At 44.3% G+C, this 69,574-nt stretch overlaps 5 protein-coding genes and 1 non-coding gene across 7 annotated transcripts in view; 3 read left to right on the plus strand and 3 right to left on the minus strand.

Moving 5' to 3' along the window:
• Positions 1 to 6,447: 6,447 nt before the first annotated feature.
• xrn2 (5'-3' exoribonuclease 2) lies at positions 6,448 to 44,301 on the plus strand. Its single transcript, XM_038305353.1, has 31 exons — positions 6,448 to 6,679; positions 9,443 to 9,570; positions 9,714 to 9,825; positions 9,899 to 10,010; positions 10,234 to 10,292; positions 15,060 to 15,149; positions 15,227 to 15,299; positions 17,581 to 17,631; positions 17,708 to 17,865; positions 17,938 to 18,012; positions 18,098 to 18,231; positions 23,719 to 23,776; positions 23,851 to 23,958; positions 24,869 to 24,913; positions 25,087 to 25,230; positions 25,840 to 25,884; positions 26,584 to 26,678; positions 27,215 to 27,350; positions 31,797 to 31,904; positions 31,987 to 32,076; positions 32,153 to 32,225; positions 33,685 to 33,768; positions 34,066 to 34,163; positions 34,382 to 34,461; positions 34,542 to 34,598; positions 34,864 to 34,932; positions 35,264 to 35,392; positions 38,083 to 38,204; positions 41,628 to 41,688; positions 42,904 to 43,099; positions 44,062 to 44,301. Exons 1-31 carry the CDS (start codon positions 6,605 to 6,607, stop codon positions 44,122 to 44,124), a joined length of 2,928 nt encoding a protein of 975 aa, XP_038161281.1. The 5' UTR covers positions 6,448 to 6,604; the 3' UTR covers positions 44,125 to 44,301.
• A 413-nt stretch (positions 44,302 to 44,714) lies between these two features.
• nkx2.4b (NK2 homeobox 4b) lies at positions 44,715 to 46,202 on the minus strand. The gene is made up of 2 exons (XM_038305355.1): positions 45,707 to 46,202; positions 44,715 to 45,434 (listed from the first exon to the last, which is right to left on the minus strand). The coding sequence occupies exons 1-2, from the start codon at positions 46,185 to 46,187 to the stop codon at positions 44,806 to 44,808; spliced, it is 1,110 nt and encodes a 369-aa protein (XP_038161283.1). The 5' UTR covers positions 46,188 to 46,202; the 3' UTR covers positions 44,715 to 44,805.
• An 11,769-nt stretch (positions 46,203 to 57,971) lies between these two features.
• On the minus strand, positions 57,972 to 59,392 carry nkx2.2b (NK2 homeobox 2b). The gene is made up of 2 exons (XM_038305383.1): positions 58,873 to 59,392; positions 57,972 to 58,646 (listed from the first exon to the last, which is right to left on the minus strand). The coding sequence occupies exons 1-2, from the start codon at positions 59,057 to 59,059 to the stop codon at positions 58,150 to 58,152; spliced, it is 684 nt and encodes a 227-aa protein (XP_038161311.1). The 5' UTR covers positions 59,060 to 59,392; the 3' UTR covers positions 57,972 to 58,149.
• Positions 59,393 to 62,638: 3,246 nt separating this feature from the next.
• Positions 62,639 to 67,771, minus strand: rnaseh1 (ribonuclease H1). Its single transcript, XM_038305360.1, has 8 exons — positions 67,534 to 67,771; positions 65,901 to 66,025; positions 65,581 to 65,760; positions 65,408 to 65,507; positions 65,275 to 65,329; positions 63,149 to 63,233; positions 62,956 to 63,080; positions 62,639 to 62,870 (listed from the first exon to the last, which is right to left on the minus strand). Exons 1-8 carry the CDS (start codon positions 67,662 to 67,664, stop codon positions 62,763 to 62,765), a joined length of 909 nt encoding a protein of 302 aa, XP_038161288.1. The 5' UTR covers positions 67,665 to 67,771; the 3' UTR covers positions 62,639 to 62,762.
• The window catches only part of rps7 (ribosomal protein S7), a 6,740-nt gene continuing 4,913 nt past the window's right edge, over positions 67,748 to 69,574 (plus strand). The window contains exons 1-4 of one of the 2 annotated variants that reach the window (XM_038305361.1): positions 67,748 to 67,888; positions 68,491 to 68,576; positions 68,671 to 68,742; positions 69,075 to 69,218. In XM_038305361.1, coding sequence (XP_038161289.1) covers positions 68,502 to 68,576; positions 68,671 to 68,742; positions 69,075 to 69,218 — 291 coding nt within the window. In that variant the 5' untranslated portion in view covers positions 67,748 to 67,888; positions 68,491 to 68,501. The remainder of the gene's footprint in view (positions 67,889 to 68,490; positions 68,577 to 68,670; positions 68,743 to 69,074; positions 69,219 to 69,574) is intronic. The other variant, XM_038305362.1, reaches the window with a different exon arrangement.
• On the plus strand, positions 68,772 to 68,986 carry LOC119796717. The gene has a single exon (XR_005282507.1). It is a non-coding gene; the product is annotated as a small nucleolar RNA SNORA73 family (small nucleolar RNA).

Here is a 69,574-nt window from a genome sequence, read left to right on the forward strand (position 1 = left end):
GCTTTAGTTTTAATTTATTCCTAAAATCTTGAATTCCTTTAATTGAACCTATTTTTACTGAAAAATGAAAGGTAAAATCTTTAGTTTATTGGAATTATGAGCAGAAAGTCCTGATCAGATCACTGGGCGCCTCTGACTGCAGCTCAGGTCTGTTACTGCTGTTCTCCACCAGGGGGCAGAAGAAGCCAACAGATCTGACAGGAGGGACAGAGGCGGAAGAAGTTTTGCTCCAGATTCTGGATCAGATTCTGGTACAGTTTCCGGGTCAGATTCTGGTACAGTGTCAGGATCAGGTTCCTGGTCAGGACTTGGGTCAGGTTCTGGTTCAGGATTTGGGTCAGGTTCTGGGTGGGGTTTAGGATCAGATTCCGGGTCAGATTCTGATACAATTTCTGCGTCAGGATTTGGGTCATGTTTTGGGTAAGGTTCCAGGTTAGATTCTGGTTCAAGTTCTCGGTCAGGTTCTCGGTCAGGTTCTGGGTCAGATTCTGTTACAGTTTCTGGTTCAGGTTTTGGGTCAGGTTCTGGGTCCAATTTAAGGTCAAATTCTGGTTCAGCTTCCAGGTTAACTTTGGGTCAGTCAGATTCTGGTTCAGCTTCCGGGTCAGGTTCAGGTTCTGGGTCAGGTTCTTGTTCAGGTTGAGGGTCAGGTTCTGGGACAGGTTCAGGTTCCGGGTCAGTTTGTAGCTCAGGTTCCGGTTCAGGTTCTGGTTCAGGTTCTGGGTCAGATGTTGGGTCAGATTCTGGGTCAGGTGTTGAGTCAGGTTCGGAGTCAGATTATGGTTCAGGTTCCTGGTCAAATTCCGGATCAGGACTTGGGTCAGGTTCTGGGTGGGGTTCAGGATCAGATTCCGGGTCAGATTCTCATACAAGTTCTGGGTCAGATTCTGGGTCAGATTCTGATACAAGTTCTCGGTCAGGTTCCGGGTCAGGTTCTGGTTCAGGTTCCGGGTCAGATGTTGGGTCAGATTCTGGGTCAGGTGTTGAGTCAGGTTCGGAGTCAGATTCTGGTTCAGATTCCTGGTCAGATTCTGGGTCAGGTTCCTGGTTGACCAGAGGACTTTCCTTCTATCTGACTTTAACCCAGAGCTGAGTTGGATATTTTTAGGTCGGCGGTTTCCTTCGCTCGTCTTTCACTCAGAGATGAAGCAGTTCTCTGGTTTCTCTGCCAGAGTTCAGCTCCACTGTAATCAAAGTTTTAGTTGAAGAGTCAGCAGAGTAACCAGCATCTCAGCTGCTGAGGGCCTCCAGCAGTGGCGGCTGGTGAAAAATATTTTTGGTGGGGCTGATATAGCCTAGTGTATGTCTCCAACTAATCCGGAATAAGAATTCAAATAAACAATTGGACAATACATACAATTTAACAGTAATGATTTAATTTACTATATAATAACAGTAACAGTGATGATTTGGGTCACTGTGACGGGGTTCTTTGGCCTCCAAGAATCCAGTCTCAGTCGGGTTACCGGTGTTGGTGATTTATTGAGCTCAAAAACTCAAAACAGGGTGCAAAAGAAACTAAACATGTACAAGATACTCTGGGCCTCAGCCTCCCTCCAGTTACCAGCAATGTAACAAAGAAACAGAAAACAAAAATTGCCGCTTTTCTTCCCACAGCCCTCATTAAATAGTTTAAGCCCCTACCCTCAGGCTCTCTTATTTCTGATTTCTTCTCATTAATCAGTTTTGTCCATATATTACCTCCACAAACAATTGATGTACAAAAACAAATAATTTTTACAACTTAATTCTTTTACACAGATTCATTGACTTATTCAATTACACCAAACTGGGTTTGAACCCAGCAAAGACGCAGCCAGACTGAAGATGACAAGTCCCCGTAGCATAAACACGTACACACCCACACCCCCCCCCCCCCCCCCACACACACACACACACACACACACACACACACACACGGCTAACCCCACTGAAATATTAAGTGTGCACCCTCAATACGCCAGCAGGTAACCAGGACAGCTTGTGTGTTTTAAGTTCATGGAGCTACTGGGCTCAGCGCGAGTGTATTGGTCCTCACAAACACAGTATAACAGGAATGTGTGTGTGGCGCGCAAAGTTAGAGAGGTTGTTTTAAGCGACGAGGTGGATTCGTCACAGTCACAATAACCATGACAGGAAATGTTCATATCCTACAACAGGGATGTTCTTCTGGCAAACGGGTAGATAAATAAGGATCTCACCGAATTTGGTGGAAGCTGCATCTCGTTCGTTACATTCGCCATCTTCCCTCTAATTGTCTGCACCTGCGCTTGGGTGCAGAAGCCTGTTAAAGCGCAGTATTTTCAGCGCCCCAAGACCATAAAGTTCCGAGACGCTGATTGGCCATTAAATTCACCTAGCAATAGTACATGATTGACAGATTCTCTGCAAATGTGGGTCAGTCTGATCACAGCCCCCAGAACAGAGACGGTAGGAGTCTGTCTGTGGAAATCCACAAATTAATGACAGTAGATAGGGAAATGTAGTTTATATAATTTGTTTTGCTTATAGGTACACAGAAACAAGAACCCCAGAGTCAATCTAGACTGTTCCAACAGGAATGAGCGCAAAAAACATATTTTCTAAATAAAGACTAACTATACTTTCCTACAGCCTTTGCTAACAAATAGACGCAGATATTTAAACATCCATGCTGTCTAAATTAAAGGTATAGTGATCAAAATTCTTTCAGTTTGAGGTCTGGGGTGAACACACAGGAAAAAATCGAAATCTAGATAAGTCATTTTTTCTTGTATAAACGAGGTAAAAAGAGAGATTTTGCAAAAGGAACAAGACTATTTACATTTAAAATAAGAAAACACAATTACATTGTCTTATTTCAAGTGCATGTTATCTAATTATCTTATTTCAAGAGTAAAAATACTAATTCCATTGGCAAACTATCTCATTTATCTACTCAAATTAAGGGTAAATACACGTAATTTAAGACATTTCTACTTATTTCTAGGTTTTTTTCCCAGTGCATCTTTTATACACTGCAAAAACAATCTAGAAATAAGTAAAAATGTGCTAAATTAAGGGTGTGTAACGTTAATTTAAGTAGATAAATAAGATGATCTGCCAATGGATTAAGTATTTTTGATCTTAGAATAAGATAATTAGATAATATGCACTGGAAATAAGACAATGCAATTGTGTTTTCTTATTTTGAGTGTAAATTGTCTCGTTCTATCGGCAAAATGTCTCTTTTACCTCCTCAGTTCAAGAACAAATAAACTTATTTTAAAGCTACAGTGTGTAATAATTACAGGGCTATACAGTCAGAAATGTAATATATTATACATAACTATGTTATTTATCATCATCTACGAGCTCAGCCTCTTAACCTTAATATTTGCGTTGCCTTAGAATTCGTTATTTATAATTACATAGGAGCAGAGATGGGAAGTAACGAAGTACAAATACTTTGTTACTGTACTCAAGTAGATTTTTCTGATATTTTTACTTTACTTTACTACTTATTTTTATTGCGACTTTTTACTTCTACTCCTTACATTTTTACACAAATATCTGTACTTTCTACTCCTTACATTTTAAAAAATTGTCTCGTTACTTTAGTTTTGAATCATTTCAATGGAGTTACCGTTATTATTTTTCACGTCATCAATACCAAATTCAATCTAATTGGATGGGAATCTACGTTGCATTTGACGCACCACTACAAGATGAATCGACAGATTCGGCGGTATTCATTGGCGGCAAATCATTGCAGCTTGGTGGCGGTGGCGTTAGCATAGTAGCATGGACGACGAGATGATTGAAAATGAACACAACGGAGATCTAGTCCTATTGGCAGACATCCATTTAAAATGTAGGCAACGGCATGAAAAAAGTGGTTTGTACTTTTACTTTTATACTTTAAGTAAATTTACAAGCCTGTACTTTGTTACTTTTACTTGAGTAAAGAAGTTTAATCAGTACTTCCACTTTTACCAGAGTATTTTTTAACACAAGTATCTGTACTTTTACTCAAGTACGGAAAGTGAGTACTTTTGCCATCTCTGCATAGGAGCGGGTCTCGCAGCCATGGAGGCAGACATCTTTGCGCTACGGCAGCGCAGAGCCAACAAACTAGCGATTGCCAGATCGCCCATTACACTCGAAAGTAACTACGGCAAGTTGAGAGAGATGAACTGAGACGGTACTGAACAATAGATGGCAGTATTAAAATTATCTATGTAAACAAACCTCATCACTTGAGAAGGTAGGTGATGCGGACGTCATGGAAGACATTTTGTCCCGTAACGCTCACCGTACTGTTGGGGGGGAGAAGCGGTGGGGGGGGAGATGTTCATGTTGCTGCGGTCTGCAGTCTGACCGCTAGATGTCGCTGAAAATTACACACTGTAGCTTTAAGAAAAAATGACTTATCTAGATTTCACATTTTTCCAGTGTATTGTCATTACCTAATAATCATCCTGCAAAAAATGTGTATTTAAATGTACTAATATCCACATTTAACGAATGCTTAAGTTGTTATTAAAGTAGTTATTTATCTATGATTTGACCAAAGACTCCTACACTGCAAAAACGATCTAGAAATAGGTAAAAAAATTCTTAAATTAAGTGTGTTCACCCTTAATTTGAGTAGGTTAATGAGATAGTTTACCAATCGAATGAGTAATTTTACTCTTAAATTAAGATAATCAGATAATATGCACTTGAAATAAGACAATGCAATTGTTTTTTCTTATTTTAAGTGTAAATTGTCTTGTTCCATTGGCAAAATGTCTCTTTTACCTCCACAATTCAAGAACAAATAAACTTATTTTAAGAAAAAATTACTTATCTAGATTTAGATTTTTTGCAGTGTAGATGACTTGCAGAGACACATCATTTTATATTTACCCCAAATAATTCAAAATTTTATTCTGAAAAGAGCAGGAATTCTGTATTTATCATCTTTAAAGTTAGTATATTGATGTGGATAATTAGCCACAGTGTTTCTGTTGTAAAGTAATTGTTCATATATGAAAAATGTAAATGTTTAATAAGTTTGAACGTTTCCCTTCAGAGTATTACTGCTGCCACTGTCTTTATTTAGGGGGAAAAATGGTACGGGGGGCCCTGGCCCCCCATCTAGCTGCGCCCCTGCTTCTTTGGTGGAAAGCTGCCACATGGAGGCGCTCTGGAGGTTTCTCTGTTCAGTTCAGAACGTTTCCGCTTCTCTCCTGTTATTTTCTAACAAATCTCAGCTCCTCTGTTTCCATCCTTTCCTTCCTGTTTTCATCCTATCAGCTGCAGCTCCACAGGAACTCTTTATGGAAATGGCTCATTGGAGCAGGCCAAGTGTTTCCCATCAGTAGCTCTATGCAGTAATAATCCCCCCCCCCCTGCATTAACCAGGGGGTCTAATTCACCTTAAACGTGCTGCAGCCTGGGAGCAGAGAACGCCTCCATTAAATGAAGATAATCCTCAGCTCAGTTACCGGCAGCCTGCTGATGCACCTTTTATCTATTTTTGTCTTCATTTAATCTACCGTTTATATCAATGAAATAAAATAAAAAAAAACGGAAGATTAGTTTTATGATCAATCCGGATGAATCCTAATCAGATTCAAATGAAGATGAATAAAAACACAAAGGCAACCAAAAGGCCTTATAGTGGAGAAGATCTGAATCTAACTGATACTTAAAGAGATAAAACAATCATATCAGCTTATTTTCATCTTTGAACACAGATGTTTTAAGAACATTACTTTCTGAACAATGATACAAACTGACATTTTTCCTTTACTGCTAACTTCTGAATGAATTATATTCATAAAATGAGTGATAATAATAATAATCAGAAATATAAATAAAAGAGTTCATTATTAGCTTTACATTTAACAGATATATGTGTGATTTTATTATTATTTTATTTCATAAAATCTTTGAATAAAACATACATTTAAAATGGTAATACTCTCATTAAGGAAAATAATTAAATCAAAATGTATGACTGATTGTTCAATTTGTTGCCTTTATTGATCCCACAGTGGAGAAATGTATTCCTTACATCAGATCAAATAATCAAAAAGAGTAGCAGAACGGTAGATATATATGAATATATAGATGTTGCACAGGTAATTTACATGGGTATTTATACGTATGTTGGTCTTTTTCCGGTCTTTTTGTTCCACGGGTGTTTTCCATGCTGCTTTGGATTACCTGAAGTAGACACTTGCTCTACTTTTAAACAGTAAACATCAGATTAGACATTCTTTACTGATTTTAGGCAAAGCAAGTTCACAGAAAATTGAAATTGCTGCACATGAAAAAAACTGAGAAATATGCATTGCAGTGGTTTAACGGTAAATAGATGATTAATAAACCTAAAATAAACAACTTCTATTCAACTAAAATCCTTTTAGTGTTGTGATTCAAACTCCCGTCCACTGGAGGTCCTGCAGGCTGCCCACAAAACACGACCGGAAGCTGAGAAGGTAACCCGGAGAAAGTACACAAAGCTGTTTGTAGCCGCGGCATGTAGCCGCGGTGTTTCAGTCCAGCACAACCCAGAACCGGACCCGAGTGTTTTACCCGCGGTCCTTTTTAACCTTTTATTATTTCATAAACTGACAGAAGGCCGTTTGCAGACATGGGAGTCCCGGCTTTTTTCCGCTGGCTGAGCCGGAAGTACCCGTCCATCATTGTTCACTGTGTGGAGGAGAAGGTGAGCTAGCAGAGTTAGCATGGGAAATAATCCGGGTTACACTTCTGTAACTGCGTGGAGAGAAACGCTTTAATGATTTCAAGAATTATAAACCGGGATTGGTAAATATAAAGCGGGATTAAGCGGATATAAATGAACAGGATCTTAAACATGGAGAGGATCTTTAAACATGGAGAGGATCTTTAAACACTGTTAAAATACATGTTTAGCAAAACCCAGCCTTATTTAAAGGAGCCTTAAAACAGCTAAAATTAACAGTGTTTTTAACAGAAACCAACTTTAGACACAAGACAGAATTTATAATACAAAATAAATCTTATTAAATGTTGTTTTCCAGATTAATGGACAGTAAAGTGGAACCTTTTATAAAAAAAAGTCCCCAAAATTAACTAGAAACTGAACAATAATTCAATATATGCTCTGTCTCGAGCTGCAACTAACCACCATTTTCCAAATCGACTCTTCAGCAATCCCTCACACTAAGCATGCTTGTAGCAACAGTGGAGAGGAAAAACTCCCTTTGAACAGGAAGAAACCTCCAGCAGAACCAGGCTCAGTGTGAGCGGCCATCTGCTGAGGCCCACTGGGGTTCAAGGAGACAGAAGCAGACATAGAAATAGATAATAAGGAATGCAAAACATAAAACTCTGTCTACCAGGGATGCAACTAGAAATTGTTTTACAGATTGATTAATCTGTGGATTATTATTTTGATTAATCAATAAATAATCAGACATCCAAAGGTTCCTTAAAGAATGGATGGAAAGCTTTTATCTTAAATGCAAAATTATTTTATATATATATATTTGGGCTGAAACAACGAATCGATAAAAATCGACTTTTAAAAGCGTGGGCAACGAATTTCATCATCGATTAGTTGTGTCTCGCGATTAATGCGTCATCCGCTGCTGCCATCATCACTGCAACGGGGGAAGAAAAAAAAATTACGGCAAAGCGAGCCAGCACCGCAGGTGCGCAGTGTTGCCAACTCAGCGACTTTGTCGCTATATTTAGCGACTTTTCAGACCCCTCCAGCGACTATTTAAAAAAAAGTGACTAGCGACAAATCTGGCGACTTTTTACGGTGTCACTGGCGGCTTTTGGAGACTCTAACGTGAAAGCATGTGTTGTTCCTACTCTGCCGTGGGGCGCCTCCCCCATCCCAACCCCGCTTTCCCGCAGGAGTCCCTCTCAGCGCTGCAGTCAGAGCCGCAGGATGTTTCAGCATCCAGACTGCAAATGAAGCGCGCATGCGCCGGGATTGACGGCGCAAATTGATCACAATAATTAAAATAGCCTTTATAAATAAATTAACTTGCAAATTATGAGGGCAAGGCTTTTAAAGTTTAAATCTTCTGGCAAAGATAAAGTAAAGAAGATCCTGCAATTTATGGAAGTAAAGCAGAATAAAATCCAGCAAGATCAGTAATATGTCAATTAATTATCTGCCACATTTCCATGTAAATATCTGTCTTTGGAGGATGTGTTTTTTAGCACCCCTAGTTCTCTCATTTTTATTCCAAATACAATTTATAATTTGAATCACAGGGCTATTTTTATCTCTATGGTTCAGTATTTTCTCAAGTAGCAACTTTAACTGCTATACTTTCCTGTCTTAAAAGGCAGAACTCTTCTAGTCTAAAAAAACTCAGTTGTTGAAATGGGGGGGCCTATTGTTTGAACCCCTTAGGGGCTTTAAAAACAAAAATGTCTTTTTTTGCGCTTTATGAAACAAAGCCTATATTTTGTGGATGTACAGCTACATTTCTCATGTAAGTTTGCGTAGTTTTAACACAAACATTTATTTTTCATATTGCACCAGTACAGTTAATGAGCAACCTGTACTTGTGTGCTTGTTTGTTCTGTCTAAAATGTTTATTTTGGAATAGAGGTTAATATAAAAAAATATTTTTTGTCCGATTCATCGAAAAAAATAATCGGCCGATTCATCGATTTTTAAATTAATCGTTAGTTGCAGCCCTAGTTTAAAGTTTAGGTCCGTTTTAAGGAGATGTTCTATTTTTTCTCCCAGTTATTTCAAACTGACTTTCACCTCTGAAGTGGTCTGATTAATTAAGACTCGTTCCTTCAAGTTGGCTCTGCAGACTGTTTGGAAAAAGGAGCCGCTTCTTTCCTCTGGTCTGTCTCCTGTGATCCCAGTAAACACAGATCAGCTGCTAAAGACCATTAATCACTCCATCATCCACACTCCTGCCTGGTTCAATTTTGATTTCAGAGCAGATGATTGAACCAGTCTAGATGTAATTGTTGCATTTATGCTTATTGTAAATCGTTCTATAATTTCCTTTCCTTTTTCTAAGGTAATTGTCTGATTAGAATTAATTTCAGTTGTATTTGTCTTCTATTAAATGATCCAGAACATAGGAATGTGCCTTTATTTTGAAGTTAAGGTCTTGTCTGACTGCGGGCGGAAGACGCATTCAGGTGGTTATGGAGGATGTTTTGCTAGCTCAAGGATAAAGACCTTTACGTTTAATAAAGACTTTGGATAATTCCCTTTTTTCTTGCAGTATGTCGCCAACGAGGTATTTTATTGGTATATTTATTATTTTATATTCGCTGCAAGTTATTTGTCACATTAATGTTTGCTTGTCAACATTATTTCGTTTTCATGGTGGATTTGGAAAAACCAACAGCAACTTTGATTAAACCAGGAAAGAGAACCACTTTAGTCGCCTTGTGCTTGGAGGGAATTACACTTATTGCTTCTAAAAACCATTTGTTTAAATTTTTTCCCCCACAGGGCAGAGAGTGTAATGGTGTCCGTGTCCCGGTGGATACGACCAAGCCCAACCCCAACGAGGTGGAGTTTGATAACCTGTATTTGGACATGAATGGGATCATCCACCCGTGTACGCATCCTGAAGACAAGTAGGGACACAGCTTTATCTCTTGGTCTCACAATAATGATGAAGGCAGGGATCCAGCTCCCAGAGAAGCCTGGTTTAAGCTGAGGGAATTTAAATAGACACTTTGGACCTCAGGCTAAACATTGCAGAACCGTTTGTTTGCAGACCTGCGCCCAAGAATGAGGACGAAATGATGGTGGCCATCTTTGAGTACATCGATCGCCTGTTTAACATCGTGCGTCCCAGGAGGGTTCTCTACATGGCCATCGATGGAGTGGTGAGTCCCAGTTAGTTTCAGCTGTCCTGCTTCAGAACCAGGCTTGATGGACCTTCTCCTGGACTTTCCTCAGGCTCCGCGAGCCAAGATGAACCAGCAGCGCTCCCGGCGCTTCCGAGCCTCCAAAGAAGGGGTGGAGCTTACAGAGGAGAAGAACCGTATGAGGGAGGAGGTCATCCAGAGAGGTGAGGTTTATGGGACGGATCCCTCCGTAGGTTTCGGTTTGTTGCTGGAACATTGGAACCGTCTTCAGAACCGACCGATCGACCGCTGCTGCTGAACTTCAAAGACAAACATGAAATAAAAATAATAGATGATGGAGAAACCAGCAGCAGAACGGACTGGCCGCCTGTTTTGGACGTGAAGCAGAGGAGCGATCCGTCACTCACTGGTCTGCTTCCTCTGCAGGAGGCTACCTTCCCCCGGAGGAGATCAAGGAGAGGTTTGACAGCAACTGCATCACTCCGGTAAGCAGGGCGTCTGATGAAGCCATCTTAGACAGGGGCGGAGCTAGATGGGGGGCCAGGGGTGGCCATGGCCACCCTTACTCAATCATTAGCCACTCCTACCATTTTTTCCCCTCTAATACAGAGGGTGGCAGCAGTAATACTCAAGTGGAATATTCCAAACATTTAAATTTTTTATGGTTAATGATACACATCAATATACTAACATCAAAGATGATGAATACAGAATTCCTGCTCTTTTCACAACTAGATTTTGTGTTATATGGGGTAAAGAGAAAATGTGTCATAAATTCCTCAGTGAAATCATAGATAAATAACAATATTTAATAAAAACTTATCAAATAATCCATTTATGTAGATATTAGTGCTTGTAAATATCAATTTTCCTGTTGAAGCAGTGTAGATTGACCCTGAGGTTCTGGCGCCTGTCCACTTTCGGCCGCCCCTCAGTGTACATTGGTTATTGCCTGGACACCCTTATAAAGAATGTTTGGCTACGCCTCTGATCTTAGATTTAGTCTTAGTCTTCAGGGCGAAAACTATTATTAGTTTATTAGTCGCATTTTAGTCATTATTATGTGATAGTTTTGGTCGGTTTTAGTCGACTAAAACTAAAAAGCTTTTAGTCAGTTTTATGTTGCAAAAACAAGGTTAACCTTGACAAATAGCAGATCTAGTTCAACACATCATGTTAGTTAATATAGCAGACAGACGAGCAAAATGTCCAATAAACAAATGTTTTAGACATCCAAGGTTTCCATCACAAACCAAATACTTCCTGATCTAATATAAATTCATGGCTCCAAAAAACATTCTTCTTTCTACTTTGGCAGTTTTGTCTTTATGTTTGAGAATTTTCCCCCCTCGGTTCCTGCTGCTCAGTGGTCAAAGTAGATTTAAATTTCATATTATATAAAGAAATACAGAAAAAAACCTAAATCACATATGTCAGAGTCAAGGCCCGCGGGCCATATCCGGCCCGCGGGCCTTGACTCTGACTCTGAGAAGGTTTTTTACGGCCCCTGGGATGATCTTGATTTATTATTAGAACCGGCCCGCAGACCGCAGCAAGCCGGCAGCCCGCAGATCTTTTACACGCACCAATACTACATTTCCAACAATGCAACGGTGACGCACCGAGCAGTAGGCTGCTTCATTTCGGTGTTTATTAGCACAGCGGTCGTCAGCATAACTGTAAAATTAACTTTCAGATACCCATCAAAAATGCTCAGCTCAGAGCCTTGCCCTGAACATTGATGAACTTGTGGAAAAGATGGGACACCACCAAGTATCACCCTCAACCTCAAACAAGTGAACATTACTGTGCAATCACATATTTAGAGTTTTTACTCAGTTCAAGTTTAAAAGTTAAAGTTTAATATTTGTTTTCACTGCATGTTACTTCTCCTTGAGGAAAGTTGTTTTTGATAAATAGATTTTTGCACTTTATTTTATTGTATTACAATCCAATTATATTTTAAAAATATTTCAGTTGAGTGGATGATAGAAAATTGCTATTATTTTTTTCTTTGAATTAAATTTAGCCCACTTTTGCTAAAATAGAAAATATAGGCTACTGATGGTGCCTTGAATAATACAGGTCTCTTTCATTTAATGTTCATGTTATGGGGATTTTTATATAAAGGAAATGTGTCTTTTGTGTCTGTTGATAATTAAAGATTACTGACAGAGCCATAAGAAAATATTGATTTATTTATCTGATCAAACTGGAATATATTTGTTAGGTTTTCAGTAGGTTCAATTATGTTTACTAGACTATATGCGTCATTTAAAAAAGTTTCAATGAACATTCGATCAGTCCGGCCCTCGGCTTGTAGCTAAATTCTTTATTTGGCCCTCCGTCCATTTGACTTTGACACCCCTGACCTAAATGATTGCCTTGTAATTGCATGGCATTCCACACCTAAACTGGATGAATATGCTACTAAAATATTGAAATATTTAAAAGAAACAGAGAAAATGTTTTAATGACAATACAAGGACATTTTTTCATCATATTTAGATAAAAACAAGAACGAGAGATAAAAATTCAAAGATCTATGAACCGTTTCTTCTGGCTCTTTATCCAAAAATAAACAGAATGCAATCAAATATTTTTGGATATAATTTAGGGATTACTTTTGGTAGAAATGAAAGAATATTTAGCATCACCTCTAGTCAGAGATGGGAAGTAACGAAGTACAAATACTTCGTTACTGTACTCAAGTAGATTTTTCTAATATTTTTACTTTACTTTACTACTTATTTTTATGGCGACTTTTTACTTCTACTCCTTACATTTTTACACAAATATCTGTACTTTCTACTCCTTACATTTTAAAAAATTGGCTCGTTACTTTAGCTTTGAATCATTTCAATGGAGTTACCGTTATTATTTTTCACGTCATCAATACCAAATTCAATCTAATTGGATGGGAATCTACGTTGCATTTCACGCACCGCTACAAGATGAATCGACAGATTCGGCGGTATTCATTGGCGGCAAATCATTGCAGCTTGGTGGCGGTGGCGTTAGCATAGTAGCATGGACGACGAGATGATTGAAAATGAACACAACGGAGATCTAGTCCTATTGGCAGACATCCATTTAAAATGTAGGCAACGGCATGAAAAAAAGTGGTTTCTACTTTTACTTTTATACTTTAAGTACATTTACAAGCCTGTACTTTGTTACTTTTACTTGAGTAAAGAAGTTTAATCAGTACTTCCAATTTTACCAGAGTATTTTTTAACACAAGTATCTGTACTTTTACTCAAGTACGGAAAGTGAGTACTTTTGCCATCTCTGCCTCTAGTGAGCTGGAAGAAATAAAATGTTGATGGTAAAGTGATTTTTTTTTTAGGCCTGGCAGAGGATGATCAGCCACATCTAGTTTATTAAGTAGCGAGAGCAGGAAGAGCCGTACTGCTGAGAGCGATCAGAGTGGAGCGTGAAGCGCAGACTCTCAGCTAAGCCGGGCAAAGACGCATTTCTGAGGATCAGAGCAGAGTTTGTCAGAATTCGGCGCACAGTACCAAACCATTCTGGGTTATTTTCTTGACCCAAAATCCCACATCCTCCGTCGCCATCCCGCTACGCTACAGACCGCCTGCACAACGCCTACAGGCTCCGCTATTCCTCCCGTCCTGCACGATATTACCGTATTTTCACGACCATAAGGCGCACCGTACTAAAAGGCGCAGTCTCAGTTATGTGTCCCATTTCTGTATTTAACACACACATAAGGCGCACCGGACTATAGGGCGCGGGTTTTATATACTGGTACATATCCTCTACTACGTTTAAATACCTCTACTGCATATTTAAAAATAGAGCGGGAGCAAAACTGAGTATGATTGTGCTTTATTCATGTATTTATTACAAAGTATTAATCGAACCCATCAACGTCATCATCCTCTGTTTCTGAATTAAACAGCTGCGCTAAATCAGACATGCCAGTTTCCCCTTCCTCGCTGTCAGAGTCACTTTCCGTGCAGCGCGGCTCCTCGGAAATAATGCCGGCTTTTGCGAAAGCTGGAACAACAGAGCCAGCAGACACGTTAGTCCAAGCATCTGCAATCCATCCGCAAACGGTGGCATAACTTGAAAAAAAGACGTTTATTTGCGCCTTATAGTCGTGAAAATACGCTATTAAATACAAAGGAGCAAAACGTGGAAATGAACGCCTAATTTAATATGACGTATTAAAAAAATCCCCCCCATCATCCAGCAGATGTTCAGTTTCTGCCCAAATATTTTCTTTTTATGTGGATTTCTGTAGCAGGGATAACTAGGATCATACATAGTTTATACGAACTCTGTTTGTTCTCTTACTTCCAAACTCAGCATTTCTTCATCCATTCCTGCAAAAATAAGTGTGTTGAAGTTGTGAGACGCTATCTTAGAAGTTTTTAATGGATTTGATTGAGTTTTTTATCCTCTTAGTATAAAATAAATAATTTGATGGAGATGAGAAATCTGCTTCCTGGTGTGATGAAGTACCGATACTCTGCATCCAGTCGTTTAATTAAACGCTCTTAGTTTTTGGGAATACACACTGTTTGCAGAATTATTAGGCAAGTTGTATTTTCGGGGATTATTTTGATTATTCGGCCACAATTGTGTTCTAAATCAACCCAAAAGACTCCTTAATATCAAAGTTTCATATCTTTGAAAGTAGATTTGGTTATTTTATCAGGATGTCTGTGTGTGCAGGTAAATATTACTGTCCAGAATTATTTGGCAACGTAATAAAAATCAAATATATGTCCATCTCACTGGTTTATTTTCACCAGGTAAACCAATAGAACGACTCAAAATTCAGAAATAAACATTTGCGACGTTCAAAAACAAGAAAACAACCAAATCAGTGACCAATGTTGCCTCGTTTCTCCACCATGACGCTCTAAATCCTTCCATCCGTAGATTCTGTCTTTGTCTTGATCTGTTTGCGATCCTCATTGCGTGACGCAGCTTCACAGCCTCCCTGTAGATCTCACCTTTCATGAAGGACCACAGGTTCACCATGAGGTTCTGGTGAACAAGGTGACTCACTGAGCGACGAACCGCTGTTTTTTTGTCTCGTTTCGTTGATGAAAACTCAAACCTATGACTAATCCTGTTTGTCATCATCAAAGATCCATGTTTAACTCGTCAGTTTTAGTTATCGTCATTTAAAAAAGGTGCGTCAATGAAATTATTTCGTCATCGTTGAAGAAAACGTTCTGTGTTCGGTTCTGCTCTGAATGGCTGAGCTGTTTCTGCAGGGGACGGAGTTCATGGACAACCTGGCTCGGTGTCTGAGGTACTACGTAGCCGACCGACTCAGCAACGATCCGGGATGGAAGAACGTTGTTGTGAGTGTTTAACCTGGAAGGATGAAATCCTCTGCTGGTTCTGAGTTCAGAGATCCATTCCTCTCCCTCATTCCCAGGTCTTCCTGTCTGACGCCAGCGTTCCTGGCGAGGGAGAACACAAGATCATGGACTTCATCAGGAGACAGAGAGGTGAGGCCAACTAGAGCAGCTTTGGGTTACAAATTTTATTTTATGTTAACCAGCTCAAGGCTTTTCACTAATAATTCTGCCACATGTGGGTGTCAGTGTTAGACCTTGAACAATACTGAATAAAATGGAAAATAAATAAGAGATCTTTTGTGCATAATAAAAAAAAAAGCTTAATGAAAAAATAAATTGACCTAAAATTACAAAAACAAAAGTGAAAATAATGTCCAAGAATTAGAGCTTTATCAGAGCATCTTCAAACGATCAGCACTGATCTTTACCTGCTGGGAATTTTAAAGAAGCAGAAAAATGTATAAATTTGAGAACATTGCCAAGTTTAGAGAACACCTGGAAAAGAAGTTGGTGCCTTTTGTTCGCTGTCCTCGCCGTGAAATCCAAACCGCTGCCGTATATCGCTCAGTGAAACACCTGCTGTTGCCAGATTTAGTTTGGCAGTCGCTGTAGTGTGTGAGAAAATAATCCTGTTTGGAGGAGGGATTTCTGATTAGTGCTGCACTGATACCAGTATCGGGCGGGGCCCCAATCCAGCTCTAAAATGGTGGTATCGGTATCGGCAAGTACCAACCAATAGGGCAACGATACCATTTTGAGAGCCTAAAGTTTCTTCAACTATTGTTACCCATTCCAGGTAGGCAATAAAAAGTTCTCCTGGATTCACTTTGTTTTAGTCTTTTCCTGCTTCATAAAGGTAGGCAGCAGCTTGACATGAAGCCATGATGGACATTATTTTACATCCAAGTAGGATGCAGTTCTTCATAGAATGCATCATGATACTTGAAATATTGCGATGCATCGCGATATTTTCACTGAACACTGTTAGAAACAGATACAGCCCTTACTGACTGGCTGGGTGTGATCTGGATAGTGTCTACAATTGATGCATAACTGAAAGCAACTGAATTCATGCATAGCTGTATTCATTGAAACGACTTTTGGAGGTGTTGCCATGGAAACAAATACTGGACAGAAAATGAGGATAATCAGTGTCATTCACATGGCTTTAGTGGTCCTTTAAACCAATGAAATGAAAACATTTCCCCTTTTGCAAATGACGTGCATCATATCAGTTTTTTTTTTTACCTTCTTTGTTTTTAAAGCCTAAATGCATCCAAGCATCTGACTTGAAATGTGATGGAGCCGCCGGGTGAAGTTTCTCAGTCTCCTCCATGGTTTATTTACGAATGACTCGGCGCAGTATCCCGCGGCCGGACATGCTTGGGACGGGCGTCAACACATCCGCAGCGACATCTGCTGGACTGGAAGCTGTATTCCACTTGTTTTTGGCTGCTGTGCGCCAACCATTCCCCTATTTTATTTATTCATTTTTTAAAATTAAGAATCGATACTTGGCTTCAAGAATCCATGCAGTAGATCACAAAAATTAGAATCGCGATGCATCGTCATGACGATTATTTTGCACACCCCTAATATACACACACATCAATTTCAAACAGATGGTATCGGTTGATTCTGCACAGCCCGGTATCGGGTAACAGGGCCAAAAAATGGCATCAGCGCAACACTATTTATGATGCATTCAAAGTGTGTGGGAACAATAAAACTCTGCGAAATAGATGCCGAAAACTCAAGATACATCGAGTATATTATATCGCCCACCCCTAGACTATATTTGAACAAAATGGTTGCATCATAGCGCATGAATGAAACTTATTTACTTTTTCTTATTAATTAAACTCTCTTAAAAACTAAATTGATTCTAGAATTTCCAGATAATTGCATTTAACGGGTTCGGGTCTCGGTTCTGAACTCTACGGATAAAGTCTATAAAAATTAGAGCCGTGCAGGACTCTGGTTCCGACCCTGCAAGCTGCTCTCTGCCCCCTCCAGGACAGGGAGCCAAGCATGGGGATGGCACCATCATGCTGTGGGACACAAAGCTGGTCAGGTGGTTGCAGCTAAATGTTGACCTTCCAGGAGGAGAACCAGACAGAGAGACGATGGATGGGTTAGAACGGCCTAGTCAAAGGCCAGACAGATGAACTCTAGAGAGACTCTAAAAATGTTCTCCATCCAACCGAGAGTTTTTACTGAAAGGGAACTGATCAAAGCTCAGGAGGTTCTACAGAGTTCTGACTCCACGCTTCATCTTAGTCAAAGTTCCAAACCTGTTCAGACCAGAACCGCAGGTGGAACAGGTGGAGGGTTTTAAGAACCTCTGAGGATTAATGTTTCCGTTCAGTTAGAACCAGAAAATCTGACGCTGGCCCAGTTTATCCTGATAAATGTGATCTGATCTCCACAGCTCAACCCAACCACGACCCAAACACGCATCACTGCCTGTGTGGAGCCGACGGTAAGAACCTCCGCCAACATCAGGTCGGTGTCCCTCAGGTCCGGTTCTATCCCAAGTTCTGTTTGTGTCCGAGCAGCTGACCTCATCATGCTGGGCCTGGCCACCCACGAGCCCAACTTCACCATCATCAGGGAGGAGTTCAAGCCCAACAAGCCGCGGCCGTGCGCGCTCTGCGGACAGATGGGCCACGACATCAAGGAGTGTCAGGGCGTGGCCCGGGAGAAGCAGGGCCAGGTCTGCCTCTCTTTATCGTAGAGGCTGGGTTTAATCTCCTCGGTTCTGACCCGTTTCCTGCTCTGCTTTCAGCACGACGAGTTTGCAGACGCCATGCCTGTGGCTGAGCAGGAGTTCATCTTCATCCGGCTCTGCGTCCTGAGGGAGGTCCGTTTACCTGCAGTTAGACAGCAAAAAAAAAAAGTAAAGCCTTCCACTTCCTGAAGATGGCTGCTTCTTCCCTTGTTTTCAGTACCTGGCCAGAGAGCTGACCATGGCCAGCCTGCCCTTCCCCTTCGACTTCGAGAGGAGCGTCGACGACTGGGTCTTCATGTGCTTCTTCGTGGGAAACGACTTCCTGCCGCATCTTCCCTCTCTGGAGATCAGGTGGGCCTCAGCAAACGGCCTGCAGGGGGCAGCGTCTGCAGCAGCAGCTGCATCTCAGTTCATGTAGAAACAGAAATTAAAGCCTGGTTTCTGCTCAGAAAGCAGCTCGTCTGCTGCGGGAGTATACCCAGCCCTTTAGGCTTTGTGTGGCGTGGCATAGGGGGGTCCGGAGGTTTCCTCCCCTGTAAAATGGTGAAATCTAGACTCTAACATTATTTCCTGCATTTTGAGGTGGAATGCAGCTAACCTTTTGTCTTTGTTCCAACGTTACTTTAGTCCTGATTATGGGAAATATGCATTTTTGACTAGAGGTGGAAATTTCATAAGGAAGATCATTTTTAGCTACAATATTATCATCCAGGGTTCCCGCGGGTCCTTAAAAAGTCTTAAAAGGCATTGAAATCCTCAAAATAAAACTAAGGCCTTAATTGGTATTAAAATGTCTGAAATCAGTCTTTCGTAGGTCTTAACTTTTAAAACCTCATAAAAAGGATTATTTTTGTTGTGATTTATTTTTGTAATCTAAATAAAATATTCATATTGACTTTTTTTTTATTTAAAAAAAATAACGTCTCGACTTGCGGTTTGCCATGCGGAGAGGATAGACGTAGCAACGGACTGCTCCAGAACATTTCAACCTTTTAACTAAATTCGCCCCACGGAAAGTTAATTTTGCGATACCAAAGCATCTTGAACGGTGCTTTTGTTTACTTATTCACTAGTAATGGCCAGCAAAAGCGCGAAAGGAGGTAGGAAAGAGGATGCTAGCTTAACGCTGGAGGCTATCACCGCACTGCTTCAGCAGCATAAGGAAGATCTGAAATCCGAGTTCAAATCTTCTGCCAACATGCTTAGCTCCAAGCTAGACCAGATGCGGCAGACCCTGGAGGAACAAGCAGAGCGAATCTCCTCCTTAGAACTCGCTACAGAGGATCTGAGCCAGCGAGCGGCTAACCTCGAAGACTCGTGTGCTGCTCTCCGTGAAGACAACGCCAAATTAAAAGACAAAGTCACTGACCTGGAGAGCCGCAGTAGACGACAGAACATCCGCATCCTCGGTCTCCCTGAAGACACGGAAAGTGGGCGCCCTCCTCATTTCTTTTCCAACCTTCTCTGCGAACGACTCGGGAACGAGGCGCTCCCGACCCCACCGGAGCTCGATAGAGCGCACCGTTCCCTGGCAGCTAAGCGACCCGCAGGACGTCCACCTCGCTCGGTTATCCTTCGCCTGCACCGATACCAGACCAAGGACCTCATTATCCGGGAAGCCAGGAGGAGAGGAACGCTCGACTACAAAGGTGCATCTGTTCGTATCGTGGAAGACTACAGCCCAGACGTCCTGGCTCGACTGGTCTTCGTATTGCACAATCCAGCGGTGCCAAAAAGTTCCTGGGTTGGGTGGAGGAGGCGCAGCAGTTCATCAAGAGGCTCCCGAAACCATCAGAAGACCAATAAAGGAGCAAAGCTGTACTGAGAGTTTACTACATAAAAACAGGCGGGCTGGTTTTCTTCAGGGTGCAGTAGGTACTCTAAATACAGCCTGTTAAAGGAAAATTCCGGTTTTTAACACTTTTAGCCCCTTTTCTGTAGTGTCCAGGATGAAATCGAATGATCGACACCAAAATTTTGACAATTGGTCCTGTCTCGGCTATTTGGCTCATGCAGAATCCCCCCCTGGCTGCTTCAGAATGGCTTCCATAGTGCATGTCCGATAATGTCCTTAAAACAACCTTAAACGTTCTTTTTTTTAAAATATGCTACTCACCGGGTCGTCAGCGCTGTTCAATGACGTTCCAAAAAAGTTTCGTGAAGAAAAACCGTTCCTGTAGTGTTTTATTTAGCACTTTGTAAATTCCAGAACTATTTTTTCCGATACATCACAACCGCTTATAAACTTCCGCTTCCCGTTCGAATCTGAAGCTTTGCACACTCCAGACCACTAGTTGGCGACAATGTCTCTATATACTCCTCCTCAGTATATTCCGGTTCAAAACGGTATCCTCTACCGTCAAACTCAAAGTCCAATATGTCCTCCTCAAGAATCCACCTTTCGTATTCCATTTTCAGAGTTTTTTAAAGTGTTTAACAGAGACGTTAGCACCTCGACGTCGGAGTACACAGAGTGAAGCGAAAAGACTACAACTAAGCGTAAACAGGCCCCATTTCCGTTTCCGGTGGCGGAGGGATATTGACTATTCCAACAGAACTCAATGGGATTTACAAAATGCTAAATAAAACACTACAGGAACGTTTTTTCTTTACGAAACTTTTTTTGGAACGTCATTGAACAGCGCTGACGACCCGGTGAGTAGCATATTTTAAAAAAAGAACGTTTAAGGTTGTTTTAAGGACATTATCGGACATGCACAATGGAAGCCATTCTGAAGCAGCCAGGGGGGGATTCTGCATGAGCCAAATAGCAGAGACAGGAGCAATCGTCAAAATTTTGGTGTCGATCATTCGATTTCATCCTGGACACTACAGAAAATGGGCTAAAAGTGTTAAAAACCGGAATTCTCCTTTAACAAGTTATTTTTTTTACAAATTGACCTATTCTGGCCATCCTTTTTGTTGGTATTGGACTTTATGAATGAAGGAGCAGCTCTAATAACACCGGTTTGTTCTGTCCCAATAGTGTCGGGAGCCTCCTTTTATCTGGTGTGGTAGCTTAATTTTTTACTTTTTTATTATATTTTTGCTACATTACTGTTTTCCCTTGGTGTGCTTGGTGGCCAGTAAAGTACAAGATAAATATTCACGTTGGGGTGGGGGGTTCAAGGGTCAATCAGCGATGTCTGTTTCCCACTGGTACCTACCTTTTCCGGTAGGTTAATGTAATTGTGTTTTCCTTAATGTAGTTGCGCTTTTAGATTTGTAGTTGCAGTTTGCACTTCAGGGCCACCGTAGTTTTCCCCTCCTGTTGGTGGCGGCTGGAAGTAGATGTTAGCGTTTTTCAGGTCTGTGCTACAAACTGCAGGCAGCAGGATAATAAAAGCCAACATATTCTGCCGGCAGGTTTCTACATTTGAAGTTAATTTAGGCGTTGATAAACTGTTTCAGAGGAGTGATCATAGCGCTCTGCATCATCAGTGCTGCGTCTGACTCCCTGCCAGCTCCCACATCAGCTTCTCTCATTGGTTGATGTCCAGCAGCAACAAAGTAAAATTTTCCAGGAAAAATGAGGGCGTACCAAAGCTGTACATCCCATAAACAGGGCGTACGCATCGCTAGCTAAAAGCCTGGTGTGGTTGATCTTCAGCTGCTTGTGTCGCTTTAGTCGGGTAATTTATCACATTTGATTCACAGATTATGTTTTTCCATTTAGCATCAAAGTGTTTTCAAGGTTTAATCTTGAGGTGATGTATAAAAAACGGGGCCTGAGTTTGCAGGAGAAAGACGCTGCTTTCTTCTGAATAAAATGAGACGCAGCTGAAGGCGGTTCTCCTGGTTCTAACCGTTTGAGGAAGCAGCCGCCTGTCAGTATTTGGCATTTCACGTCCTGTAACCACGAAGCAATTAGCGGCGGCGCTGGAGATGAGGTTCCAGTTAATCAGCTAATCCTGGCGGCTGATCCTCTGCGTGAACGCTGGCATTTTAATCAGAGCGCTGAACGCTCCTCATTAGCATTTTAAATCACCGCCTGCCTCGCGCTCCCCCCTCCTCCTCCTCCTCCTCCTGATGGGAGCTCATGGATCTGACGCTGATCTGAAACGGTCCAGAAACATGTCCGACGTCCTGACCTTTAACCCTTTCACTGCTCGAACACGATCGGCACTGAAAGGCTGGAGTCTGATCTGGTCAAAGTTTGGAAAATGATAAAACAAAGAAACAAGAGAATGAAGAAAATTTTAGTTTCCTGCTTTCTTCCTTTTATTTTTTCCAAAGTTTTCTTTGGTACACTGAAACAATGAATCGGATTTATCAATTATTGAAATAATCATCAACTAATTAAATTCAGTTTATTTGTAAAGCGCCAATGTCATCTCACTTTACAATTTACCAGATAGTAGAGTCACACTGATTCAAAGTTTATGGAATTCATTGATTAATTAATCATTAACTTTAGTATAGAGACTATAAAACAGGCATTTAGCCAACAGAGCGACCCACTCATAGCAGTGATTATATCAAAAAATATGTATATAAACGTTTTGCATTTAAGATAAACTTGTTTTCGTCCATCAATCTGCTCTATAATCCAGAACTCCTCATGTGGAAAAGTTTAGGTTACACCTTGTTTAATTTCGTAAAAAGTCTTATTTAAGGAACATTTGGCTATCCTATTATTAATTCATTAATTAAAAAAACTATTGAACGAGTTTTATGTTTTGCATTTCTTATTATCTTTGTGTATCTATGCTTCTTTTTCTGTCTGCTTCTGTCTCCTTGAACCCCAGTGGGCCTCAGCAGATGGCCGCTCACACTGAGCCTGGTTCTGCTGGAGGTTTCTTCCTATTCAAAGGGAGTTTTTCCTCTCCACTGTCGCTACAAGCATGCTTAGTGTGAGGGATTGCTGAAGAGTCAATGAGTCGATGCAATCAGCTGGTTTTCCTTAGATAGAAAACTTTGAATCAATCTGACTGGATGATCTGGTTGATCTGGATCTATAAAGTGACATGAAATTTAACTGATGGTTGAAAAGGTAATTTTTTTTTGCTTTTTATTGTAAAAAAATTTAATTAGAAATTAAACTTTAAAGAATTTGCAAATATATATAAATAATAATTAAAAAAGGATAATAAAAATGATAAAATAATAGTTAAAATATTCTCTTAAAACCTTTTTAAATAGGTTTTATTTTCATAAATTCAATTTGTTCAAATGAAACTCAAAGTTCAAACTATCGAAATCCAGGGAAGCAGCTTTTTACTCGGATACAACGTTTGAGTAACGATATTTTCGACAGCCGCAGTAAAGATAGAGCTCGAACTTTCTTATTCACGTTATAAATATTACACTCAAATCTGTTTTTGATAAAAACATTTTTAGGTTTCCTTTTCTTCTTTTTTTTTAACTCGTTTTCTTTAAACTTTCTTCTGGGAAACATGTTTGATTTCAATAATATTTGAACAACTTTCTCTCCAATAAAGACAAATTAATGCTTTTATAATTGTTCAAAATATTTTTTACATTTACCGCAGGAATATGAAAATGTTTTTATAAACCTGGTAAAATAATATATTTTATAATTCTCTTTTTTTCCCCTTAACTTTCTGGCGGCCCCTGATTGAGATTTTAGACCCTTTAGGGGTTCTGAACCCGCTCAGAACACAACCCGACCCATTTGACCTCTTTGTTCAGAGCTGCGGTTCTGACCCGGTTCTGGGTTTGATGTCAAATGCAGTAAAAAATAACTGAGTCGTAGCATCAGATGCTAACCTGCTTTAAACCGCCTTTTCATTCTGGAGAACCGGTCCAGCAGCTGAGGGGTTCCAGAATGTTCTTGTTCTATGCAGACGCTAACGTTGGTCTCCTCTCCTCCAACAGAGAGGGAGCCATAGACCGGCTGGTGAACATCTACAAAGACGTCGTCCATAAAACAGGAGTGAGTATTTTCCCCTGAGCTCTGCTGCAGCTGGTCCACCAGAACCAGACTGACTCTGAGGTTTTCCCCTGCAGGGCTACCTGACCCAGAACGGATACGTCAACCTGGAGCGAGTGGAGATGATCATGCAGGCCGTGGGCGTGGCAGAGGACAACATCTTCAAGAAACGCAAAGAGGATGATGTGAGATGTTGGATCTTCTCCGGCCTCCCGGTTCCAGTGTTCTGTCAGCTCAGCATACGGCGTCAGGCTAGCATACCCTTAATAATAAGCATCACACAACGGAAAAAATGTCGTTTTTTCTTAAAATAAGTGCATTTGTTCCTGAATTAAGGAGGTAAAAGAGACATGTTGCCAAAGGAACGAGATAATTTACACTTAAAATAAGAAAACACAATTGCATTGACTTATTTCAAGTGCATTTTATCAATTTATCTTATTTTAAGAGTAAAAATACTCATTCCATTTTATTTGCCTGCTCAACTTAAGGGTAAATGCATTAGAAATTTTTACTTATTTCTAGATCGTTTGCCAGTGCAAAGAGTATCCTGTCTCCGCTCTGATTAGAACCAATCACGCCGTTTTATTTCCAAATTTATTCAGATTTTTGTTGTAGTTTTGTGCATAAAACTACAAAAAAAGTCCTTCACTGGGTCCACTACACATATTAGTTTAAAAAAAAAAACGTTGCATGTCCGTTAGATGAGGATCTTATTAAAAAATCAGCATTTTTTTCACATAGAATTCAATATTTATAGGGAGAGGATTCTACAACCCAGATGACAGAATATGAGATTTATTTGTTTTTAGTTTGTTTAATACGAGCAACATGCGGATAATCTTATTTCTATTTATTTATTTCTACAGTACAAGAAGAACTAGAGAAATCATTTTCAGATTATTCGTAAACAGATTGATTAATTCCGTGGTGGAAAATGACTGTAACCGCTAATATTATCATGATTATGATGCGTATTACTAAGGGTATGCTAGCCTGACGTGGTATGCTGAGCTGACGGAACACCGGCTGAAGGTCTGGATTGTTGCTTCTGGAGTTTGGTTTTCTTCTGAAAACTGTTCTTCCATCCTTTAGGAGAACTTCAAGAGGAGAAACAAGGAGAAACGGAAGAGGATGAAGGTGGGTGAAGCACCGCTGATGATGATGATGATCATCTGAGAACTTGTTTGATGTTTATCTCCACCTACCGTACCGCTTATTATCGACCATGGCAGCAATCTGCGCCTCCCCTATTCCTCCTGTTTAAAATCACTGATGAAGGAGGTGTGTCTGGGTTCTGTGATGTTCTGCAGGCTGAGCAGCAGGGTCCCGCCTACTTGACCTCTGGCCAGTTCGCCCCTCAGGCCCTGGGAAGGAGAGACCGGCCTGAACCGGTCCAGAACGCTCGGCACCAGGCTTACGGCATGAGGATGCAGTCAGCAGAGCAGCACAACAAGGTACCGTTCAGATCCTGCTCTTCTCTCTAGTCGGAAGGATCCGTTCGCTCGGCATCAACGGGATGACTAGAAGGATAGAAGAGGAGATATTTCAGTCCCTCTAGAGGCTGCAGGAACCCGATCTGATAAACGGATAAATAAAAGGACAGGAAGTGTCGTTCAATGTGGACCATTGCTATAAACTGGTCCAGTAGTTGGTTCTGTTGGAGCAAAGACTGAACCAGGTATAGATTTGTTTTAAGTGCACCATTTCTGTTTGAGATTAGACTGAATCCAGATTAATAAAAATCCCAAAGATCATTAGATTAGTTCCATATGTTGCATTTATTACACAACTTAAACTCAATATGTTCACATTTGGTTCACATTGCTAGTTAGGATCTGGTTCATGTTCAAATTTGAAAACCGGTTCACACTCATATTTCAGACCTGGTTCAATATTCTAGTACAGATCTGGTTCATGGTCCTAGTTTAGATCCTTTTTAGATGCAGTTCAGATTCGGGTAACATTCCTAGTTCAGATCCGGTTTGCGTTCCTAGTTCCGGTTTACATTTTTTTTCAGATGTTATTTTAGAAATCTGTTCAGCTCTTGATGTTTTCTCCTGCAGGACGCGGCTCAGTCCCTGAAGTCCATGATGAGGAATGGAGGCAGGGTAGGTCCAGTCATTCTGAGAACCAAAGATCTGCCGAGTCCTGGTTTGATGATCTGTTAAAAGCTAAACACAGAGTGATGGTCGGCCGGTTTGGGTCCGGATCGGGCCGGTTTGGGTCCGGATCGGGGCGGTTTGGGTCCGAATCGGCTGGTTTGGGTCCGGATCGGGGCGGTTTGGGTCCGGATCGGGGCGGTTTGGGTCCGAATCGGCTGGTTTGGGTCCGAATCGGCTGGTTTGGGTCCGGATCGGGGCGGTTTGGGTCCGAATCGGCTGGTTTGGGTCCGGATCGGGGCGGTTTGGGTCCGAATCGGCTGGTTTGGGTCCGGATCGGGCCGGTTTGGGTCCGGATCGGGGCGGTTTGGGTCCGAATCGGCTGGTTTGGGTCCGAATCGGCTGGTTTGGGTCCGGATCGGGGCGGTTTGGGTCCGAATCGGCTGGTTTGGGTCCGGATCGGGGCGGTTTGGGTCCGAATCGACTGGTTTGGGTCCGGATCGGGGCGGTTTGGGTCCGGATCGGGGCGGTTTGGGTCCGGATCGGGGCGGTTTGGGTCCGAATCGGGGCGGTTTGGGTCCGGATCGGGCCGGTTTGGGTCCGGATCGGGCCGGTTTCAGAACATACGCTGGGATCCGGATGTTTTGACCTCTGAGGTTGAATTTATTCTCTTCTCTTTGTGTTGTGGGTTCTCTTTGCCCTGCTCAGTCGTCTGCAGGCGTCAGTGACGGTCCAGACAGCAGAGGAGCCAAAAGGAAAGCCGAGGACAGTGACAGCGAGCCGGAACCTGAAGACAATGTCAGGTCAGACCTTCATCATCCCTCTGAATGCAGATCTGAGTGTTTGTTTCCCAGTGTGCCCCCTGCCTCCCAGCCATTTCTGGTGACCACTCACTGCTAACTTATCAGATGTCATGTTAGCTTGATGACATCAGAAACGCTCAGAAAGTTTCCTTCCAGCTGACCGTAATGAACTGGATCTGTGATCATCGGGCTGCATTCATTAACCCCCCCCACACACACATCCCCCCGCCGCTCTGAGCGTGATTAATATGGAAAGCGGGAACGTTGGAGTGAATTCCTCCTCAAAGCTCCTAAATCCAGCGAGCTAAATTGGTATTCAAGCCGGCTTTCCTGTCAGGAGGCGGCGCTCCCGCCGGGCTCCTCCAGAACCGGCGGTGCAGATGCTGGCCGGTTCTGATTATGTGTGCAGAGCAGCATGGCTGCTTTTAAAGTATTCCTGCAGTTTTTCAGTCTATAGATGGAGCCATTAGTTCTAAAGCTGCAGCTGACCCAGAACCGGGTCAGATGTGGATCCTAACCGGGTTTGTTCTCTGCAGGCTGTGGGAGGAGGGCTGGAAGCAGAGGTACTACAAGACCAAGTTTGATGTGGACGTGTCCGACGAGGGCTTCAGGAAGAAGGTGGTCCGGTCCTACGTGGAGGGGCTGTGCTGGGTGCTGCGCTACTACTACCAGGTAACTCTGGGATCGATACCAGAACCAGGTCTGGGTTCTGGTCTGAGTCATCTGTTTAAACATCAGGAACTTGTTCTGAGCCATGTGACGCCCCCTGCTATGATAGAGGCCATCCCATCCTTCCATACGGTTCTGGAAAACCGGTTCTGGACCAGAACCCCTAAGTGGGTCCATGTGCTGCAGGTTCTGTGAGACATTAGTCTGAGGCCAGGAAACGGAGGACTAGAGGCGTCCTCTGGCGTCCCACAGTGGCGACCTTCAGGTGAAACAGGGACAGGTACCAGGCCCATCACTGCCTTTGGTTCTGATCAATTCTTTGATTAGGAAGGGAGATCTGCCCCTGCAGACATCTGATCAGAACCACTAATGGGAAAATGGTCTGGTTCTGATCAGTTTGGATCATAATCTAACCAGGGTCCACTTTAGCCGTCCGGTTTGTCTGCAGGTGCCCGAACTCTGACTCCTCTCCAGTCATAGGAAGCGGCCGTTCCAACCGTCGCATTTCTGAATTCTCCCGAATGGTCCCCGACTTTACACGAGTGAATAAAGTGAATGTGATTGGTCGATTATCAAGGGGGCGGGATTGTTGTGGAGGAAGGTTCGCAAGCAGCTTTGGTTGTGGCCGGTTTGTGGGAAGCATCTTGCTAACCAGTTAGCAACTTAGTGCTAGCAGGTTCCCAATGGGAAATTCCATTGGGACCAAGTAGCACTAAATTGGTGACTTAGAAACGACGCTGTCAAGGAACGCTATGGACAGCGGAAACATGCAAGAGGAGGAGAGTTTAGTGTCGGAGGTCGTGGATGAGTCTCCTCCGTCTCCTTTCAATGGAGCGCTAACGGAGCTCAGAGTATTAAGTAAAAACTTCTCTTATCTGTTGCTGTTGTTCAGAAAAGGGACGCTTTAAGATCGTTTGAGGCGAGAACATTATTCTTTTAAGCATCAATATATCGCCAATTTACTGATTTAATGTGTCATTTTAAAAACACTTTCTGAAGTTGAGAGGAAAGAGGAAAACAGTGGAGCTCCGAGAGTAACGGCGGCCAGGGCTAACGTTAGCAGATGACTGTTGATATACGCTTGGCAGAATTTAGGTGTTCAGGCTGACGTAGAACTAACTGGCCTGCAGAAGATAACTAAAAAAAAACAGATTTTAAGACAGGATTTGTTTTTAAATAGAAATTTTCTAACTTTTGGGATAATATTGTCTGATAAAGAGAACATTTATATATATGTTTAAGCCAGAATGATTTGACCTTTAAATATGATTTCCCTACGACTTTAATCTCCCACGTGGCGATCAGAATGATCAGAACAGGCGGGTCCATGATGGAGGAATGATGACCCGGACTGAGGAATCCTGGGATTCTGGTCCGGTTCTTTGAACCTGGAATGTTTGGAAGCAGCTCTGATAGGAGCTCAAAGCTCTTCCATCATGAATAACTTTACCCCCCCTGGTGGAACCCAGCGGACCCTGCGCTGCTACCCTTAAGATTCCGACACTTTCACTAAACCCATCCGGCTATGCTGCTGGATCACCTGTGGACTCGACCCGCTAATGAAGAACCGGACCTTTTATCTGCTGAGAGCAAACATGGCTGCCGTCAGAGAGCGACCTCTGCTTCCCGGAGCAGATGATGAGGTCCTCACTTCTCCAACCTGCACTCAGAGCAGAAGGTAGACTGACCCGCAGAGCTAATGAACTCTGTCCGTGACCTGGAATTAAACCGGGCCGGAGCAGAATCTGCAGGGAGGAGCTGTTCTGCTGAAGTGACCCTGGAGCAAGAATGTGGCGAAAGCTCCTTGCAGCGCCGCTGCTAAATATTGATCTTTATCCTGAATGAATTAATGAGGCGAGGAGCCTCTCCAGCTGAGCGGGGGGATTAGCCCGGTCCGATTGTGCTCTCTGCCCGTGCACACCAATCCAAATCGCGTCTCCGGGGCCCGTTCTGAAGGGCCTGATGAGCGGGCCCTGGGTGCGCCTGGACGTGCCTTCGCTCTGCTGCTGCACATTCACGGTTCTGCAGAGTTATGATCGGCCACACCTCAGCGAGAGCTGCCTTAGCCAAACCACAGAAGAACCGCCTGGAACCGGGTCCAAACGGGCCAGAACATCCGAACAGGCTGCGTTTAGCAGAACAGGCTGATTCTTAGATTTTATTCTCATTTTTTTATTCCACAATATTTTAATCTTTTTAAGCAAAAATAATTTATTTTTAGCCGTTTTTTTTGTTTTGTTTACTTTGTTGGTATTTAAAGAAATATATTATGTCCAAGATAAAACGATTTGAAGACTTTAAAAATTCTTTAAAAAAAGAAATTCTGCTGAATTTTAAGATTTCATTCATTTGGTTGCTTAAAAATATATTTATAGTTTAAGGGATTTTAAGCAAAATGTACTTTATGCCATTATTATGATGTATTTTAGTTTGAAAATACAACTTTGCTTTATAAAGATTATATTTATAGTTTTATGAATTATCCTATATTTGATTTTATTCATTCAATATATATAAAATATATTTAATAACCACAGACTTATAAGTATACTATATATATATATATATATATATATATATATATATATATATATAGATTAGTGAACGTTTTTATTTCTACTTCACCAAATAAGTCTATAAACAACAGATATTTAAATCCTCTTATAATTTTGGGCAGCAAAATAAATGTTCATTTTAAACATTCATTATGTAAAGTAACTCATCAGAATATTCTGGTTATTTATTTTAATTGGTTATCTGAATAATCAGAGATGGTTTCTATTTAAAGGTATGAATAAACGCCTGCAGCAGCATAAAGGTTAAATATCTGGTGTTTCCTCACTGACCCGGTTCTGATCCGTTCCGTGGTTCTGGTGGCGGCGCTCTGCGACCCGGTGGTGACATGGCTGCTCCTCCAGATGCTGCAGAGCGTCATGTTTTCATAAATGCAGCCGTGAGACAGTTTGATGGTGGAGATTGGATCCTTTATTATGTTAAGGCTCCGTATTATCATGTGAATGAGTGTTTAATAGCAGAGTGGAGGGTCTGAAAGGCGGGACGGGGCCGCCAGAGCGGCGGATCAGGGGCCGCCAGAGCGGCGGATCAGGGGCCGCCAGAGTGGCGGATCAGGGGCCGCCAGAGCGGCGGATCAGGGGCCGCCAGAGCGGCGGATCAGGGGCCGCCAGAGCGGCGGATCAGGGGCCGCCAGAGCGGCGGATCAGGGGCCGCCAGAGCGGCGGATCAGGGGCCGATTGTGGGAGGGAAGGTCGTCCTGTAGAAGGTGGCCTGTTGCTTCAGAGAGGATAAATGGTCCGAAAGAACGGTTCTGCTGCCCCACATGATTAAAAAAAATAATCTAGGGCAGAGGGGAACAAACTACAGACTACTGACCGGTACCGGGCTGGGATTGGACTGAACTACGGTCTACTGACCGGCACCGGGCTGGGATTGGACTGAACTACGGTCTACTGACCGGCACCGGGCTGGGATTGGACCGAACTACGGACTACTGACCGGCACCGGGCTGGGATTGGACTGAACTACGGTCTACTGACCGGCACCGGGCTGGGATTGGACTGAACTACGGTCTACTGACCGGCACCGGGCTGGGATTGGACCGAACTACGGACTACTGACCGGCACCGGGCTGGGATTGGACTGAACTACGGTCTACTGACCGGCACCGGGCTGGGATTGGACCGAACTACGGTCTACTGACCGGCACCGGGCTGGGATTGGACCGAACTACGGTCTACTGACCGGTACCGGGCTGGGATTGGACCGGTACCGGGCTGGGATTGGACCGAACTACGGTCTACTGACCGGTACCGGGCTGGGATTGGGCCGGTACCGGGCTGGGATTGGACCGAACTACGGTCTACTGACCGGTACCGGGCTGGGATTGGACCGGTACCGGGCTGGGATTGGACCGAACTACGGTCTACTGACCGGTACCGGGCTGGGATTGGGCCGGTACCGGGCTGGGATTGGACTGAACTACGGTCTACTGACCGGCACCGGGCTGGGATTGGACCGAACTACGGTCTACTGACCGGTACCGGGCTGGGATTGGACCGGTACCGGGCTGGGATTGGACCGAACTACGGTCTACTGACCGGTGCCGGGCTGGGATTGGACCGAACTACGGTCTACTGACCGGTACCGGGCTGGGATTGGACCGAGCTACTGTCTACTGACTGGTACCGGGCTGGGATTGGACCGAACTACGGTCTACTGACTGGTACCGGGCTGGGATTGGACCGAGCTACTGTCTACTGACTGGTACCGGGCTGGGATTGGACCGAACTACGGTCTACTGACCGGTACCGGGCTGGGATTGGACCGAACTACGGTCTACTGACTGGTACCGGGCTGGGATTGGACCGAACTATGGTCTACTGGCAGGTACCGGTCTGGTTTCTCACTAAATCCTGTCTTGTGTTCCTCCAGGGCTGTGCCTCCTGGAAGTGGTATTTTCCGTTCCATTACGCTCCGTTTGCCTCAGATTTCAAAGACATCAAGGAGATGTTCTCAGACTTTGAGAAGGACACCAAGCCGGTGAGGAAGCTTTGGCCCTTAGGGGTCCATAAAGCCGGCGGGTCGACGGGTTCTGACTCATTCTGTCTGATGTTCTGTTCAGTTTAAGCCTTTGGAGCAGCTGATGGGCGTGTTTCCTGCCGCCAGCGGTAACTTCCTGCCGCCATCATGGAGGAACCTGATGATGAGTGCGGTGAGTTGCATGATGCAGAGAATCAGGTGACGTACTGCCAGGTCTTTCAGGTCCTTTACCTGTTGATGTGTTGCAGGAATCCTCCATCATCGATTTCTACCCCGATGACTTCGCCATCGACCTGAACGGGAAGAAATACGCCTGGCAGGGTGAGTCTCTGTTTCTAAACAAAGTTACTTTAAATGATAGACAGGTCGGTTTTCCGGACAGGTCGGTTTTCCGGTTTGTGTTTCTAAAATCAGACTGTTTCTTTCAGTTTTTCAAAACATCTGACTTTGAGAATCACAGAAACTAAATTTCTCTCGTGGTTTTGCTGGGACCCAAAATGTTAGAATTCTTTAGAACAAAAATCCAGAAACTTGAGACAATTTTTCTTCATTTGCCCGAAACCGGACGGGGAAAAAAGGTTATACGCAAATACGGACTCGCGTTCCCGTCAAGAACACAGGAAAGTATCGACTTGGCGAGAACGCGAGCACGCAGCATAGATATGGATCAATTGGAACACAAGCGTACTGATGACATCACCACACGCCCAGCTCATCTAGAGCTGTATTTCACCTCCTGTTATTAATGGTCTCTAGATGATAATAAATTAAGACTTCAGAGTTTTTGCAGGAATAACAATGAACACAGTCAGATAAACAGAAATCAAATGAACATTTTGCCAAATAAAGCTGCAGAAGGGCCAACGTTAGCCCTGGCTGCTGCAGACGTCTGCTAACGTTAGCCCTGGCTGCTGCAGACGTCTGCTAACGTTAGCCCTGGCTGCTGCAGACGTCTGCTAACGTTGGCCCTGGCTGCTGCAGACGTCTGCTAACGTTAGCCCTGGCTGCTGCAGACGTCTGCTAACGTTAGCCCTGGCTGCTGCAGACGTCTGCTAACGTTAGCCCTGGCTGCTGCAGACGTCTGCTAACGTTAGCCCTGGCTGCTGCAGACGTCTGCTAACGTTAGCCCTGGCTGCTGCAGACGTCTGCTAACGTTAGCCCTGGCTGCTGCGAACGGGCCAACGTTAGCCCTGGCTGCTGCGGACGGGCCAACGTTAGCCCTGGCTGCTGCTGACGGGCCAACGTTAGCCCTGGCTGCTGCGGACGGGCCAATGTTAGCCCTGGCTGCTGCGGACGGGCCAACGTTAGCCCTGGCTGCTGCAGACGTCTGCTAACGTTAGCCCTGGCTGCTGCGAACGGGCCAACGTTAGCCCTGGCTGCTGCGGACGGGCCAACGTTAGCCCTGGCTGCTGCGGACGGGCCAACGTTAGCCCTGGCTGCTGCTGACGGGCCAACGTTAGCCCTGGCTGCTGCTGACGGGCCAACGTTAGCCCTGGCTGCTGCGGACGGGCCAACGTTAGCCCTGGCTGCTGCTGACGGGCCAACGTTAGCCCTGGCTGCTGCGGACGGGCCAACGTTAGCCCTGGCTGCTGCTGACGGGCCAACGTTAGCCCTGGCTGCTGCTGACGGGCCAACGTTAGCCCTGGCTGCTGCGGACGGGCCAACGTTAGCCCTGGCTGCTAGTTATATCTGTTAATTTTGTTGGATCAATTAACTATTTTCAACGTTTAAAGAACCAAATGATCCGATTGAGAATAGTCCTGTTTTTCTTCTGTTTCAGGAGTGGCCTTGCTGCCGTTTGTAGATGAACGTCGTCTGAGGGCGGCTCTGGCTGAAGTTTATCCAGACCTCACGCCTGATGAAAGTAAGACCAGCTGAGACTCTGGGCTTTTTAAAACTCTGTTTATGCAGAACTTTGGATTAATTCCTGCATGGATTGAAGCATTTTGTGTGAAATTCAGTGGGTGATCCATTTAAACCTGGAGCAATGCCTCCTGCTCCAGGTCAACCACTCCTAGTTCTGCATCAACGGTTTCTGGATGGAAACCAAATGGTCCAGTTCACCGTTCGATTCCACCTCAGCCGCTGTCATGTTCTGGTTTGGGTTCTTCCGGACCTCTGGGTCACTCTCAGACGCTGACATGTTTTTTCTGTGTTGCAGTGAGGAGGAACAGTTTGGGGAGCGACGTCCTGTTTCTGGGAAAGTCTCATCCTCTCTTTGACTTCATCCATGAGCTGTACCGCACAGAAACCCATGAGGTAACAGACTGCCTCACCTTTAGCCTCCATATCTGGAGAACATGGACGCTCCATCATTGAATGAGCCCAGCGGCTGCAGGGATGCTGCTGAATCAGAAGCTTCACTACATTCTGTGTTTAGATTTCTAGGCTGTAGGGTATCGATGCAGCTGTCTGTTTATGAGCACCGAGGAGCTTTTCCAGGTCATCCAAACCAACTGTAGTTTGCTCTCTTCTAGGGGACCGTGGTCCCTGCTGAGCTCTGCCACGGGATCCAAGGAACTCTGACCCTCGACGAGGATCCGATCCTCCCAGACGAGTAAGAACCCTCTGCTTCATCTGGCTTTCTCTCTGTATTCCTGTCATAATCTGACCCTTAATCTGGTTTCTGCTCCTCAGGACGGTGAAGTCGCCCATCCCGATGCTGCGGGACATTTCACACAACAGCTCCATCAAGTGAGTGAACCTTTGAAGACACCTGGAGCTGCTTTTTCCCTGCTGTTATAGGACTAAAGAAAAACTAAAACAATGTGAAACAGCTGGACTGCGCTGCTGTCAGCATATATTCAGTACAACTAGAGTAGAACGTAGGATAATCCCGCACATCCTGGACATGTTGAGGTGTTTTTACCTTACGGGCGGCGCTGCAGAGCCTCTTTATGGAGGATGTAGAAAATGTTTGGTTTTTCTCCTCCTGAACGGCGTCTGTTTGTCCTTCCAGTGTGAAGTTCAAGGATCCTCAGTTCGCTGAAGGCTTCGTCTTCAAAGCGGTGCTGCTGCCTGGAGCCAAGTAAGAACACGACCTCCGTTTGAATGTTTGAGAATCGGGTTCAACGGGTTCTGTTGGATTTATTTCTTCTTTTTTTTTGTCTCAAAATGTTTGGGAATTAGTTTTTTTTCTGCTCGATTGTATCAAACCTTTCACTTTAATTTGGTTCTACAGTTCTGACCCGCTCATTATAAATGGACCGCTCTATTCTGGACATTCCAGGGTCCAGTTCTTCGCAGCTGTTTTTTGTTTTTAATGCTTCATGACTTCAGTTTAAACATTTTGATTCATTTATCGGTTAATCCAGCCGTTCCCAGGATATGAATGTCTGAGTTGAACTCTTGTTTTCCAGGATGCCCAATAAGGTGCTGAAACCAGAGGACTTTGAGCGGGGAAACCGGGGCTCCTGGAGACCCCAGCTGGGCTTCAACCCCAACAGACAGCAAGCTCACCTGGACCAGTCAGGCTTCAGAGCTCTGAGGTGAGTCACAGATTGTTCCTCACTTGGACGACCTTCAGTACAGAAGAACCTGCATGTGAGGCTCTAAAGGTCTGTTGGGTCGGGTGCCGGAGGGACGCCTAGCTCCTTTCCAGCTCAGATCTCCGTATTGATCAACACTTTACTGCACCCAGCAGCAGCTCAGAAAAAGGCCAGAAACCTTCATTCAGCCTTGAATCTCCTCACTTTCTCTCATAAAAAAAAGAAATTTTTCTCAGATTTTAACCTAGAACATCTTTTTCAGAAAGTGAAGAAAAAATCCATTAAAGTAGGACCACCATCTCCAATAACCATTTAGACTAGAATAAAATTAAAGATATATATAAGGATTTTTAGTAGTTTCTCTTTGGTCCCACAGATTTGAACAATTTCCTGCATTAATAGCAGCATCAATCTATAGAAAAAACCTATTTCTAAGATTTAAAGAAAGCAGAGCAGTCCGAATGCTACGACCGAGTATTAGGGCCAGGTTAGGGATTTGTTTTAATTATTAGAATAAAGTCGTAACACTGCGAGAATAAAGTCGTAACATTGCGAGAATAAAGTCGTAACACTGCGAGAATAAAGTCGTAACACTGCGAGAATAAAGTCGTAACACTGCGAGAATAAAGTCGTAACACTGCGAGAATAAAGTCGTAACACTGCGAGAATAAAGTCGTAACACTGCGAGAATAAAGTCGTAACACTGCGAGAATAAAGTCGTAACACTGCGAGAATAAAGTCGTAACACTGCGAGAATAAAGTCGTAACATTACGAGAATGAAGTCATCATACAACAACCCTTTTCAGAAAGAAAGCTTGGAGCTCCGCCCAGCAGATGATGGCCGACCAGCTCCACCAATCAGCAACCAGTTTGATGCTGCTGCTAAAAGATTTCCTGATTTGTCAAACTGATGCTAAAGTAGAACTTCACATGATGCTCCACATTCCTCATTTTAGGAAATAAACTACGACTTTAATCTCGTAATCTGCGACTTTATTCTCGTAATCTGTGACTTTATTCTCGTAGTATTGCGACTTTAATCTCGTAATATTGCGACTTAATTCTCGTAATATTGTGACTTTATTCTCCTAGTATTGTGACTTTGATCTCGTAATGTTACGACTTTATTCTCGTATTTCCACTTTTTTCTCGTAATATTGCAACTTTATACTCATAGTATTGCAACTTTAATCTTGTAATATTGTAACTTTATTCTTGTAGTATTGCCTCTTTATTCTCCTAATATTGCAACTTTATTCTCGTTATATTGCGACTTTATTCTCGTAATATTGTGACTTTATTCTCCTAGTATTGTGACTTTATTCTCGTAATGTTACGACTTTATTCTCGTAGTATTTCCACTTTTTTCTCATAATATTGCAACTTTATACTCATAGTATTGCGACTTTAATCTCGTAATATTGCGACTTTAATCTCGTAGTATTGCGACTTTATTCTCGTAGTATTGCCACTTTATTCTCGTAGTATTGCCACTTTAATCTCGTAATATTGCGACTTTAATCTCGTAATATTACGACTTTAATCTCGTAATATTGCGACTTTAATCTCGTAATATTGCGACTTTAATCTCGTAATATTGCGACTTTATTCTCGTAATGTTATGACTGTATTCTCGTAACAGAAGAATGATCCCAGCTAATATAGCAAAGCTGCTCTCTGCATTGAACACAGGAGCATCAGACGCATCTGGACTCACTTAACTGGACGTCTGACCTTAATGTGCATCAGAGATGAAGCAGCAGAAGCTTCTTTGCTGCTGAAAGCTCAGTGTGAACGAAGTTCATGGTTGCAGGACTTCACTGTTTCTGGTGGAAGAATTCCTCCTTCTCATTCATTGATCTGCTGCAACTTTCTCTCTTTCCTACTGAGTGGAAGCAAACCCATTTTATCCGCATTACTGCCACCTAAAGGTCTGGAGGGAGAAAGTCGGTGTATGAAGCAAATACAATCACTCGGCCATTCCTCCTTCAGATCAGACATTAAATATTCTGCCGTGAGAATTGAATTGAATAATTTATTAATCCCTGAAAAGAAATTCAGGCATTTAAATACTAATTATTTATTAGTATCTAATCAGAAGGAAGACGAGGTCAGGCTCTACAAGCAAACCGTTAACATAGTGGTTCATTAGTTTAGCAGATTTCTTTCCACATGTAAAGATTAATTAATTGTAAGCATGTAAACTGGGGAAAACATAAAACTAAGCTGCCTTGTTTCTCATTTCTAAATGACGTTCCTGTTAAAGATGTCCTGATTCTAGCTAATATCAGGCGTCCCTGACGTCCTGCGCCGGTCTCAGCAGAACATCTCTTGATGTTTGGTTCTGGGTGTGAAAGAGGACCTGTTGTCCTGTAATCAGCGGCTAAGCTGGAGCTCCTCCATCAGCCAGCTGTGATTACCATCCCAGCTCATTATCCTCATCAAGCAAATGGCGCTGATTGAACATCTGGATCAGTCTGACTGTCGGGGAGGTAATTAAGCTCGGCGCCGTCTGCTGATCCAGGTCAGGATTGCAGCTGATGGGGGCGAACCCACAGCTGCTCAGAGGTCTGAGTCTCATTTAGTTTGGAATTGGTAACCGGGTCAGAGTTTCCGGGTTTTGTTTTGGAGAAGCTGAAGTTCTGTTTGGTCCAAAGAGGATTTTAAACCATCTTTTCTGCTCCTCCAGTCACGGTCTGAACCGGAACCAGCAGTTTGGAGGACAGTACAGCAACGCGCCGCCTCCCAGCAGCTACAACCAGGGGAGCTACAGCCGTCCTGCTCACAGCGCCGGCCACCAGCAGTTCCAACGTAAGACTCCGCCTCCTGCTCCCTGAGCCGGGTCAGAACGGACCGCTGAGTCCGATCAGACCGCTTAGGGCAGGCAGAACGGTTCGCTCTGAATCTATCCTTCTCCTAGCAGCAACCAATGTAGAGTTTGGACATCAACTCTGCTCAGAACCTCACTGTTCATTACCTGACTGTCTGACCGGAAGGCTCCACTAGGGGGCGCTCCTCTGAGCTGGTCATGCTTAGGAGCTGGTTGGTAGGATGTTGCAGATAAAGATGCTCATAATACAACCAGACGTCCAACCTTACAGAGATCAGTCTTTTAAAGGTAACCGTGAGACACAACTATACCGTATGAAGAGATGTTTTCAAAAGAAAACTTGCAGTTTGGCTGCAGGTTCCGGGTGTCAAAGGGTCCGATTGGCTGCCGGTTCTAATTGGCTGTGGGTTCCGGGTGTCAAAGGGTCCGATTGGCTGCGGGTTCCGATTGGGTGTCAAAGGGTCCGATTGGCTGCCGGTTCCAATTGGCTGCGGGTTCCGGGTTTCAAAGGGTCCGATTGGCTGCGGGTTCCGATTGGGTGTCAAAGGGTCCGATTGGCTGCCGGTTCCAATTGGCTGCGGGTTCCGGGTTTCAAAGGGTCCGATTGGCTGCGGGTTCCAATTGGCTGCGGGTTCCGGGTGTTAAAGGGTCCGATTGGCTGCGGGTTCCGGGTTTCAAAGGGTCCGATTGGCTGCGGGTTCTAGGTGTCAAAGAGTCCTATTGGGTGTTAAAGGGTCCGATTGGCTGCAGGTTCCAATTGGCTGCGGGTTCCAATTGGCTGCGGGTTCCAATTGGCTGCGGGTTCCAATTGGCTGCGGGTTCCGGGTTTCAAAGGGTCCGATTGGGTGTTAAAGGGTCCGATTGGCTGCAGGTTCCAATTGGCTGCAGGTTCCAATTGGCTGCGGGTTGCAATTGGCTGCGGGTTCCAATTGGCTGCGGGTTCCGGGTGTCAAAGGGTCCGATTGGCTGCGGGTTCCGATTGGGTGTCAAAGGGTCCGATTGGCTGCCGGTTCCAATTGGCTGCGGGTTCCGGGTGTTAAAGGGTCCGATTGGCTGCGGGTTCCGGGTTTCAAAGGGTCCGATTGGCTGCGGGTTCCAATTGGCTGCGGGTTCCGGGTGTTAAAGGGTCCGATTGGCTGCGGGTTCCGGGTTTCAAAGGGTCCGATTGGCTGCGGGTTCTAGGTGTCAAAGAGTCCTATTGGGTGTTAAAGGGTCCGATTGGCTGCCGGTTCCAATTGGCTGCGGGTTCCGGGTGTTAAAGGGTCCGATTGGCTGCGGGTTCCGGGTTTCAAAGGGTCCGATTGGCTGCGGGTTCCAATTGGCTGCGGGTTCCGGGTGTTAAAGGGTCCGATTGGCTGCGGGTTCCGGGTTTCAAAGGGTCCGATTGGCTGCGGGTTCTAGGTGTCAAAGAGTCCTATTGGGTGTTAAAGGGTCCGATTGGCTGCGGGTTCCGGGTTTCAAAGGGTCCGATTGGCTGCGGGTTCCAATTGGCTGCGGGTTCCGGGTGTTAAAGGGTCCGATTGGCTGCGGGTTCCGGGTTTCAAAGGGTCCGATTGGCTGCGGGTTCTAGGTGTCAAAGAGTCCTATTGGGTGTTAAAGGGTCCGATTGGCTGCAGGTTCCAATTGGCTGCAGGTTCCAATTGGCTGCGGGTTCCAATTGGCTGCGGGTTCCAATTGGCTGCGGGTTCCGGGTGTTAAAGGGTCCGATTGGCTGCGGGTTCCGGGTTTCAAAGGGTCCGATTGGCTGCGGGTTCTAGGTGTCAAAGAGTCCTATTGGGTGTTAAAGGGTCCGATTGGCTGCAGGTTCCAATTGGCTGCAGGTTCCAATTGGCTTTGGGTTCCGGGTTTCAAAGGGTCCGATTGGGTGTCAAAGGTTCCGATTGGCAGTGCTTCCGTTAGACCACGCCCTGGCCGGCCCTTCTGGGTGAAACTGAGCCCAGATCAGCGGTACTGAGGAATGTGCTTGGAGTTGAGTGGACCTTTGTCCTGCTCCCTGGGGTGGGAGGAGGGGTCCGATTAGTGCTGTGGGGCCCGAGCTGTAATGAGACGGTGGAGTGGGCTGCTGGCCCCGGGGCCCCTGATAAAAGCATCCTAACTGATGGGGGGGGTGAAGCTGAAGTTAACGTCTCCTGCTGGGACGGGTCAACATGCAGCCCTGGACCATTTCCTTCTTTCCTTCCTTCTTTCCTTCCTTCCTTCCTTCCTTCCTTCCTTCCTTCCTTCCATTTTCTTATTTCCTCTCCTTTCAGTCTTTCCTTTCCTTCATTCTTTCGATTCTTCCTTTCTTCCATCATCTCCTCCTTTTCTTTCTTTCCTTCCTTCCTCCTTAAAAATTCTGCTGATCTAAAAACAGTATTTTGTGATTAACTTTAGGTCCATATCTGCCTCTAGGAGAACCAGCAGAATCGGATCCCTCTCATGGACGGAGCTCGGTACGGTTCTGGTTCTGGTTCTGTTCAGTGAGCAGAGGCGGGTCAGGGAGGAGCTGATCTAAGCGAACAGTTCTATAGAACCTGCGATGTTCTAGCAGCCGCTGCGTCTTTAGAGCTCCGTCCTTTGTCGGGGGGGTTCAGATGTTCATTAAGGAGATTGACAGGTGTCCACTTGTCTCCTTGTCCTCTTGTCCTCGGCCCTTTGAGCGGCCCGGGAAGAAGAGCCGAGTGTTCTGTGCTCATAATTGGACTCTGACTGGGTGGTCCACTTCAGGAGATCATCCAGCAGGAAGACAATGTCCCAGCAGAGTGACCGACCCAGGAGACCCATCCTCCAGGGGGACGGGACCAGAACCGAGCAGAACCGCCCGCTCTGGTCCAAGCTTAGAACTGGATCTCGGTAGAGAGGTTGGTGGTACCAGAAGTCCTGGTGAGCCTGGACACATTCTGACAGTCGTCTGAGACGGCGCCGGTCCTTCTGAGTCGGCCGGTTCTGACGGGTTTCTTTGTTCTGCAGGGTTCTGGTTCTGGGCGGGTTAGAGGTTCTATTAGCTTAGTTTCTTAGTTTCCCTCTGACCCGTTTTAGGCGCCCTTCACCCCCTGAGCTGAGCTACTTGAGGCGCCCGCCCCGTAAACAAACGCTTCTGCTGCTCGCAGCTGGTCATCGCCGTGGCAACAGTTTCTTTGTGAAGTGCTGCAGGGACGGATTGGAGCCACTTGAGCCTCCAACAATGCGGCGCGCTGAATGCTTCCTTCATTTTCAGAACAAAAACGGCTAATTTGGCGCTGCCCCCCTCCCGGGGCCCGGCCCGGGGCCCGTTGGGAGAGTCCGACAGCTGATGGTTCAGTTTGCACAAAGATGCAGTTTTCATGTCAGGCTGCACGATTTCCACTTTGAATTCATTTTTTGATAAGAAGAAAAACCCAAACGTCCCCAGAACCGGTTCTGACCCTGTTCTTTGTTCCCTGCAGATTCCAGGCAGAACGCCGCGCCGCCGCCCTCCTACGGCGCCGTGCCGCCCCCGTTTCCCAGGTGAGTCCGCTGCCTCCAGCATGGGAACCAAAGCTCCCAGTTCATCCTGCAGGACCCGGTTCTGATCCGATGCTCTGCATCCGTCATCGATGCAGCTGAATTATCGATGATGTCATCACAACTTTTTTCTGCTTTTAACAGGAAGTTTAAAAAAAGGTGTTTTTACTTTAAACTCTAAACATCTGCGACTCTGGCCCGGTCCGGCCCGGTCCGGGTCTGCCTCTGGCTGCAGAACCAGTTTCAGTGAAGGAGGTTTGCTTAGCTTAATGAGGCGTCACTAACGCCGCTGCCTCAGATGGAGGTCGTCGGCCCCTCGGGGCCTTAATCAGAATCCCTCGGGGCCCATTGTGCTGCGGTGGCCTCGGGTCGGGCCTTATTAGCCGTAGCTGAAACAGTTTCTTTATTGGCTCAGAACTCGGCCTCTGAGTGGGGATTATGGCGTCCGATCCGATCGGGCCGCTGCCGGCCGGGTGTGACATGGTTCCGTAATGAGGGATGGGATTCTGCTCCGCCGACGTTCCCGTCTGATCCGGAAGCAGTTCAGGCAGTAGGATGACTTTCTGAAGCCCGAAGGCCCGGTGGGTCCAGAACCGCTGAGACAGAATGATCCGAGCTCAGAAACTTTCCCCAGATTTCCTGAACTTCAGGAAAGGTTCTGTGCAGCAGGATCCGGATGATCCGGATCAGGGATGGAGTTCAGATCGGAGCCTTCCGGAGTTCTGAGAACGGAAGTTTTAAGTTTCCTCGAGACTCTGAGAAAAATGTGACCCAGAATTTCCTTCTAATTCATTCTGGGCCAACGACCCGACCCGGTTTGGGAACCCATACAGACCGAAACGGTACCGGATCCGGGAGCCCCGTTCCGTTAAGGTTGAAGAAGCTCCCACTGAAGGTCGATGGAGGATCTATGATGCTGTGGGCCTGATCCTCCAGAACCTCTGGATGAAAGCAGGTCACTGTAAAAGGTTCTGATGACCCAGAACCTGGGAGTTTGGGTCATCTGGAGAGAAAAGGACCGAGGTGACTGGGACCGGTCCGGTTTGTTTGGTTTTTATTTTAATAAATGAATTTCTTCCCTTGTTTCCGTCTGTTCCTGCATTAAAGGAACCTGGATCGGGTCAGAACCACTGATTCTGGGAAGGCTGAGGGTTTGGACCAGATGTTCTGGGTCTCAGAACCTCCGGCTGTTAACGGGTCAAACCTCTGTGTCCCCAGGCAGCAGCAGTACCGAGGCGGGGGCCACTCTGGGGGCCACGGCTGGGACCGGGCCCTCCAGGCTCAGCCGTCTGCGTACCAGCAGAACCTGAGCCGTGGCGGAGCGGCGCCGGGCGGCTACCAGCAGCGCTACGATCAGCGCCGGGACGACTGGAGCGATCGCCGTGGCAACCGGGGCCAGCGGCAGCAGCATCAGGTAAACCGAGAGCTGCTGGTTCTGAACAATGACCCGGTTCTCCTCACACTGTCTTACATGATCCAGTTTCACCAGAACCACGAAACTCGAGTTCATCTGAACTTTCATTTAAATATATAGAAACATTCAAATGTAAGAAAATCTAAAATAAATAAGAACCGGTTTGGTTGGTCCAAATCAGACTGGACAATCAGAACCGGTTTGGTTGATCCAAATAGGACTGGACAATCAGAACTGGTTTGGTTGATCCAAATAGGACTGGACAATCAGAACTGGTTTGGTTGATCCAAATAGGACTGGACAGCCAGAACCGGTTTGGTTGGTCCAAATTGGACTGGACAATCTGAACCGGTTTGGTTGGTCCAAATTGGACTGGACAATCTGAACCGGTTTGGTTGGTCCAAATTGGACCGGACAGCCGGAACCAGTTTGGTTGGTCCAAATTGGACTGGACAGCCAGAACCGGTTTGGTTGGTCCAAATTGGACTGGACAATCGGAACCGGTTTGGTTGGTCCAAATTGGACTGGACAATCGAACCGGTTTGGTTGGTCCAAATCAGACTAAATGGGACGGACAGTCGGAACCGGTTTGGTTTGGGCCGGATGATCAGAACCATCACAGCAAATCAAGTTCCCAATGAATGAGTTCAGGTTTCGTATTTATTGCTTCTTCCAAACAGAAAATTCCATCATTTTCTGGATTTATCAGATTTTAAATATTTATTTTTTTTCTACCAGAGAATAAGAAAAAATATTTAGATTTGAAATAAAAAATAATTAAAAAAACCTAAAGTTGAAACTTATTTTTTTTTATCATTTTGAACAATTAAATTGTTTTAATAAAAACAGAAACTTGATTGTTTTCACAGCAGAAACATTTGATGTTATTTTAAGGAAAAATAAAAATGGTGTGAAATTATCTGAACGTTTTAAATCTTTAATTTTATTTTATTTTTCCCCAGAACTTCCCATCCAGCAGAGGCTACCCTCCTCCTCCTCCCTCCCAGCGGTACCACTGGAATTAGAACCATGGGTCGGTTCAGGAAATCTTCGGGACGGGAACATTTTTTTAATCCTTTTTTCGTTCACTGTAAAATATTTTCCCTTTTTAAAACCAACTTGTGTAACTTGTGCCGTTTTTTGAAGTTTTATTTCATGAATTCTGTTAAATTTGTTTCCTGGCTGATGGAGTAAAAAAAAAATCCAGATGTTTGATTCTGAGAGAGAAATTCTCCTATTAAAAAATAAAAATTTAAATGAAACAAATGATGCCTGAATAAAATTTGTCTCGATTTTTTTTTATTTTTAGATTAAATTTTTCGAAACAAATTAAGTTATTTTTATTTGAAGGTTAACACAAAAAAAAAAAATCTTCATGGAATATTTGTGAAGGAAAGAAAGTCACGTTTAAAATGAGAATCCACTCAGTTCTGGATCCAGAACCTTCTGGACTAGCTTGTTCCGGTTCTGTTCCTAAATTCTCGGCACTGACCTGGGATCAGTTCTGGATGCTGCTCCATCCGAAAAACAGCCTGCTTCCCTTAAACACTGCATCCCTTTAAATCCAGAAGAAAGTTCGGTTCTGATTGGGTTTATTTTTCCTCCGAACCGCAAAGAAATCAAAGTTTTACGCATGAAAAGCGCAAACCGGGCCGTTCCCCCTCCTGTAATCCTCAGTCTGGACTGTTCTCCGGTTTTTTCTGGTTCTACCAAGTTCGGCCGTACAGTAAATTGGACCCGAGCATGCTGTTGGTGTACTCGATGAGCGCCGCGTCCGTCTGCGCCATGTTGATGTGCGCCTGCAGGCCGAGCGGCGGGCTGGGAGACGCGTCCTCCAGCTCCTCTGTGGACGACAACTGGTTCTGGACCTGCTCGCTCTGCGACACCGCGTCGGCCGAACCGCCCTGTCGGGTCACCGCCTGGTTCGGTTCGCTTCTGCAGCTCTTGTTGGTTTTGGAGAAAATCGGGGAACCGGAGGAGGAGCGGCGGGAGGCCGCGCACAGCCCGCCGGCCTCCTGCTGCTGCTGCTGGGTGGCCTTGTCCTTGGCCTGCCGCTTCAGCTTGTAGCGGTGGTTCTGGAACCAGATCTTGACCTGGTTCGGGGTGAGGTGGATGAGGCCGGCCAGGTGCTCCCTCTCCGGGGCGGACAGGTACTTCTGCTGCTTGAAGCGCCGCTCCAGCTCGAACACCTGAGCCTGAGAGAAGAGGACGCGCCGCTTCCTGCGCGGCGCGGCGTGGAGCGTCACCACGGACTTAGAGCCGGGCTCCATCCCGGGCAGACCCCCCACCATCCCGGGGATGTTGGCGGCGCCGGGAGCGCCCATCAGCCTGGAGACTTTAGTTAGAAACAGGGAAAAAAAAGAAAAAGTTCCACATTTTAACCATAAATGTTTTTATTTGATCGAATTAAAATTTGTTTAAACGAAAAGCATTTTAATTAAAATAAAAAAATTATAATTAACCAATAAAAAAATCGAATTAAAAAAGTTATAGTTAAGATGAAAAAACAAAAATTAAAAAACTAAAAGTTTAAATCGGTTAAAAAAAATAAAACATTTTAATGGAGGTTAGTTTGGGGGAAACTATGCAAACTGCAGCCGGACTCACTGCTCTGGTAGCGGGGCTCCGGGCTGCTGTACCAGGCCGCCGCCCCGCCGCTCCGCACCGTCTCCTGGTAGGACGGCAGCTCCCCGCCGCTGCAGAAGCCTCCCACGGCCCCGGAGAACTGCGGCACTGCGTGGGGGACGTGGTAGGCCGCTCCGTGTCCCAGAGCTGCTGAGGAAGAGGACAGATGGTGGTGATGATGGTGCAGGTGAGGCTGGTGCTGCTGGGGCCCCTGCGGCTGCCGGTAGGCTCCCAGCGGGGCCCCCAGGCTGCCTGCTGCGGGCTCCATCCCTCCGAACCGGCGGCAAGTTTCCTCCATTGGACTCAGGATGTCTGTGACTGAGAAGGGGGTGGAGATCTTTGGGCTAAAGGACATGGCTCGTCCTCCCGGTGCCCTGCAGGTCGGTCCGGCCCAGTTCTCTGTTGGATAGAACCCGTTTGGTTTTGCGCGTCCTCCCTCCTCTGGTGCTGGGAAGAAGTCCATCTGGGGACCGGAGGGCCTTGGATCCACCGGGAGGAGGGGGGGCGGGGCGAAGCGGAGTGACGGAGAAAAGAGGAAAGGTTCGGGTTTTAATCTTCAGAACTTTCTCATCATTCTTTCCTGCAGCTTGGATGAGAAAAGCTGCAGATTTGCAGCAGGAGGCAGAAAATAAAGCTGATCGAAGCTGATCCGGTTCGGTTCCTAAGAACGAATCATTTTCAGGACTCCAACAGCTCATCCGAACCGGCAGCTCCAATAAGTTCTGCTGCAGAACAGGTGAACTGGTTCTCCTCGGAGGTGCGGATCTTTGTTCCGGTTCTTTTAGAACCCGAAAAGATTTTTTTTTACTTGTATTAAATCTATTCAGAACAAATTAAACTCTTTATCTTTATAAATGCATCGAACAGCTGTTTGGTTTTTCTAATATCGAAATTAAATAATTTTTTTTTTTTTTTTTTTACAGCAGATAATAACAATAAATGCTTTCCGTTTTAATTGAACATATTGTTGATGAAGATTCTCAGTCATCCAGGTTGTAGTCGGTCCGTAAAAATTTAAAAAGAAAATTTAAAACTTTTACGAATTTAACATATTCAATTAATTGTGAAAATAATCGAACAACATTTTGTTGAAAATTAAAGTTTAAAGTAACAAAAAGATTTTAGAGAATAAACTTTTTTTCAGGTTTTTTATTTCGGCCTTCATCCGGTTTCATTTTTCAGAAATGGGTTTTATTTTTTTGTTTTGTTTGTTTCAAATATTTCAAATCTTAGATCTTGGTTTTTATAATCGGCGTGCGCGCGCTCCAATCAATCAAACTTAATAAAAAAAACGATTAAATAATTTATCTGCACCAGAATGAGAGCAGAAAAAATAAAAGGAAATTAATATTTCACAAAAATAAAAATGACTGAAAACGCGGCTGGTTGCGGGTTTTTTCAGCCAGTCACGTGCCGACCCGTCCGACGCCGTTTGAGGCGCCGCGGGGTCGCGTGGCCTGCGGACAGCTGCGCTCCAAATGATCTACTTTTTAATTTATATGAACTAAACGGTTAGAACCAAACCGCGACAGGTTCTGCGAAATTATTTTATTTATTTATTTATTTTTACTTTAATTCATTTTCTTAGTGGAAATTAGTTTAAAAGCTGAAATACACTGAAATAAATGATTTATATTTAAATCTGGTTCAGCTTTATTAATAAAACATTTATTTCGTTGCGTCTTTGTTTATTTGCAGAGGAAAGAAAAATAAGGAAGAAAAAGAAATAAGGAAAAAAAGGAATAAAATCAGAGGCCAACATGTTTAAAGAGTCTGAAGTATTTCATCCTGGGCTGCACTTAGGAGGGGCGCATGGGGGGAGGGGCCCGGATTACTTTTATTATATATTTTTTTATTATTGCAAGTTTCAGAATCAAAGCAGTTTAGTTTTTTTTCTTTTGTGTTTTAAGAAGCTTCTTGTTTGGTTGCAGCAGCTGAGGGGCCCCAGAGAGGAAGACATTTAGCTGGATGTTTCTGCTCAGAGCCGGAGGGCCGATTAACTAACCAGGAACATGAGTGAGTCAGGGGCCCAGAACCTCCGAACATCAGGGGCCCAGCACCTCCGAACATCAGGGGCCCAGAACCTCCAAACGTCAGGGGCCCAGAACCTCTGAAAATTAGGGGCCCAAAATCTCTCAAAATTAGGGGCCCAGAACCTCCGAACATCAGGGGCCCAGAAACTCTGAAAATTAGGGGCCCAAAATCTCTCAAAATTAGGGTCCCAGAACCTCCAAACGTCAGGGGCCCAGAACCTCTGAAAATTAGGGTCCCAGAACCTCCAAACGTCAGGGGCCCAGAACCTCTGAAAATTAGGGGCCCAAAATCTCTCAAAATTAGGGGCCCAGAACCTCCGAACATCAGGGGCCCAGAAACTCTGAAAATTAGGGGCCCAAAATCTCTCAAAATTAGGGGCCCAGAACCTCCGAATGTCAGGGGCCCAGAACCCCAAAGTTGAGACCACACCTCTGCTAAAACAGTCCAGCCTGCAGAGTTAGTTTCTGAGTCAGAACCTCATTAGAACCTCATTAGAACCTCTGATGTAAAACTGGAACAAACCAGGAGCCTTCCCACACCTCAGGACCGGTTCCTGCATTAACGCTGCCCTGGGCAAAGTCCCCCCTACGTCCCCCACAGCCTGAATCACCTGAACAAACTTTTGAACATTTTGATTTTTTTATTTGATCTATTTATGTAATTTAAATTTTTTGTGCTTTCAAAAATAAAACAAAGGTTCTGTGAATCTCAGATTTGGTTTTAATAATCTAGTTTAGGTTCGACCAATCTCTGTGTTTGGGTTAGGCTTGTTTTCTTAAACTGCTTTAATGGAGCTAAACACTAGGGGGCGCCACACACATCGCCTGGACATAGCGATAACAATGAGCACTACGCCCAGTCTGTGCCACCCTGGGTGAAGAGCCACATCCGGAAGGTTCTCTGCTCATCAGAGCAGCTGAAACACCAAACTCCAGAAGCTAAATTTTCTCTGCACTCCATTCCACATTTCTTCTCTCTCCCGTCGCTTTAATCCCGGCCCCTTGGAGGAGCATTAGAGCCAAGCAGCTGGGGGCCCCTGAACGGCTCTCCAAAGGCGGCCCATTCCATCGGAGGGGGGGGTTCGATGACCACCTGGCGCCTGGTGAGGAGGAGGAGTTTCCATCCGGGTCAAAGGAGAGAAACGATGCTTCTGAATCTTCCTCCTGTTAACGGGACCCAATCCAGGATCCGGATCTGTGTTTCCATGGAGACGAACAGCTGAATCCTCGCCGAGCTCTGAAAGTGAGGATCAGTTGATCTGTTTGGAGAGCTCCGTGAAGATAAAAATCCATCCCACCTCTTAGCGCTGCAGAGCTCACCGCGCCTCCAACCCTCTGAGCAAATCCAATCTGACCAGAATCAGTTCGGATTTAACAATTCCTCATTTTTCCTTCTTTGTAAACTTTTCCAGAATTTCCCCTCAGAGGAGAAACTAAGGAAATCCTCTCTACTCAATTATCTCGATTTCTAAGGTTTGAATTCACAGAACATGTCATCTGAGGTCACTGCGGAGAAAATTCCATCAGATCGGAAAAAAAGTTTCCTAAGGAAAACCAGATGATTTACTTTTCTGTGTGAGCAGGGGCGGATTTAAGGAATTTGGGGCCCTAGGCAAAGACAGGAACATCAAACAGCCCCATTCTCCAGATAGAGAAATGTTAATAGAATAGACATCCATTATCTGTTCTAGGTTGTGTCCCTCTCTTCTTGTCCCTTTTCTTCTTGTTTTCCTCTCTATGTTTTGTACTCAGCTGACTTTTCATGCTGTCTCTAAAGGAATGAAAGATTTTTTCCAAGCACTAAGCTCACTTAGCTGATTGCTCCTTCCTGTGTTTCCAAAAAGGCCAAAGTAAATAACCCAGTCCTTCTTTTCACTGTAGACAAGCCATGATCTGCTTATCTGTTCTCCATTTTTCATTTGGATGAAATAATAGCTGCATGAATCATGACAGCAGACAAGATAGAGGAGAGCAGGAGGCGGGGTTACCAATCTACTCGCTCTGGAGAGCAGAGTTCGCTGCTTTTAGATGTTGTCTCCAAAGTCTCCAGTAGCAGAAAAAAGTCTCTAGATTTGGCGCTAGGAGCTTTTTAGAAATCAAAGTGCTAGAGGGGTCTGAAAAGTGGCTAAATATAGCGACTAAAGCGCTAAGTTGGCAACACTGCTCTTTGCATGGTTTGTTTTCAAATGGTTTGCTGCTGTCTGTTTGGACCTTTCTGAACATGTGCAGCAAATGGACTGATCCAATATGGTGGACACTGAAGGGGGGGGGCTGAGACACACTTAATATTATCAGCGTTCTGATGGCATTTAATTAATGTACACAAATAAGGAATAGTTGTATTAACCATTCATGGAAACAGAGTTTTATGGGGCTCCCAGGAACTTGGGGCCCTAGGCAGCTGCCCAGTATTGCCTGATGGTAACCCCCCCCCCTGTAGATGAGTACTTGGAGACAGCAGACACCCCCTGCATTGTGTTGTTGACTCTTAAGTGAAAAATAAAATCTGTTGTGATGCTACATTCAGACCGCACTCACTAGAAGCAGCAGAAGCAGCTGGTTTACATGCAAAGTCGACGGTTGACGCGCAGCAAAAGGTCCTGCAGTGTCTGAGCAGCTGAAGCAGCGCCTCCCTGCAAAAACTGCTGGAGTTGGAATAAATTAACTTTAGCTGCTGGACGCGCCGCATCAACCAATGAGAGAAGCTGATCTGGGAGCTGGCAGGGAGTCAGACGCAGCACTGCTGATGCAGAGCGCTATGATCACTCCTCTGAAACAGTTTATTAACGCCTAAATTAACTTCAAATGTAGAAACCTGCTGACAGAATATGTTGGCTTTTATTATCCTGCTGCCTGCAGTTTGTAGCACAGACCTGAAAAACACTAACATCTACTTCCAGCCGCCACCAACAGGAGGGGAAAACCCTGGAGAGGCGAGCGGGCCTGAGGCAGCTGCTGCTGGGGATTCCCAGTGACAGCGCAGATTGAGAGCGAAGTGCTCTGTTAGGAACATAAGGAACAATCAGATCTCTGATATCAGATGGAGCTTGGCCATTTAAGGCTTTATATGTGAGAAGAAGGATTTTAAATTCTATTCTGGATTTAACAGGAAGCCAATGAAGAGAAGCCAGGATAGGAGAGATATGATCTCTCTTTTTCATTTTCATCAGAACTCTGGCTGCAGCATTTTGGATCAGCTGAAGGCTTTTAACTACAGTTTGTGGACTTCCTGATAGTAAAGAATTACAATAGTCCAGCCTTGAAGTAACAAATGCATGGACTAGTTTCTCAGCATCACCCCTGGACAGGAGATTGCTCATTTTAGCAATATTCCTCAGATGAAAGAAGGAAATTCTAGAAACCTCTTTGATCTGGGATTTAAATAATTAAAAAAACATCAAGATTTTTTACTTTACTATCTGAAATCAGTTTAATCCCATCTAGATGAAGTGACTGACTAATCAGCTTCTTTTTCAGAGACTCTGGTCCAAAGACTATAACTTCTGTTTTATCTGCATTCAGAAGTAGAAGGTTCTCAGTTTATTTCCATAGCAACAATTCACAATACAGGCATATATACATATACTATATATATATATATATACACTCACCGGCCACTTTATTAGGTACCCCATGCTAGTAACGGGTTGGACCCCCTTTTGCCTTCAGAACTGCCTCAATTCTTGGTGGCATAGATTCAACAAGGTGCTGGAAGCATTCCTCAGGGAGTTTGGTCCATATTGACATGATGGCATCACACAGTTGCCGCAGATTTGTCGGCTGCACATCCATGATGCGAATCTCCCGTTCCACCACATCCCAAAGATGCTCTATTGGATTGAGATCTGGTGACTGTGGAGGCCATTTGAGTACAGTGAACTCATTGTCATGTTCAAGAAACCAGTCTGAGATGATTCCAGCTTTATGACATGGCGCATTATCCTGCTGAAAGTAGCCATCAGAAGTTGGGTACATTGTGGTCATAAAGGGATGGACATGGTCAGCAACAATACTCAGGTAGGCTGTGGCGTTGCAACGATGCTCAATTGGTACCAAGGGGCCCAAAGAGGGCCAAGAAAATATTCCCCACACCATGACATCACCACCACCAGCCTGAACCATTGATACAAGGCAGGATGGATCCATGCTTTCATGTAGTAGACGCCAAATTCTGACCCTACCATCCGAATGTCGCAGCAGAAATCGAGACTCATCAGACCAGGCAACGTTTTTCCAATCTTCTATTGTCCAATTTCCATGAGCTTGTGCAAATTGTAGCCTCAGTTTCCTGTTCTTAGCTGAAAGGAGTGGCACCCGGTGTGGTCTTCTGCTGCTGTAGCCCATCTGCCTCAAAGTTTGACGTACTGTGCGTTCAGAGATGCTCTTCTGCCCACCTTGGTTGTAACGGGTGGTTATTTGAGTCACTGTTGCCCTTCTATCAGCTCCAACCAGTCTGGCCATTCTCCTCTGACCTCTGGCATCAACAAGGCATTTCCGCCCACAGAACTGCCGCTCACTGGATGTTTTTTCTTTTTCGGACAATTCTCTGTAAACCCTAGAGATGGTTGTGCGTGAAAATCCCAGTAGATCAGCAGTTTCTGAAATACTCAGACCAGCCCTTCTGGCACCCACAATCATGCCACGTTCAAAGTCACTCAAATCACCTTTCTTCCCCATACTGATGCTCGCTTTGAACTGCAGGAGATTGTCTTGACCATGTCTACAGGCCTAAATGCACTGAGTTGCCGCCATGTGATTGGCTGCTTAGAAATTAAGTGTTAACGAGCAGTTGGACAGGTGTACCTAATGAAGTGGCCGGTGAGTGTATATATTATATTTATACTCACCTCAGTGTCTAACTTCCTAGCCCACAGCATGATACTACCTCCACCTTTAGTCCACTAATGTTCTTTAAGACATTTCCAGAACAGCTGGATTTCTGCCAGCATTAGATGCGCTGATGTTGTTTATGAACTTTTCAGTTTATTATAAGTATAAAATATTTTGTTTCATTTTTCTTCTAAAGGTTTCATACTTGCCTTCTTTGCGTTGGTTGATCTGATGGAGAAATAACAGCAGTCAGAGGTCACATGTTTACATGATGTGGGTATTCTAGTTGAACTATATTTAATTTTTATTTATTAGGTTTATTGGATGGACATAGATAAATATAGTTAGATTTTCACTGATAAGCTGTACAAAACAAAATGCTGTTTTTCATACACTCTGTGTATAAAAAAATGTCAAAGTTGTCTAACTCTAAGTCATAAACAGCAACGAAGACAAACTAAATGAAACAGGAGCTTTTCTAACCCTAACCGCAAGACATTTAAATGCAAATTGACCTGTTCACTGAGGCTGCTAATCGAATTGTATTTCTTGTTTCCTATTCCTTTAGCGCAACCTCAGCTTGTGTAACTAGGGACCCCCCTCTGACTTTAATAAATAGCGAGGAGAAAACTGAAGACCGGCAGAGTGGGATGGAGATCTGTAAACTCTGCAGTCTCTTCCTGCTCTCCTCACGAGTAAAACTAAATTAATTATCTCTGTGCCTTCTTTCTTTCCCTGTATGGATGTATGATGTTTTAGGTGCTTAGAACTGACAACTGACAGCGATGTTAAGAACAAAACAGAAAAGACATTTTCTTTATTTCCTCTAAGTGTGGAAATTCAGCGGAAGCAGAGTGGAAGCAAACAGAAGCATGCAGATAAACACAAAAATAGAAATATAGGGGGCATATTTCACACTTTATTCTTGACAGAAAACAGTTTGAGATATAAAAAAAAAACTCAGCACATGAAAAGCACATCTAACACCAGACAAATATTTCAACAGAAGGAAAACGTCAGAGGCTGGAGCCACGTAGAAGTCAGTCTGACATTTTGAGCATTAGTCGTGTGTTTTTGCTTTAGTTAGAGAAACTGTCTTTATTTTCAAACATTGGGAACATTCAGGTGTTTCAGCAGCAAAAAGGAACCTTTGACCACAGAAGGAAAGAGGCTGTACAGGTATAGAAATATCAGACTCAGGCTGAAACAGTAAATAAATTTTATGTATAATTGCGCTTAAACAACAGCGACAGACTATTTAACAGAAAAAGGAATAAAAAATCCATCATCAGCTGGAAGCTAAATGCTGCTGGTGTTTCCTGGAGCAGAGAAGGTTCTAGAATCTAGCAGCAGCTTCTAGGAAGGATCTGTGGAGGCGCCTGTTAGGCGCAGCCAGCTGTCGCTAAACAACTACTAGCATTATGCAAGGACTGGGAGACACTGTCCAAGAGTAGAGGACTAGGAGACATTGTCCAACAATAAAGGACTGGGAGACTCTGTCAAACAGTAGAGGACTGGGAAACACTGTCCAACAATAAGGGACTGGGAGACTCTGTCCAACAGTAGAGGACTGGGAGACTTTGTCCAACAATAAAGGACTGGGAGACTGTCCAACGGTAGAGGACTAGGAGACATTGTCCAACAATAAAGGACTAGCAGACTCTGTCCAACAGTAGAGGACTGGGAGACACTGTCCAACAGTAAAGGACTAGGAGACTGTCCAATGGTAAAGGAATGGCAGACTCTGTCCAACAGTAGAGGACTGGGAGACACTGTCCAACAATAAGGGACTGGGAGACACTGTCCAACAGTAGAGGACTGGGAGACACTGTCCAACAGTAGAGGACTGGGAAACACTGTCCAACAATAAGGGACTGGGAGACTCTGTCCAACAGTAGAGGACTGGGAGACTTTGTCCAACAATAAAGGACTGGGAGACTGTCCAACGGTAGAGGACTAGGAGACATTGTCCAACAATAAAGGACTAGCAGACTCTGTCCAACAGTAGAGGACTGGGAGACACTGTCCAACAGTAAAGGACTAGGAGACTGTCCAATGGTAAAGGAATGGCAGACTCTGTCCAACAGTAGAGGACTGGGAGACACTGTCCAACAATAAGGGACTGGGAGACACTGTCCAACAGTAGAGGACTGGGAGACTCTGTCCAACAGTAGAGGACTGGGAGACACTGTCCAACAATAAGGGACTGGGAGACACTGTCCAAAAATAGAGGACTGGGAGACTTTGTCCAACAATAAAGGACTGGGAGACTGTCCAACAGTAGAAGACTAGGAGACATTGTCCAACAATAAAGGACTGGGAGACACTGTCCAACAGTAGAGGACTGGGAGACTCTGTCCAACAGTAAAGGACTGGGAGACTTTGTCCAACAAAAAAGGACTGGGAGACTGTCCAACGGTAGAGGACTAGGAGACATTGTCCAGCAGTAAAGGACTGGGAAATATTGTCCAACAGTAAAGGACTGGGAAATATTGTCCAACAGTAGAGGACTGGGAGACTCTGTCCAACAGTAGAGGACTAGGAGACATTGTCCAGCAGTAGAGGACTGGGAAATATTGTCCAACAATAAAGGACTGGGAGACTCTGTCCAGAAGGGATGTCATCTTTCTTTCAGTCTTTCTGTCTTCCATCATCTGCACTGTGACATCCTGGGACAGAGACGTCCTACTGTGACTCTGGAAGTCCCCGGTGGTTCTAGTGACACCTGTCCTAATGTTCTATTTGGACGGTCTGTCCTCTACCTCTCGAAACACTGAGGAAACAGAATAAAGAGGGAGAGTCCTGGTCAAACGCGGTCAGTTCTCCAGAGGTTGGACCGATATGAACCAAGGAGCAGCAGCTGTTGGTAGAGAACCCAGACCCAGAGTTTCTGGATGATTCCACAGGGTTCAGTGCTGGGACAAGGGCTGGTTCTGTCCCCATTGATTCAATGGGGACAGAATATTGTCTCTGCAGCCTGACCCATGGCAGAGGAGGGCTGCATTTAGAAGAATCCACTGAGGAGCCTCAGACATCTGATGCTGACGGGACCCCTCTGCTGGGACGAGGTCCAGGGACCTGCAGGAGGGAAGTCTGGGATTCTCTGCTGAGCCCAGATAAGGCAGCAAACGACGAGCAACGATAAATAGATCAATTCTGAATTCTGCAGCCAGAAATACTGAAAGAATTTCAATCAACTTTTAAAGAAAAACGGGAAATAAATTCATTTAATTTCTCCTTGGCTTTTTGAATCACCTCAAAAATTTGATGTTCGCTAAATGATGCTAAAATGAATTAAACGTCATCATAATAACATAAATAGAAACCTTTGTGCAGAATAATTTTCATTTTAAATCGAACAGAAACAGAAAAATGAATAATTTCCTCAAAAACAGATAATGTTTTGAAGTTCTGCAGGGATGAGGAACAGATTCCTTTAGGGTTTTTGGAGAATTTTGCTTCTGTTAGTGAGGATGTGGCGGAAAGAACGGATCCACTGGAACCTGCGGCTGGAAGGTTACACACTGCTGCCATCTGCTGGCTGCTTCTGAAATTACATCCAGTTTAAACGAAACGGAAACAATTATCCTGTTTAAATTCTAAGGCTTCAATTGGAAGTTTTTTATTATTCTATTTTACTCATTTATTTATTTTGAAGACATTTCAACAACTATCTAAGAGTTTTTGATGCTTTTATGCAGCATGGAGGTCCAACTTCCAATGCATCTATAAAAATGTTTAGTCATCTTCTGCATGCGTGTGTGTAAATATTAATCTTATTTCTAAATCTGAATTACTTTTTCTATCTAAAGCCTAAACCTCATCTTTAAATGTTTAGCAGATAAGCTAATTACCCTCACCCCTTTAAAGGGCCAATTTAGGGAAGCATCTTTTGGCACAATTTGGCCCTTAGGGGGCGTGGTTAATTAGCAAAGCGACTAACGGTTTCAGTCTTTTCAGGAATATAAATTAAAAAAATATGTTAATTTATTTTTTTACACAACTTTTTTTTATCTTATTTTTATTTTATTTTTTATAAAAAAAAATACATGTTTAGATTTAGGTAAAAAATATTAATATTTAGACATAGACTAAATCGGTTAAAGATTAATCTTTAGTTTTTTTGGCACTAAATGTGAGAAAAAATATATTCAATGTAAAGAAAGTTTACTAAATGAAAGAAACGTGAAAATTATTTTGCTAATTTTTTACATTCATAATAATGATAATTGAAATGTATTATTCTCACACTGGAGAAATCCCCCCTGCATTTAATGGGAGCAGTGTGGGGTTAAAGGTCTTGCTCAGGGACCCAGAGTGGCAGTCTGTGGGGCTTGAACCTACGGCACCCACCCGCAGCGCTCTAATCCAGAGATTAGCTGCTTAAAGCTGCTTTTTATTTCGGTTTTAATTCTGTTTAAAGTAACAGATTATAATTAAAAATGTCTCCTGATCTTTACTGGTTGATAATTTTCTTTATTCTGAACCAGCTGATTTTTAATTGGCTACCTCTGATCTAAACATAGTTTTTTGTAGTAAAACTTTAATAAAATGAATCGAAAAAGCAGATTCATCTGGTTTTCAGTGGAATCGTTTTAAATAAAAAATAAAAAAAACTCAGAATTTATTTCCTGTTTTTCTTTCTTTTTGTCATGTTCTTGATAATCATCAAAAACATGACAATCATGAGGATGATGACAGAATCTGCTGAGGAACCTTGATAAGAATTTCTTTCATTGATCGTTTATGATTAGAATAACAAATATTTTTTATATGTTTAAATCATTTATCAAATTCCCCTATTTAGTTTTTCTTCTCTCTGTCCTGAAGCTGCTTCTCTCCTGATGATTGAAGATGTTTCTTCAATCGGTTTCCTACCAGAACTTGCCTCCTCCTCTTCCTCCTGCCTCCTCCTCTTCCTCCTGCCTCCTCCTCTTCCTCCTCACCTCTCTGGAAGGAGACCTGCAGTTTGGACCTGGTGAAAGTTCTGATCCGAACCTGCAGTTAAAGCATCCCAGCTCAGATTCTCCATCCTGCTTCTGTAGATTTTCCATTTCTTCAGGTTCATTAAAGATCAGGTGGAATTAAAACGCTGCAGAAACCAATCAACCAATCAGAGGCCGTTCTGTACAGGTAGCCCCGCCCCCCGCAGGTTCGGACTGTTTGAAGTTTGGGATTTATGAACAGAAATGTTCCGAATATCTGCAACCGGTTTGGGTCCAGAAAACCAGCTGATCCGAATCCAAACTGGTTTCAGAACCGATCACAGCTGATCAAAAATGTCGGGTCATTTTTATAAAATCAATATTCTGACGTTTTTCAGATTTTTTAATTACTAATAAAATAATAAAATAAAATAAAACTGAGCGGAACCGTTTGGGTCAGAACCGAATTAAACTCCAACTTTATTCATAAATATTCAGATTGACAAACAGAATAAATAAATAAAGGAACCAGAGAGCTCACAGAACCGGAACAAAAACCCAAACACAGAGTCCTGGATCCAAACAGCAGTCCGGACGGGAAAGTTCTGTCATGTTCGGTACCAGTCCGGACCGAACCTCACCAGCTCCATGGGTAGAAGTGGGCCAGCGGCTGCGGCGCTCCGGCCTGTTCCGGGCCGCATGCGGCGCGCAGCAGCGGGGAGAAGGCGCACAGATGGAGCGCCAGTCCGGACCGAACCTCCAGGCCGGACCGAACCTCCAGGCCGGACCGAACCTCCAGCCCTTCGCACGGCTTCCCGTCCCGAACCAGGAGCGGGAGCGGGATGGGGGGGCGGCGTCCCTGCAGCGCCTCGTGGCCGCGCTCTGCGCGCGCGCGCTTCAGCTTGTAGCGGTGGTTCTGGAACCAGATCTTGACCTGGTTCGGGGTGAGCTGGATCAGGCCCGCCAGCTGCTCCCTCTCCGGTACCGAGAGGTACCGCTGCTGCCGGAAGCGCCGCTCCAGTTCGAAGGTCTGCGCCTTGGAAAACAGAACCCTGCGCTTCCTCCCGTGGTTCTTCTGGACCGAACCGAGCCGCGCAGCAGCGGACTGCTCGGTGGGTCGGTCGGTTCCGGAGTCTGAGTTGGAAATAAGAAGAAACTCTAATTACTTTCAGAAACTTTCTGGACCAGAACCGGTCCGAACTGAGACAGAGAGATGAGCCAGAACCAAAGCAATGAAACCTGTCCTGGTTCTGATGATGATGATGATGATGATGATGATGATGATGATGATGATGATGATGATGATGATGATGATGATGATGATGTGCACCAGAACCGGTACCGCAGAGGAAGAACTGACCTGCTGCGCGGCTCCACCTGCTCCAACCGAACCCGGGTTCCAGGCCTCCTTCTGGGCCCAGGTCCTTCACCGGAACCTCTCCGGAGCTCTCCTCCTCGGTTCCGGAGCCGCAGCCTCCTGTGGGGCTCGGAAGGTCCAGAAGGTCCCGTACTGAGAACCCGGTTCTGCCTATGGTGCCGGACGGCATGGCGCAGAATGGAGGAGTCAGAAAGTTCCAGGTTCGGTTCGTTACAGCGCGGTTCGGTCCATGGAGGCTGAGAGCAGCGGGTCGGTCTGAGTCCCGCTCCTGCTTCCAGGGTCTTTAAGAAGGTCGGAGGCGGGTCCGGAGTCCAGAGAGGAGGTGCTCTGAGCCGCGTCAGGCAGGAGACCGAACCGGTCCGGGACTCTGTTTCAGAGCTGCTGCAGCTTTGGTCCGGATGGGTTCTACTGACCAGAACCTCCGAACCTCCATGGATCCTCAGACAAACAGAACCAGGAAAAACATTTTACCATCTTTTCCACATCTGGTCCAGTTTCAACCACAAACCGAACCGGATCTTCTGTGCCAGACCGACAGAACGCAGAGCAGAACTTTACTTCAGACTGGTACCAGTAAACCCATCCCAGTCCAACCCGGTCCATTCAAGTTCTTCAAAGGTTTCAGAAACCAGGTGAAGCATGGTGGAGGCCGCATCATGCTGTGGGACAGAGAAGCTGCAGAATATTGAGGTGGATCACCTTTCGGATCAGGAGTCAGTTTACTTCCGAACCAGAACCGTGATGCTAAAGATCTGGATCAGAACCAGGATCTCTGAGCAACTGATGCTGCAGCTTCACGGGATCTTCTCTGCTTAGGTTCTGGTTCTGCTCAGGTTCAGGTTCTACTCAGGTTCTGGTTCTACTCAGGTTCTGGTTCTGCTCAGGTTCTGGTTCTGCTCAGGTTCTGGTTCTGCTGAGTCTGGGTCGGTCCTGAAAAAGAGGAGAACTGGGATGTTTTTATCCCTAAAGAGAAGCAGCTGGTTCTGCTCAGCACCAGGATCTTTCTGGACTTCTGGGAGCAAACAGAACCTGCAGACCGAAGCTTCTCCCATCCTTGGAGTTCGGAGCTTTCTGATGCATCATGGGAAATGTAGGCCTGAAAAGCTGCAGAACCTGACCGAACATTTCGCTCTTTGGTCAGTTTGGAGAGAAACATCTTCCTGCTTGAACCCATCTTTGTTCTACAGACTTCTGAGTCCGAACCTCCATAGAGCAGAACCTCACAGAGCAACTCAGAACCGGACATTTCTATTCTAGAAGCTGAAGCTCTGTGAACTAGAAACGAACCTGGAGGATAAACCTGCTGGGTGGTCAGACTCTGCAAACACAAAGCAGAGCTTAACCCCCCCCCCCCGCTGGGATCCCAGGGAGCTGCTGGGAGTTGTCATGGTTTTATCAGAGCTGCTTTCTTTGTTCCTCCAAACTGATCCAAGATCAGCGGGATTTTGGTTTAAATCTTCAAATGTTTCTAATTTTCCAGTTTTTTTAAAATTCGAGACTTTTAGTTTTTCTTCATGTTTTTCATTTTTCTTTGAGGAAGATTGTTTCTATTTTCTCTGTAAGTTTCTAAAATTATTTCTGTTTCCATTCTGAGCTTAATGAAATTCATCACCGTCTCATAATGATTTTTATTGATTATTTTATTCATTTATGACATTTATTATTCATTTTCTACAGCATGTTGAGTTTCTCATACCGTCGATGATCTTTGTGCTCCAGGGAACGTTAGATTATTTGAACCGGTTTCTCTGTTAAAAGAAAAATAATAATTCATTTAATTATTTTTGGTAAAATCTAAGAAAACAAGATGAAAACAGAAAAGAATGATGATCTTTTTATTTCAGCTGTGAAGCTTAATTAAAATAAATGAAATTAACTTTTCAGCAGAAGCAATACAAAATAAATTAGACATGATTGAATAGAAATAGTTGATATAAAGAGATTAAAGGTCATCAATTTAAAAAAGCAAAATTAAGCCACACATTGAATTAAACACAAACATGAAATGAGAATTTAAAAATAAAAAAATACTATAATTTGCTTTAAACAAATTCTAAGAGCAGAGAGTCAGACAAGTTCTGAAAAGGGAATTTATTAGTAATGTAATAATATAATTAAAAGGAATAAATCTTTGTTAAAACGGTTTTAACATTTTTATTTTTAATTATCCAGTTTTAAAGAATCTTAAATTTTTTATATGAAAAATTAAATGATCAGAAACTTTATTTCTAATAATATCTTTCATGAAATTAGATTCTTTAAACAGCATCTAAGGAAATAATCTCATCGCTCAAAATGACCTTCTCCCCTTAGCTTCGGCTGCCCCCTGCTGCCTGAAGGGGGAACTGCACCCATAACCAATAGTAATTAATTTCCCTGTTTTCTTAAAATATTTAATCAGTTGGATTCTTCAAGTAAGCTTATAGTCTGATGATCTAGAAGTTTAAACATTAGATCCATATTTTCCTCCTGGGTTTTAGAGACGTTAGAATCCGCAGGATGATCTGGATCGGAACCGGTTCTGCAGCAATGGAACCAACCGGATCATGAAGCAGAAAAACTTTGGTTCTGGTTCTGATCGTTAAGCTTTAACCAAACAGATTCCATTTATTCTGGGCTCTGTTCACTTCTCTCAGCGGTTTTATATATGTAGGCTATACATTCTTTTTTTTAATGTTATAGTCGAAAATGTTTTTTTATAGAAACTTTGCTGTTTTCTCAGCTTTTTTTGTCTCTCTTTTCTAATTTATTTTACATATTTAACTGTTTTCACATTGATTTTTTCCTTCCACTCATTCTCTTCACTTTAAGCCCAAACTGTTTTAACCAGTAAATAAAAAACAGAATTAGTCCAAAAATTATATGTATGAAAATCAACAAAGACAAAGAAAACAACATTTATCTCTAAAATATCAGAAAAAGACATCAATAAACATCTTTAAATGTATTAAGGATCAAAGATAGAAATTAAAAAGTAAAAAAATAATTTAAATGGGTTGCCATACCAACAGTCCTGCAGAGTTTGAACTTTGTAAAAACACCTGATTAATATTTACCGATGGTCTTTTTTTTTCTAAGAGAAACATCAAGACATTTCAAATTTTAAGTATTTTCCGGCTAAACAAGAAGAAATCTCACCTTTTTAAATAATATTAAAAATCAAACTATAACTTTTAGATTGTTAAACTAAACAATTTTGTAAGAGTGGCTTTTGTGTGAATAATATAAAAATTTACTTTGTTCCTAAAAGTAATTACTCTTTTCCATTTTGAACTAAATATTTGATAAAGACATAAACTTATTAGTTACCTTTAATTAGAATAAAATAGGCAGCTTCAAATAAAGGAAGTATAATTAACGGAGGTATAGTTAAAGAGTAAAGACACATGAAAGCATTTGGTTCAGAATGATCTTCAGTGTTTAACTGAAACTAACTCTGGTTGCTGATCATGGTTTTCGTTAAATTTTATAGAATTACAGGGAAAGATGAAAAGATTCAGGGAGAAATAAAAAACTTTAAAAAGTAAAATCAATCGGATTCATTAGCAGCTTTGACCTTTGACCTCTGAAATCAGAGCATCCTTCATATTTTTCCATTTTCTCCATCAGGGCTGATCTCAGAGCTGTGAGTCCACCGCCCTCTGCTGGACATTAGCGGAATTACCTGATTCCGTTCATGATTTTTTCTTCTTCCAGACATCAGCAGGAAACGACATTATATATATATATATATTTATATATTTATTCTAATCAGAAGAAAACCAAAACTTTATTCAGAATTTTACATCAACAGAACCCGAGCAGAAAATAAAAACATTCAGAAAGAAGCAGCAGCTGCTGATAAACATGAAGTAAAACAACAAAGTCCTGCTTTATCCCAGATCCTCTTCAGGCTCCTGCAGCGGTTTGGCTGCTCCTTCTCTGGACAGCCGGTCAGCCTCCTCGTTTCCACGGTACCCTGAGTGGCCAGGGATGTGCAACTGGAGGAAGAGGAAGAAAACATCAGACCCACGTTAGAACCTCTGGGACTAAAAGCTGTCCTGCTGATCCGGTGCTGATATTTACCCAGACCACCTGCAGCTCCGAGTTCAGAAGGTCCAGCTTCATGAAGTCCTGTTTGTTGGTGATCTCTCCTCCAGATTTCAGCCTCCAACCGTTCAGCTTCCAGTTCTTCACCCAACTGGTCACACCTGCGGAACCAAAGCCAGACGGTCATCTCCAGGTGCTCCTCAGGTCCACGGAGCAGAGAGCGGCTCACCGTTGATGGTGAACTTGCTGTCTGTGTAGAGAACCAGCTTCTGGATGTGGTTCTGTTTGGCCAGCTCCAGCGCTCTGCAGGCCGCCTGGTTCACGGAGGACAGAAGAAGAAGAGCGTGGTAACGGCTAAACTTACATTATAACTAAAACAGATGCTCTTTGGATTTAAAAAAAGTTCAACTATGAATAATAAAATGTATTTTTATTTATTTAGTTTATTTATAACAGGAACAAAGAAACGAGAACCATCCGGTGAGCCAGGAATCATCAATGGATCATTATTTATACCTAAAACAAATACGTTTACGGTGATTTAATGAATTCGGCTTTAATCAGTAAAAAGACAAAAATTATTTTCATTGCGATCACTTAGTCTGGGAGCGGCCATTTTTTCCCAAATATAGTAGCCCCTCCCTCCTGCCATCTTCCAGCAGTGACGTCACGGTGCGGTAAGCCTTTGACAAACATGGATGCCTCCAGTAAAGCACATTCACATAAAAATGACTCTGAATTAAAAACACTGATCATTTATTGAACAGGATGGAATAATTTCAGATTTAAAGAACTTTCAGAAGTTTAAATTCTAAATATGAGCGGATTTTTCCCTTAAAAGAGCGCTGAAACTCGAAATGACCACTAGAGGGCACCACCTGATGGTTTTACACTGGTTGGAAGGTTCTGGATTGAGGGGATTCATCCTTGTTCTATTAATGTGAGTTAAAGGAAATGTCAGTTTAAAGCCGTAGGGAAATAATATTTAAATGATAAATCATTCTGGCTTAAACATGTATATAAATGTTCTCTTTATCAGTAAATATTGCCCCAAAAGTTAGAACATTTCTTAAAATCTTTTTTTTTTCCGTTATCTTCTTCAGGCCAGTTAGTTCTACGTCAGCCTGAACACCTAAATTCAACCAATCATATATCAGCGGTCATCTGTCAATCAAATGTTTTCGGTCATAGCAGCTTGATTCATGTGTCGCAGCTAATATACGCAACGGTTGAAACCAGAATCCTTTCCTTTCCCATTGAGTTGCGTCCCAGTGTTCACGGGGATGGACGTCTGTGTCTTCGGCAGGCGTAGAGCTAACAGAACTGGCAGCGTTGCGAGGCAAGGGCTCAAACATGTACGGCTGGAAGCCTTCTACACCAAACCAAGCTTCTGCCGCCCTGGCGTCCTCTTCCACAACATCTTCGTCCCCGCTTTCCTCCTCTAAATAAAAAATGGATGACGGAGGAGACTCATCCACGACCTCCGACACTAAACTCTCCTCCTCTTGCATGTTTCCGCTGTCCATAGCGTTCCTTGACAGCGTCGTTTCTAAGTCACCAATTTAGTGCTACTTGGTCCCAATGGAATTTCCCATTGGGAATCTGCTAGCACTAAGATGCTAACTGGTTAGCAAGATGCTTCCAACAAACCGGCCACAACTAAACTTGCTTACGAACTTTCCGCCACAACAATCCCGCCCCCTTGATAAACGACCAATTACATTCACTTTATTTATTAACTGTAAAGTTCAGCACCACTCCGGTGAATTCGGTTGGAACAGCCGATTCGCTAATTCTGGTGAATTTCAATGGTGAAGTCATTATTGATTATCGTTTTAATTTATTTACTGATTAACGCTAAATTCATTCAATCACTGCGAACGTATTAGTTTCAGTTTCTTTTTATTTTTTTTGGCTCTAGTGGCTCGTTTTTCTGACCGTAGGCTGACAGGAAAGGGGATATGAGAGAGAAACAAAGTCCTACAGGCCGGAATCGAACCCGGGTCAGCTGCATCGAGGACTAAGGCCTCCGTACATGGGTCATGCGCGCTAATCACTGCGCCACCTGCACGCCCCTTGAACTTATTGTTTTAGGTATAAATAATGACTTCTCCTTTAATTGGACGGACGCCTGCATTTCCTGGATCTAGTTTCAGGTCTCCGGAACCAAACCTGAGAGATGGTTGGTCTTTAGCTCCTGAAGGGGATCTTCCCTCCAGAACAAGGTCCGATAACCCGGCCCAACCGGAACCCATGCAGGAACCACATGTGGCTCCTAACAGGTTTCTGGGGCCCTTTGTGAGATCAAGAGAGCTGGATCTGTTTCCGAGGGGCCACATGGTGGGCGGGTCTTACCTGTATCTCTGCTCTCTGATTGGTCTGTCGCCCGTGCAGCCGCTCTGCTACGTTCCTGAGCGACAGCAGCAGCGTGTTAGTTCTCAGCTACAGCAGCAGTGGCCTGCCGGTGCGTCTGTGTGTGAGGACTCACAGCAGGTGGTTCCGGCCCCAGTACACCCCGATGCCGGCTCGGGCCCCGGCCCGTCCATTGGCCGAGCAGCAGCCGTCGGTGTAGACCACCACAGCGTCGCCTGGAAGGACAGCAGCAGGGTCAGACTCTGAGGGAGCGGAGGATGAAGATCCTAACAATCATCATCATCGTACCCATGTAGGTGAACCCGTCTTTGCTTCCTGATGAAGAGCTCTCTACCGGCTTGGCCCGTTTAACCTGAGGTTCCGCCTCCTGCTCAGGGTGCGGCCGCTTCCTTCCCAGCGGGATGTACTCCAGCGGCTCCGGACCTCGTTTGGGAAGCAGACAGAGGTCCGTTTCTCCAGCCGGGCTCGCTGGTGAGAAACAGAACCCGTCGGCTCGGAATCAGAACTGCTCCAGAGAACCGGGTACAGGAAGTTTCCTCTGACGGTCGGAACCTGGGGAGGTTTTTAGTTTTCTGGCTCTCAGTTAGCGGATATCTGGATCATCTCACCTGTGCTTTGGTCCGGAACGGCAGGCGGCTCTACTCCTCGGACGAACGCCCAGGCGTCTCGCTCTGATCCAAACTTCTTAAAAGATGCAGCCGGAAATTTTTCCACCTGGACCTTACACTCATCCCTGAAACAACCAGAACCAGCAAAGTCCTCATTATATCGCTGCTAAACATGTTCCTGAAGCTCAGACGGTTCTGCTCACTACCTGCCCCAGTTACTATAGCAACATGCTTTTTTTTTTACAATCAGTTAGGAATCGATCAGAGAGTGCAGAGAGAGCGACACGCCCTCACTGCCATGAACTCCCAGCAGATATCAGCTCTGGAAGGTTCTGGAAACTGGACCTGAAGGTTCTGATAAACCTGTCAGATACAGAAACACTGCAGACCCTTAAAGATCTACATTTAGACACTAAAGTTTCACAACTACTGAAACACAAACTTTCAGTCATCAGAATGTCCCAACTAAAACAGAAGGGAAGATGCTCTCCAAAAGCTGGGCATTTGTCAAATCAGCAAGGAAATCCAAAAGACACGCAGCAGAACATAACGGTGAGAAGATTAAACGCAAAAACATCGCCATCCCAGATGTCTCTTCAAGATAATTTCTTCTTATTAGCATTAAATTCGATTCTATTCAGTTTATTTCTATAGCTCCAATTCACATCATGTCATCTCAGGTCACTTTCCAGTTCACCAGATCATCCAGTCAGATTGATTCAAAGTTTTCTATCTAAGGAAAACCAGCTGATTGCATCGACTCATTGACTCTTCAGCAATCCCTCACACTAAGCATGCTTGTAGCGACAGTGGAGAGGAAAAACTCCCTTTGAACAGGAAGAAACCTCCAGCAGAACCAGGCTCAGTGTGAGCGGCCATCTGCTGAGGCCCACTGGGGTTCAAGGAGACAGAAGCAGACATAGAAAAAGAAGCATAGATACAAAAGGCAACTGTAATCTACACAGTAAAGGAGGGAATCGCCATAGCAACCAGCGTCTCTGTCTGGTCTGTAGTTCTGCCGCGAACCGTGGGAAGGCCAGGTTGCTATAGCAACTGGGCTGGGACAGCAGCCCTCAGCTCATCTCTTTGTGGCTAGTTGGCTGCTGTTGCCATGGTGACTGGTACTTTAGTCAGTACCAGGTCCGGTTGGATTTCGTAGGTTTTGAAGGAAGCGTGATGCTCTGTCGTCTCCTCTCCTCCTCATTTCCACAAACTCTAAACAGGCTTCAAATCTGCAGATTTCCTTTAAGCCAGTGATTTATTACCGCACTTTTTTCTTCCACTAAACTTTCAGCACCTCTTCCTGTTTTGGAGGCTGTGAGGGCCTTTCTACCAGACTGAAAACATTATTCTGACTTAATATCGGATAGGATCCCCGGTTTTAATCAGTTCTGAGCCAGAATGAACAGATATAAACACTTCAAACATTTTATTATGGGCGAACTAGATGCCTTTGCTTTGTATTATTGAAAATTAAACATTTTAATCGGTACAGTAATTTACTGAGTCGTGCCCTTTCAAGTATGACAATAAGAGATTAGCTCAGAGTGGCGTTTAAGTTGCTTTGATCGGATTCTGGTTCTGATCAAAGTTAATGTCCCAAACAGGTGAATCTGACCGGAAAGACCCTCACCACGACCCGTAGACTCCGGGTTTCACTCCCTTTCTCACGGCGTAGAAGAACTTTCCTTTCGTCTTAGGCATGTCTGAAGAGCTGCAGAACCTCCTGAGTAAAGTTCGGACTGGAACCCAGAACCGAAACATCACCAGAACCAACAGACTGCCATGGTGGGTTCACTGGGGAAGTCGAACGTAAACCACAGACATCAGACAACTACGAACAAGACTATTACTGCTACTCTCGCGATACTTTATCTCATCTACGCCTTTATCTTAGTAAGTCTCGCGATGCTTAAATGCACCAACGCGATTGGATTAATTCAACTCTCGCGAGGATCCGGTCTCTTCCTAGGCCGTCACTGACACAGGTTAGTCGTGTTATTTTCACAGGAGAGCAGTTTTCTGGCTTCTAATGTCATTTAAAGACGTTTTGTTGCTAGTTTAACTACTAGAACGCAATGATTGGCGACTGATACCTCAGATTAAGATGTTTGCGGCAGCGGATGGCTGTGTTAAAGCTGTATTTAAAGCGTAGTAGCGGAGGGGTTGTGTTAGCGGGAGAAGCTAGGCCGAGCGTGTGTCCAGCCCGCTAACTGCTGCTGCTGCTGGGCATCAAACTGGGAAGAACCGGTGAACTGGTCCGAGGGTTTTACCAAATACTTGGCAAACTGGGTCCAGTTTACTGGACCTTCAGGGGGAAGCTTGACCAAGCATGGCATAGCTAACCGCTGGAGGGGAAAGAAAAACCAGTTAGCATTTACCAGAGGAAACTTTCTGACCAGTACAGTCTGCTCTGAAAACATTTTTTATTTTCAGTCTGGGTCAGATTTAAATATTTAAGTACCAGAGTTTAGCTGCACAGACTTCTGATCTGATCTGGTTCGTTTTTAATGGGTTCTGGGCCAGATCTAAATGTTCTCTGTTGGTCCTGAAACCTTTATTTGAACCTCATGTCTTCTTGTTTCTGCAGAGACTAAGGCCATGTTCAGTACCAGCGCCAAGATCGTGAAGCCCAATGGCGAGAAGCCCGATGAGTTCGAGTCTGGGATCTCCCAGGTAGGAAAAACCCGCTTGTTTAAGATCCACAGGATCCTGCTTCATTTCATAGCTGTGGTTCTGGTGTTAATCTGTAATCTGGATCTTTCTTCAGGCTCTGCTCGAGCTGGAGATGAACTCTGATCTGAAAGCTCAGCTGAGAGAACTTCACATCACAGCAGCCAAGGTAGGAGCTCATCTGATGAGTATGAACCTCCGACATGGACATCCAGGAGTCCTTCTCCTGGCTCTGTCCTGGTGGCGTATGGGAGCGTAGCTCCGGCTCGGACGTCCATTCCCGTTCCACGGTGTCGGACATAAAGCTCCGTCCCCGGCTGCTCGCCGGCGAGGACGAGCGTCCTGTATATTCCTACACCTTCCCAGAGTCCTTTGGGCCGTTACTGGGGAGCTAAACCATGCAGGACACAGACCTTCATGTTCTGATGTTTGTTTCTGATCATCTGGTGGTGGAGAGGACGGTCCTGGAAGCTGCTTCCTTCACTTTTATCTTTGTTTTAGGAAATCGAGGTTGGTGGCAGCAGGAAAGCCATCATCATCTTCGTTCCTGTTCCTCAGCTTAAGTCCTTTCAGAAGATCCAGGTGCGTCTGGTGAGGGAGCTGGAGAAGAAGTTCAGCGGGAAGCATGTGGTCTTCATTGCACAGGTGAGAGGGGAGAAGTAGGCGGCATCTGCAGAGGCTGCGTGTTGATAAGTCAGATAGAAGCAGAGAGGTGTCTGTTACGAGGTGATGAGGATGAAGCAGCAGTTCAGACAATAGCTGTGTCCTTCTGCCTCAGAGGTTTAGATGCTGTAGAAAAGCATCCAGCAGAGTCAGAAGCGTTGTTTCCTGTTGGCTCTAAACTGTATGTCTCAGATGGAAAGGTCCTCACAAAAGCAGTAATATGCTTCAGACTAGGGCTTGGCGATATGAAGATCTGATTTATATTTGGGCTATAATCAAGAGATGTTAAAATTACCTTCAAAAACCATAAATATATTCATTCAAACTTTGGTATCAAA

The sequence above is a fragment of the Cyprinodon tularosa genome, unplaced genomic scaffold (assembly GCF_016077235.1).
Source record: "Cyprinodon tularosa strain WSP-4 unplaced genomic scaffold, ASM1607723v1 ctg557, whole genome shotgun sequence".
In the NCBI taxonomy this organism is placed as follows: Eukaryota; Metazoa; Chordata; class Actinopteri; order Cyprinodontiformes; family Cyprinodontidae; genus Cyprinodon; species Cyprinodon tularosa.

Excerpts from the sequence above, each read along its gene's own strand:
- nkx2.4b (XM_038305355.1), bottom strand. The coding sequence starts at position 46,187 with ATGGACTTCTTCCCAGCACCAGAGGAGGGAGGACGCGCAAAACCAAAC. Across the intron at positions 45,435-45,706 it reads GGAGCCCCGCTACCAGAGCA|TCTCCAGGCTGATGGGCGCT; the intron begins GTGAGTCCGGCT and ends TTCTAACTAAAG.
- xrn2 (XM_038305353.1), top strand. The coding sequence starts at position 6,605 with ATGGGAGTCCCGGCTTTTTTCCGCTGGCTGAGCCGGAAGTACCCGTCC. Across the intron at positions 35,393-38,082 it reads TCAGGCTTCAGAGCTCTGAG|TCACGGTCTGAACCGGAACC; the intron begins GTGAGTCACAGA and ends CTGCTCCTCCAG. Across the intron at positions 38,205-41,627 it reads CGGCCACCAGCAGTTCCAAC|ATTCCAGGCAGAACGCCGCG; the intron begins GTAAGACTCCGC and ends TGTTCCCTGCAG.
- nkx2.2b (XM_038305383.1), bottom strand. The coding sequence starts at position 59,059 with ATGCCGTCCGGCACCATAGGCAGAACCGGGTTCTCAGTACGGGACCTT. Across the intron at positions 58,647-58,872 it reads CAGGTGGAGCCGCGCAGCAG|ACTCCGGAACCGACCGACCC; the intron begins GTCAGTTCTTCC and ends TTTCCAACTCAG.
- rnaseh1 (XM_038305360.1), bottom strand. The coding sequence starts at position 67,664 with ATGTTTCGGTTCTGGGTTCCAGTCCGAACTTTACTCAGGAGGTTCTGC. Across the intron at positions 66,026-67,533 it reads CCCGGAGTCTACGGGTCGTG|GGATGAGTGTAAGGTCCAGG; the intron begins GTGAGGGTCTTT and ends TGGTTGTTTCAG. Across the intron at positions 63,234-65,274 it reads ATCAGAGAGCAGAGATACAG|GCGGCCTGCAGAGCGCTGGA; the intron begins GTAAGACCCGCC and ends TCCGTGAACCAG.